Genomic DNA, 66,890 nt, shown 5'->3' with positions numbered 1-66,890 from the left:
GAATATGACACTTAATTCATGACTTCCATCTCAGGGCTGAGGTCACAACCTCCCCTGACCACCCAGACTCGTTCAGTGCTCCCCCACGCAATGGAATCCTTGCTGCCCGAATTCCTAGTGACAATTGTTACTAACACCTAATGCTCTTCATTTTTTCTGTTCTTTTAACTGCCTGGCTGGTCACTTCCTCCCAGTTAGATGGCCTACTGATGAGGAATGGACACTAATTTTTTAATTTTGTTATTTTCCTACATCATTAGTACTCTCCTGATGAATTAGTACAGAATAGGTGCCGAGTAGATAATCTTTATCAATTTTATGTGAGTGACTACAATACGTATGCAAAATAACCTGTTGGAGTGGCCACTGGCCTGAGTCAGACTATCAGGTGACTTCATTTCAAGGTCACAATGGTGGCACATATACCGAAGATTGAAGATATGGCTGAATTTGCTTTAGATTGAGATGTCTGGGGACCCCTCAAAGACTTAGCTATATCATTGTGGACATCTGCTACGGATGCTAAAGGTAAACAATCACCTGAGAGATATATTTGCTTGGTGTAGTGGGAAACTGCAGCTCATTAGCTCTCTGCTTAGCTCGTTAACTCACCATCTCGTTAGCCCTCTGCTCGTTAACTACTTAGCTCTGATTAGCTCTGCTCACTTCCTCCTCCTATCACTCACAGTGTGAATGAACTGTAAATCTGCCAGAGCAACAGATGGCCATTCCAGGCCCAGGGAGGGAGTTCACGAGGTGGGGGACGGAGGCTTCCTAGATTTCTCTGACCTTGAAAATATTCCACTTTGTGGAAGTCTGTGGGTTATGGTTTGACTTTAGCATGAAACTAGCACGGTTTTATTTTAAGATGCAGAAGAGTTCACTTACATGGATTCCCTGGGATGACGCAAATGTGCAATTACAGGCCTCTGTTAGGATTGTTGGCGGTGGTCTACCCAACACACAGGGACTTTAAAACACAAGAGAATTCCAAGAGTATTTATAATGAGTCCATTTTAATGATTTGTCATATGCTTAGCCCTGTGCCTGACACTTGTGGGGAATTCAAAAAATGCTGTTTAATAGTTCATGTGGAAGAGACAATATTTACATGCACAAACTATTGGAGAACAATAAATCTTTGTTGTTAAACAGGAATTAAATTGAATGGTATAGCATACATGGACTCTGGAGTTTGGAAAAGAAAACATATTGGTTATCAATACAAAAAAAAAAAAGAGATGAGTTCCCCATTATTTAAGTTTTTCATGCGGAATAACAAGTATGGTTTCCATTGTCTTAGTAATCAAATAGCCATACAGTTAACATGTTGTAGTCAGGCCTTGATTTTAAGAACATTTGATTATCTGCAGGTGATACCCCACATCTACTTGCTATGAGCTGTAAAATACACCATTGGTGTTTCATTTATTATAGCCAAACTACTGTGCCTCCAGGCAGCCAGAATTTAAAGGGCATATGTTTGGAAACAATAACAAATTAAACGATGTTTTGACATCTTTTCCTTTTCATCTATCCACACTTTCACTGTGTATATATGCAACAATGCACAGAATAGTTGAGATAGTGTCTACTAATAGTAGCTTATTTAAAATCTGCTGGTCAATTAACAGTCAGGACCCTGGATAGAGACAGTAGCAAGACTGGTTAAGTTTGGATATGATAGAAGAAAATACAAGAAATACATAACTAGGATTGGTACAGTGACACATAGAGCTAGGTAGGGCAGCCCAGTAAAATCCCAGAGCAGCCAGGAGCGACTGGGACTCTGGGCACCTGCGTGAAAGTGTCTTGTCAGGGGAGGGAGACGGACGGTCAAAGAGTGGAGGGCTTTGATAGCCAATTGTGTCTGCCTTGCACTGTAGCGGATGACGGGTCCTACCCGCAGGGAGGGGCTGCTGCCAGCCTAGCACTTTTGCTTGCTAGGCAATGCCCCACTGATTTTAAGCCATGCAGATACAGTCTGTTTTGTTGCTGCCTCATTGTCTTAAAAAAAGAGAGAGAGAGAGAGAGAAGAAAAAATTAAAAAGAAAATAGCAAAAATGCGAGACCTTTCTTAGATGCCTGAGGCTCTCTTACTTCTGCTACAAGAACTTTTGAAAAAGAAAACATAAACAAAATATATTTCCCGTCTGCCCATAACAAACAGAAACTAAAAATACTGTTACGACTGTACAGTAGTTTAAGGTCAATGTATTCCCTCTCCATGGCTATGAAAACCTGACCCACATAAGGCATTAAAATTCATAACACATGAAAATTAGGGAGTCCTGGAAGCACTTTCTTCTATATAAGTACAAATTTTCTCTGCCTACATCTAGCATTTAAAGGAAACCATCCAGATAATTAAAATGCCTATAAATGAAATGTCAAAGTTAAATGTTTTTTTTTAAGTCCTAATGCTTAGGCAAAGTGAAACCTTTATTCTAAAATAATATGCTTTAAATACTAGCAGTATCTTGTGAGGGAGTAGAATAATTAAGGTTTGCTACATAAAATGGGTCTACAGGTCTACGTGCCGCTCCACTCAGTAAGTAACCTTTATGAAGGGGAATGCGATAATCAGTGTGTATTTTTTGTCCTTAAATACTGCCATTATTTTAAACATGAATCTAGCTACTGTGGTAAAGCTAACTGTACCATGTACACGAAGTAAGTTCATCACACAAACACAGAAAACGGAGTTGTTGAGTTAGGCAGATTTTGATCTGGTTTTTGTGTATTTGGCTTCAATTCTTTTTTATTCCGCTTGCGTTAGTGTGACTAACGTTATTTGTTTTCTTTCTCATCCTCTTATGTGCATCATATGGGAAATGCCCCTGTGGGCGCCGCCCAGGTTTCAGGCAAGCATGATACATCTGAGTGAGCTGTGAGGCAGCCTGAGTACATTCAGTCTCTCAGTCATGATGTGAGGCAATCCACATCATTGAATGGGCTACTTGTCTGAAGACTTTATTGTTATCCACAAGGCTTGGATCAAACATTTCGCACACCACACTGGTACAAGAACTTACACAGACTTCATGTGCAGTCCTTTTGGATGTTAGGGTGAGTGGCTTTCCCATGCTTTGCTCTAATAGCAGAAGCTCGGTAACCATAAAAGTTGATGTCACTTGCACAAAAGAAACAACAGCGTGGACCCAGGATAGGGTCTGAGCAGAAGACAAAGAACTGGGATGTGATAATTACTTGCATGGTGAGTTCTAGGATGATACACATCATCTCAACCACCTGTATCCACTCCTACCTCGCTGTGCTGCTGATCAAGTCAGACTACAGTCTGTCCTACTTCCCGGAGGCCGGCAGTCATTGACTTCTCCATTCTCCTTTTGCTGGCTGGTGGCAGACCTCCCAGTGGAAAGGAACAAACAGTTTTGCAGACAGTCCTTGGTTTTTCAGAAGAGAATGCTGACTGGAAGCTGGTTCTTTCCTCATCAAGACCATTCTCCAGTTTCCTTTGATGGCAGCATTCTGAAAACCAGATATGAGACACACATCTCCAGTCATCTGTGGGGGGGATCATGTCTCTGGCTGATGCATTCCATGTTCCTGCAATCACATATTATTCATTTGTTTAAATGTACCCTCCCTCTTTTGTGTTTCAGAGGCAGGTGGGAGAGACAGTCAATTTATCTCCCAGGCAATATATTCAAAAGTAAAGTCAAGGGCGGGATGGTATAGTTCAGTGTTAGGGTGCAGTGCTTAGCATGCACGATGTCCCGGATTCAATCCCCAGCACCTCCACTGAAAAATAAATAAATAGAAGAAAAGTCAAGCTCCATGGTTTTGGAGGGGAGGTAAAAGGCCAAATACAAAAGCTAACCTTTAACAATCTGATTAGTGTAAGTAGAAGAGACTGATATTGATAAATAAGGACCGCTTCCATGGGTTCCCAGACACAAACCTTTGTCTCGGCTCAGCCTGAGGGGCAGGAAGTGAGACTGCACATTGCTGAATTAAAACTGTGCACGTTAACGTGCAAGGGACACAGACATAATCAAGCCTTAGCTTCCAAGCTTTTTCTCTACCTGTCACACTTCGGTATTGGCAAGAAAGATAGAGATTCTGAAGAGGGCAGAATGGTGGCCCCTGATCTCTGTGGAACCCCCAGAGGATCCCCAGCATCATTCCCCATGTATATGCACCACTTTTTCTCCAACAGAGAGGCTGCAAGTACCTGCAGTGAATATGCACCCACGTGTCCTCTCACCAGCTACCCACCAAGACTCCTGGTAAAACCTCAAATATGAGAGGAAGGCAAATATACAGCAAAGAGTTCTGGAGGGAACCAATGCCCCCATCAGGACTTCTGAGCTGGTCCCAATGTCCCTGGTTTCACCCATGCTCTTTTCCTGTTGGTGACACTCCAGATTGGCATTTTTTGATGTCCTTTCCTGAACACATACAACCATGTTATGGTAAGATAACTTGATGGATGATGGAAAAATAAATCTTTATGAATTTTGCCCAGTGTTGAGAGGCATGGCTAGCAATTCATAAAGGTCAAATTTTGAAACAATCCCCAGGATGTTAAAAGCAAACAGAAAGAAAAATTATGCAGGAAAGCAGGAAAAAAAAAACCAAAACTATCTGCTTATACTCCCTTCTAAGGACAATTGATACAGAGGGAAAAATGGGGTTTTCTACCTTTTCTATGTGCTTTTTTATTTTGTTTTGTTCTGATTAAGGAGGGAGTAGGGGATACATTGTTACTCGTAAGTTTTGCATTATTATTTTGTTCACTGTCTTAAACTCAGTTAGCACTTTAAGTTTTTATGAAAGCTATACTTTGTGCCACTACCTTATGACGTGTGGTTCAGTAAACACCAGGTTTCCAGAAAGCACCAGAAGAGCTTCACTCATTCTTGGGTTTTGATTTCTGCCAACGCCCTATGAATACAAGTGTGAGTGAGTCAGCTTGCTAATTGCAGCTTGCTAATTGCAGATTAGGTGTCAAACTGAAACTGTCATCTTCCCTGACCTTCCCCGGCTTCTATCCCTTGGCCCTGCAACCATCACTTCTGTTTCCTTAATCACGGACGTTCATCCATCCAATTCAAATCAGAAATCACCACACTATCCTTATCTCTCAGCAACTCACATGTAATCTGTCACGAAGTTTTGTCAATCCAAACTGCTGAAATTCTCAGTGTTTCCACATTGTGTCATCCCAGTGACCGCCATCCAGCTCAGTACCAATGCCTGGCTCCTTCCAACTCCTTTAACTGGTTGCCTTACCTTCCAACTCCCCATCTCCAGTCTTACTCTCCCCACTGTAGCCAGAGAAATCTCTCCAAAATCTTTCCAAAACCTGTCAATGGTTTCCCAAAGGCTAAGGGTAAAAATGAAACTTCACCGGAAGCCCTTGTGTGACCTGGCTTGGTGTGGTGCCACGTTTTTGTGTCTCCAACCCCATTATTTGTTATGACCTACCTCACACTACCTGGGGACATACCAAAGGGCACCCTGTTCCTCCAGTGAACCATGCTCTTGTGTTTGCTAGGCATTCATGCCCATGGTTCCCTCTGCCCAGAACACTTTTTGCTTTTCCAACTCCTCCACTTTGCCTACTTCAGGTTTCAAATTAAAGACCCTTTTCCCAGGGGGGAGAAAAAAACCTTTCTGATTCTCCCACTTGGCTTCATTTCTGGAATAGCTACCTCTTTTGTGTGCTTATGGAGTCCAGGTGTTTCTCTTTTAATATTCACATTATTAATTTTAAGACACTTTTGAAGAGAGTATGTGTAAAGACCTTGTTATCTCATTTACTCCTATACCCCCAGTGCTTGCCCCAAATTAGGCGTTCACCGAATACATGCTGTGTAAATAAATAACAACCCCACGGCAACCTTTCTATCCTCTACGCCCTTTCTTTTCACTCTGTTTTCTTGGGTTCTGAGAGAACAGATAACTTTTCAGATCCCAGAAATTCTTCCGTTTCCATTTACTTAGACAATCAGTCTCATTAAAACAGATCAATATGTTTCAGCCCATATAATTTAAAAAAAAGGGAAAAAGTAAGAGGAAGCCCACATCAAGGATTGCACTGGATGCTTTTCATTGTCCTTCTGGGGCCTGGTAGGATGAGTGTCCTGCCCGTCTCGTCGCTAGGTACTCACAGCAGATCCACGGAAGCTAAAATCCAAACTGAAGTCTGACCGACGCTGAAGCTTAGGCTGTTAATATTCTCCTGGTCGGGCATCAGCCTAGACCCCTCTTCGTTGAGTCCTGCTGGCGAAATGAACAAAAGGAAGCACTGAATTGCTGCAGAAATGCACAGGGCTCAGGGTCCCGAAGACCTGGTCTCAAATTCCGCTCTTATGCTTGGGTGAACCATCCCATCTCTCAGAATACGAGAGCAGAAACACAGTGGTTTTAAAACACACCCTTGCTAACGTTACTGTGTACACGCTAACACACGTGAGACCACTGAAAACGTGCATCGTCCTAAGCTCGCCAGGTTCCTTTGCTTTGGGTTTCCAGTTTGGGAGAGAGAAGCGATGTGTACCCATCCCAGGCTGCACCCCCACAGCCTGCCTTCCCTGCATCAATTTCTGGACACTCTGTTAATTGCTTTGGTTTTAAAAAAGCAGTGTTAGTTACATACCTTGTTGAGCCACACAATTCTAGGAGTCAGATGCGCTTATGTTTATGTATTCCTCTGATATCCTGCTAAGAGATTTGTACCAAAGGAGGGTTTATAAATATTTAGTGAGATACCGCTTTATTAGCAAAGATTCTTTGAGAGCTATTATGGGTTAAGAAAAAAAAAAAGACCATCAAAATACTGTCTGAGCTCTCATTCTCAGAGAGAATCGGTAGTAAGAAAGCAAAGCTTAAACAATTTTTGAATTTAATGTATTAAAATGCCCTCAGCAGTGATCAGATTTCTTGGTTTCCTGAAAACTCCTTCGACCTGGTCGCTTGGCATGTGGAGGGGACTTGCTAGGCAGGGTTTGCCTTGCTCTACTGTGATAAGCATGACAGAGGGACTGTTCTACTGGCACAACAAAACTTCTAGCACAAACACTCTTTAAGAAATCTTCCGTTTGATTGTGGAGGAAGTATTTCAATATTAAAACGGGATTTTTTTTCCCAACAAAAATGCCACAGGATTTCGAAAGTTCCGTGCAAGTTACTTCCTCTAGAAGTTCAGTTTTGATGGATTATATGGTAATCCCAGTCTTTGGAATGTTGGTACAGTAAAGGGAGGCACCTAACTCTGCTGCACTTTGTGGTCCTCTGCCAATGATGATCCTTCTGGAAAAAGGAGAAAAGGAGAAGCAGGCAAACCTTTTGGGTAGATTCGTCTTCGTCTCAAACCTGTCCCTGACTTAAAGGAAAAATTAGCTAAACCATTACAGGTTTCAAACAGGTGCATACTTTTCAAAGCCAGAGGAACGACTTGAAATGGCATTTCAGGTAATTCAGAGGAGAAAAGAGTGAAATGTGACAGCAGAAAGGGAAGGAGCATCAGTAAAAGGGCAGAGTACTTGCTGGAGCCTTTTAACATATTAACCCATGCTTTTATGTGAATAAATATTCACTGGGCTTATGCCATTGGAAATAAACGTTGTGATTCAGTGGAAAGGGCATTACTTTGGAAAAGACCAGAAAGAAAAGGCAACCTGGTATATAAAACTCAATTGGTTTAAAAGATGTGAAAAATGTAAAACAGGTTCTGTCCTTGTTGGTTTCTTTCTTCGTCCCCTCTTCTCTCTGTTGGTTTGTCTGCATTTTGCTTGTGTGGTTGCTGAATCCCAGAAACTGATCGACACCCGCTGACAGAGTAGAATTCATTTTTCACTTTTCATAAAATGTGTGGAGAAAGAAAACACTATTGTCTCTTTTCTGCAGAGCACATTTATACCAAGGAAACGTGGGGTTAGGAAAAATGCTTGCATTTTGCATTTACTTAGATTTTTTTTTTAAATTGAAGTATAGTTGATTTACACTATTGTGCTAGTCTCAGGTTTATGGCAAACTGATTTGGTCATACGTATGTATGTATATATCTATATTATTTTTTCTATTATTTTTCATTATAGTTTATTTCAAGACATTGAACATAGTTTCCTGTGCTATACAGTAAGTCATTGTTGCGTATCTGTTTTATATATGGTAGCATGTATCTGTTAATCTTGTACTTCCAAGTTATCCCTGCCCCTCCCTTCCCCTTTGGTACCCAAAAGTTTGGAGTGGGATTGCTGGATCATACGGGAGTTCTACTTTTAGTTTCCTAAGGAACCTCCATACAGTTTTCCACAGTGACTGCACCAATTTACATTCCCACCAACAGTGCTGGGAGGGTTCCCTTTTCTCCACAGCCTCTCCAGCATTTATCGTTTGTGGACTTTTGAATGAGGGCCACGCTGACTGGTGTGAGGTGATGCCTCATTGAAGTTTTGATTCACCTCGATTGCAGTTTTGATTGGCACTTTCTCTAATAATTAGTGACATCGATCATCTTTTCTTGTGCCTGCTGTCTGCCTTTGTCTTCTTCGGAGAGACGTCTATTTCAATCTTCTGCCCATTTTTTTGATTGGCTTGCTTGCATTTTTGTTATTGTTGCTATTGAGCTGCGTGAACTGTTTATATATTTTGGAAACTAATCCCTCATCGGTTGCATCATTCGCAAACATTTTCTCCCATTCATCTGTTGTCCTTTGCTTTTGTTTACGGTTTCCTTTGCTGTGCAAAATCTTATACACTTGATTAGTTAGATGTTGTCTTGAATCCTGATTTTATTAGTTCTATTATTTCGGACAGGTCACTTCACTTATTTGAACTTCAGCTGTCTTGCTTGTGAAATAAGGTTAATAAGTTCTAACACCACACAAACACATAAGAGCCGAAACATAAGGGAAGAGGTCCACTTTCCTTGCATTGCAGCAAAGGCAAGATGAGATGCTACTAAAAGGTTTTCAGATTACATGGTGGAGAACTCTGGGTTGTGAAGTCAATGTGAGACACCAGTTTGAGGAGGGTGGGAAATAGCACCGGGAGAAAAACAAAGGACAGGTGGTGGGTTCTAGGAATCCCTGTCTACTTCTTAATTTCTCCACCCTCATTGCTCCCTACGGGGCCAAACTTTGATTGAATTGCTGCTTCCTGCCCTGGATCTGCTCCATGCAGTTCTAAATAAGGGCTTGTTATCGGTGCCCACGTCACTCCAGAGCAGAGCGAGCTGTGTCTCTTTGACACTGCTCTGCACCATAGCAGGCGGCTTTCGTGTTTAAGTTCCTCCTGAACCAAATTATGAATGCTCTATTTCTCTCCACTGCGCTGTAATGAACTTCACCAACAATTATGAGCAGGGCTCTTTGGACTAGATTTTCTGTCTCATATTCGGTGCTCATATTGTCCTGGGTATTGCAAATCCTGGAGAAAATGTGACAGTACAGCTAGGGGCGAGGGCAAAAGAAAGTTTCACCGACCAGGAAACACAGTGAGGTCAGAAACTAGTTAATGGGGAGAGGAAAGAGTATATACTTTTAATGAGACTAATATTTGAAAAGGTTGAAATAACATAAGTCTTAGCTGCATTTCCTGAAGTTTGTGAAATGTAAGATTCAGATGATAGGCTTACACGGTGTAACTAAGATTGGATACTATTAGCAAAGCACGTTTCCCTGTGAAATGTGTTTTGCCATGTCTTTCATCTATATGGTGTTACATGTTTTCGGAACACGTTCACGTGTTACACGCAGATCGCTCCATGCATCAGTGGCAAAAACACAAGTCTCCCGATTGCTTCTACAAACGTTTTCCCACCACATCCCACTAGAGGGAGGGGAGCGAAAGCACAAAATAGGAAATACTAAGAAATGACTGTCAATTTTCACTTGCGTTATTTGGATTTGATTTATTAGTATTTAAGAACTCAAAATTTATTTTTTTAAGTAAAACAATGCAAAGATTAAGACTTCCATTGCCCCGTTCAAATGCTGTCACTTACTAAACTGTAATTTTTGATAAATTAGTCCCCAGCATTCACACCTTTTAAACGGAGATACTATTGCTCACTTCAAAGAACAGTAATGAGATTTAAAAGCACTGAATACAGTGTCTTCTGGCCTGCAGTAAGAGCTAAAAACATTCCCTACATTATTAGGTGATTCAACTTACTAGATCTGACCACTCTTTCCTTATTCTTTCTTCTTTTTTCTATTTTTTCTTTTCTTTATTCTTCTTATTAATAAAATTTAAATAAATGGTAATTAGTGCCATATCATTTACTAAATGATTTTTATGTATTATCCATTTTAATCCTTACAGCAGTCTTACAGATGATGATGATGATGATGATGATGATGATGATGATGATGATGATGATGATGATTTTACAAGTGGAGAGATTGAGATACAAAAACAAATGTTGTTTAACTGGACAATCCCTGATTTGCTTCCAGGAGGAACTTCGTAGTTCGGTTCATAAGCATTATATCATATTGTTTCTCACCTTAGTATTTTTAATATCAGAGCAAGTTTTTTTTTAACAATCAAGTTCAATTTTATTCCTAGAGTTCATACCTTGGATTGTGTGTATTTGTTGGCTGATAAACTAAGAGTTAAAAGGCAGATGTAAGAAATCCCAAATAAAACCTACTCTTTAAGTGTTCATTTATTTATTTATTTCAGAGCAAGTTTTTATCTTAAGTTATAATGCAACACTTAAACCCCAGTAGAAATGAGATTTAGAGCTTTAGGTTTTCGGTTTTTTTTTTTTTAAATAGATTGTGCCAGAAAGAAGAGATCATGCATATCTGAGCCTCATGGACCAGGAGATGATCTTTAAGAGAAGCGAGGTTGGCGGCTCCAAGAAGTGTCCCTAAGTCCGTGGCCAATAACCAGCACCTTCCCTCTGTGGAAGGATGCTGCACTTTCCCTCCTAAAATAAACTCACTGCACTGAAGGTTATGGAGATAAAACAGGACTCCACACACAGGAATTGTTTCTAAATGTTTTTCCTTCTCCTTCCAGTCAACCACTGCCCACTCTGCTACTGACAGCATCATTTTAGCACCTGCTTTAGCCAAGGGAAGCTGTCTCCCCCAGCTCTGCCTGTCATCCCTTTCTGTCTTTGTGGAAGTCCGTGTGACTGCCAGAGGTTACCAGTGGTCTTTTTCTATAGGATATAGTTATGCTTTTGTCAACTCAATGGCACAGAAGTTTGCTCACTCTGAAAGAAGTTGCCTAAAACAAAGCTTCAGATGTTGGGGAGAACTGAGATGCTGATGTCAACAGATGACAAATTAGATGCCTAACAATGCAAGAATCCTTACGGTATAGATTTTAACATAATTATCAATACATTCCTTTCAGCTATTTTCCCATTTTAATTGCACACAGTTTATGTCTTTGTTTTATGTAGCTATTTCTATGAGAAGAGAATGGAAAGCAGCAAGATGAAAATGAAAGAATTATGCAAAGGCATCGAAGGCTTGCCAAATACAGAATTTGTGGATTCTACTTTGTGCATGATTTATGCATGATTACATTTTCTGTGTGTTATCCTGCAAGCTACTTCATTGTATCAGCCCAGTTTGTCTTTCTGGTGTCTGTATTTGGATTGAGACAAATATGCTTCTTTTATTTTCATTCTTGAAGCCAAAAACTTTTAGGGGGGGAGATATGGAATTTCTTCTTCTTTTTTTTTTCCCTTGTTTTGATGAAGTACTAAACACGATTCTTTGTATTAACTCCTATTCGATTTGATGCTCAACTATTTCATCATCCTGTTGGCTCACCTACTAACCGATGCAAAGGATAGAAGCTGATCCACTTCAAAAGCCGGTTCCTCTTGTTTCTCAAGATTAAATTCAGAACATATCTGGTTTCAGACTTAGCTGGGTCAGTAAAGAGGAAGGGGCCAAGGCTTCCTCACGTTGTGCCCCGGCTGCTCCACTGGGGAACATAAAAGGCACGGATGGAAAAAGACTGATTCTATTTTATGCTATAAACAGAGACGATCATAAGAGTACATTTCAGCCCATAGATTTAATAACTACTGGGCTGAGGGAGGCAGGTCCAACGAAAGATATATATTGTGAAAAGAAAGTGACAGAAACACATAAATGGGGAAACAAATATAAGAAAGCAGACACTCGGGTTTAGGAGAGATTTGTGGACAGAAAGAAGGACCCCACCATCAGGGCAGGCTGAAGGGTTCCAAAGGGGCTTGGGTACACCCTGCCTCCTGGCAGTATCCGTCGTGGTGTCGGGAAGACGGCAGCTGTAAAAGCCAGGAGCCAGGATGGTCCAGTGAGAATGTTCTAAAACCCATCTTCTGCATCCGAGGAGATAAAATCATGAAAGTGTATAAATAGTTGTCTCATCAGTTATTAATTGGATGAGGAAACCAGAAACTAGGTTCTGTAATTATGTTCTGTATGACCAACTTGAAATTGTTATGAAAACAAATGCAGCATTCATTTCCTCCGTCTGCACTTATCTGGATGTTCCAGAGCTTATCTGGATGTTCCAGGACAGCCAGTGGCATTCTCCCACAATAGCATGTCTATTCCTTTGCTTGTGTCCATGTGCCGCAAATATCCTTACCCTCCCCCAGTTAAATGAATATCCATGCTTAACTATATCTTCTTGACCCCCCCATTAATAACTCTTTTCTCTTAATGATCATGTTCTTATTGAAAATAACGTACCCATCTTTTGGGGCGTGGTCTATCTAAGACCCATGCCATCAGAGCTTTATTCCCAGATATGTTTCCCATTGAAATCCCTGGAAAAGTCCCAAGTTGTTTTTCCCTTTTTCATTCCCTATTTGATTGTTACTGTTTGTTTTTGTTGTTGTTTTGAGCTCTGGAACATCCAGATAACCTATGCAAACCTACCCACATTACCTAGGTTAACCTCTTTTAAGTTAATTGATTATGAATGCTAATCCTACATACAGGGTGCCTTCACAGCGATACCTAGTTTAGTGTTTAATTTAAAAACTTAGGATCGTAACCTAACCAAGTTGATACATGAAACCAAACATCAGAGTCCACTTCTTGTCAACTTGGGATGAACACATACCTCCTTGAACCGTATTTAAACTCCAAATAAATACAATAACAAAGTCATATTTCAACCTAACATGATACAACTACCCTGCATATGTTGAAAACACATGAGTCCTTTTCCCAGAAAAGGATGCAAAGAACTTGAGTGACATTCCCTATTCTCCACAACGTCCTGTAACTTAGATACTGTGATGTAAAGTAAACTATTATTAACGCACTATAGGTCAGATGATAAGGGAATCGGAGAATAATTTTTGCTTCATGTACATTCTCGCACATTTATAGCAAAATAAATAATAAATGCTCATAATCATTATAGTCCTTATTTCTGCAAAAGGTCTGGTGGTTACAGCTGCTTTCTTGCCTGGTGGGGATACCCAAACCTTCATTTCTGGAAAATCTGGGCTATTAGAAGTCCTGCCTTAATTTAGTTATTGTAGTTTCCCAGTAACTTTAATCATATGATGTATTAGTACTAAAGGCACTCCAATGAATCTTCTATATTCCAGATGTGCTGTTCCTTATTTATATTTGGTAGTCGCCACCCAATTTCCCCCAGTTAATCAGGATCAATGACCCTGCCAGCACAGTAGCTCAATTCTTTGCTTACTGATTCAGAGGTATGAGGCGCCCAAAGTGACCAGAGGGCGTCTCAACTTTCAGTTCAACAGAATCTTTGTTGTGTTCACTGATAGAAGCATTCTTCCCTTTAGTACTAAGACTCTAGACCAGCAAAGCGTAATGTCAATGAAACAAGCCTTTTATTTTATTAAAATAAAACATAAAATTATTACTGGCTAAAAAATATAATAATTAATATTGCCTCTCAAGATTCCCTTTAGTTACTCTTACCATGACACATCTGCTTCTATTCTTTTAAGTTATTTTACTTAAAGTGTCTTTCTTCTGGGTTGTCTGGAGCCAAATCTATAATTTTTTTATTCTATTACAATCTCAGCCATTTAACTTAGATGTTTAGGCCATTTATATGTAATATTATTACTGATATAGTTTCATTTAAAACAGCTCACTTGCCATATGCTTTTGTTATGGTCTATTTTTTTTTGCCTCTTTTTTTCTCTTTTTATGCCTTCTTTTATATTAATTGAGAAATTTTTAGTATTCTATGTTATATCTTTTGTTAGCTCATTATAAATTTTTGTGTTTGCTCTGGGGTTTATAGTGTATATCTTTAACTTGTCACAGTCTGTTTTCCTCAAGTAATATTATACCTCTTCATACATAGTTTAAGAAGCTAAAACAGTTACCTCTGTTTCTTTCCTCCCCAGCTTTTGAATTCTTATTGCCCTACATTTTATTTCTACATATGTTACAGATTATGCATTTTTGTTATTTTTGTTTTAGATTATCATTTTAAAAATATTTAATTGCTTAGTTACCATTTTTAATTCTCTTCATTATTTTAGTCTGTCCAGGTTTCTTTCTAGGACTATTTTCCCTCTATCTGAGGGAATTTCTTTAATACTTTTTAAAGTACAGGTCTGCTGATGATAAATCCTCTAGCATTTACTTGCCTGGAATAGTCTCTCTTTCACTATCATTTTTGAAAAATATTTTGCTGGTTGTAGAATTCTAGGCTGACAGCTTTTCATTCAGTACTCTTGAAATATTGCCCTCTTGTTTCTTAGCTCTAGTTGCTTCCAGAGAGAAGTTCGCTGTCTTTGTTTTCTTTATTCTTTTGTATATAAGGTGCCATTTTCTTCTGGTTGCTTTTAAGATTTACCCTTTATCATTTTTTTTTAGATATTATTCTCCCTACTATTGAGCCAAATCCCTTTTCTCGCACCACTATTGTCCTGTGAATTATGAGATTTTTTTCTACTGTGGATTGAATAAGAACTATCGCCAGTCCTGTGAATGTTCTGAGTATAGTTTGCTAAAATCCTTTTGTGTCCCTCAGTCCCCATGACTTCCCTCTTATGTATGAGGTGTTCAGAATTCAGCTGAAAACGTGATAAGGATCCTCTGCAGAACTCCTAAGTTTTCTTTGTGTATCTTTCTTCTCTCTAGTGCGCCGTTCTGTAAAATCTATCTGCGCTGGCCCCCTCTCACTCCCAGCTTTTTACCATCTACCTTAGGAAAACGTCAGGGCTCTAACTTGGTTCACTTACCCTCTGCCCAAGCCTGGAAGATGTCTTCAGGCAGTGAGCTGCGGCAGTTGAAGGGTTCACTTCATTTGCTCCTTGTTTCTCATTGATCACTGTCCTTTGACTGATATGCAATATCTTAAGAATCAGAATTTCATATCCTTTGTCTGAACTTTCAGTTGTTTCAAATAAGAGGGTAAATCTGTTCTCTGTCCCTCCATCTTCACCAGAGCTGAACTTTCTCTAATTAGCTCTTTACATTGAAGATATACTTGGAATGTTATGTGTGGGGAAAAAGAGAAACATAGATTTATTTTTTAAAATAATATAGTGATTTGTAGCATACGCCATTATGTGGAGCTGACATTCATTATTTAGCAGTCATGATTTGGGAGCAATTTTTGGTATTTTTAACAATAATTTGGTGCATATTTTCCTATGCACATGATTGTTAACTTGTCCAATTTTTCCTAATGGAATTTTTCTGAAAGTGTAATTGCTAGAACAAATTTTAAGGCTTTTAACACATATTGCTAAATTGCTCAGCTTGGTCAAGCTTCAGGTGATTTGTGAAGAGTGAATAAAGCAGTTATATTTGTGTTTGAGCAAAGAAGCAGCTCACGGTTGTGTGAAGAGCTGTTGACGGTTGAGAGGAGAGGCTGGAGACAAGAATTCTGGTTAGAAAACCAAACAGCATGACGATGATGGGTCTGAATTAAAGTATTGCTCTGAGAATCAAGGAAGGAGGGAGGGATTCTGGAAATATTTCTGAAGCAGAATCCACAGGTTCTGAAATTAATTGGATGTTCGTAGTCTTTGCATAATTTGGCCATGGACTGAAACCGGAAATTCCTAAGGCAAGGACGTTTTGTACGTGGGGAGGGTCAATTTATTACTCAATTAATTAATTTGTATTAGAGTCAAATTGCATACAAACTGCTTATGGGACATTCAAGTAATGATGGTTAATGTAAAGTCAGTTTAGTTAAGAGATCAGCACTTGAGACATTGATTCGTGTACATAAGATTTGAACAAATGCATAGTAGTGGGGATCTACCATGAATATGCAACATATAAATGTCATTTCCTGGGTAAAAATTTCTAGAGTGAGAAGAAAAAAAAAAGCCCAAGAATGGAATTAAAAGTCATGCATCCATTTTGAATATGAATGGAGTAAAAGAATGCTGAGAAAATGCATGAAAGGATGGTGAGAAAGGTAGACAAATTGCGGGAGAAAAAAAAAACTGGAAAGTGAGAAATTGTCCACAATATCAAATTCTGGTCTAGAGCTGTAAGTACTAAGATATACCTTAGGACTGGGCAATTATTTTAGCAAAAATAACATTAGATCATCTGGGAGGTTGTCTGGCTATAGGGTGAGTGACAAGCATTAGAAGTTCGAGAATGTATTAGGTGCATGGAGCAAAAGTCAAAAAGATGGAGCAGTTTTATGGCCATCAGGTCCTCCTGTCTACCATGCACCTCTTGGTCGTGGTGAACTAGAATAAACTCGGTCCTGGTCAGAAAGACTGGTTGCACTAGGTTTAATACTGGAGTTAGATTTAGGGTTGAATGTTCAATGTAAGAATTATTTTGATTGCAACGGACAGTGCTAACATGATTTTGTGGATTTTAATTGGGTAGAAGTTGTAGTGTACACATCCATAAAAAAGTCGTCTTAAAGCTGCAGAGGCTGGAACACCAGCGCTAGATTCAGTTCAGGTAGTATTTACTGAATATTAATTTTAAAAGATGAGAAACAAAAACAACAACAACAAAAGCCAGGAACCGGGAGGCAGAGAGCGAAGAGGGGGCAAAAACTTGGTGTCATTAATTCTGAACACATGCTTCCTACCATCCATGTAATGAAGCAAAGTCATTTATAATTAATGAATTTATATGATTTATTTTTCCTTTTTGGGGGGAGGCAGAATTGAAACCGTGTATCAAAAAAAGAAATAGGTGGGCAGGAGATAAACAAATATCAGAGAGGTTTTCATTAATTAGAGAGGCTTTCGGGAGAGGGCAGCCAGTTGCCTGATTGTAATTATCAGTTCTGCTGATGATGTTTTAAAACATGTAGTTAATTTTTAGTCACTATTTTAGACATGTCACCATAAAATGTGGATTCTAGTGCAATTACATGCCACACCCCAGCCACATCCATACCCCAGGAATTCCCTAATGACTAACATTCTTCCCAAGAGTGCAACAAAATTCATAATTAGCCACTTGTAATCAGAAAGACACATAAAGGATCAGCTTTCCTCTTCCCAATCCCGCTCCTTCTTTTGCTTAATAATAACAATGAAACGATTATCTTCCATTTGTGACATCACAGTCACTCCCATAGCAACAGGCATTTCTCGCTATCACTTCAGCACGGGAATAATCAGAGAGCAGATACGAATTCCTGAAGGAGAAAGAACCTATTTATACATAAATACACTAACAGCCAGCAATTTCTAGGAGACAGAAATACAGCGGAATAGGAATATCTCGTCGATAAGGGCTTCTTTTTAAATGTTAATTTTCATCTGACGGTAAACTTCATCTTTTAAACCCTTTCTCCTGTTGTTATCATCATACCTTGAGCGCTTACGGCTGAACACCGGTTCTCTGTGACCTTTCTGAAATCACAAGCCATCCTTTCTCTTTGTCACTGTGATAATGGAATGGATCAGATTCTTCCTGCAGACATTATAATGGAGTTCAACTGTCTATGGCATACACTAATGAAAAATGTGAAACCTTTCTCGTCTCCGCCATGTGCCGCCGCAGCGCACAGCAGATGCCCTGCCTGTAGAAGCCCATATGGCAGGCTGGTATTGGTGATATTTCCTCTAATGTCAGGGGAGCCTGCTGTATGGAAAGGATGTTGTGGGTGCCATTTGGAGGCTTAGGTACAAGTGCATCAAGTAAGAGCCACTTTATCTGTCTGCCTGTCGCCCCATCCGCAGCGCCAGCCAGTCCCTCACTGGCAGACGAGTCGACTTTGCTGCTGGGTGATTTCAGGGACAGCCGAAGTCCTTTCACTTCCTCCCCACCCGCTGCCCCCGCCCACACGACATCTATCTCTGCCCTCCGAGTTGGCTGATGTTCCTTTAATAGCCGAGAGCATTTTTGTCCTGAAAATGAAACCTAAGGTATAAAACGCCAACGTGGCAGGCAAAGTGAAGCATGCTGACTTAAATCCTCATTATACAGATCCCAGTATACACCACGGGTATCACTTCTGTTTCCTAAAGAACAACTACAGTGTGGGCTGGGTACCATTACGGGGACGTGGCAGCTAGAAGTGGGGGGAGGTGGGGAGAGACAAAAATATTCTTTTAAATTTCTTCCCTACCGCTGCCAAGTAATAGTCCTGTTGGCTCACCATCACACACTATTACTCACTGTCCATATTGTTTTATTGAGCTAGGCATGTAAGGCTTGTGAGATTGTGAACGTCCTTAATGAAGGGGATCAAAGGGCTAAATGGACTCTGATACACACAAGGATAGTCGTGGATGGACAATCAAGCCCCATAGATATTAGGTAAGTTACACTTTCCTCAACAGAGCCAAGGGGAGGCATGGTTAGCAAAGGATAATACATTCTATAAAGCAGGATGATGACATGATGATGTGGTGAGTAAGCTTTTTCTAATCTCTTGAAGCTCCTCCATGGAGACCCTACCTGCAGGGCTGGTAGCAATAAGCTGATCTAGACCTTAGAGACTATAACCCTAGTCTTCAGAAATTACAACGCCTTGTGGGTTTGCCAACCTTCTCTGGATGAAAAGGGTGCTTCCAGAATCCTGATCTGGGTTAATGTCATCACTGCTATTCCTCTGTCTCCACATGGCTGTCTTATAATCGGTTCTGTAACAGTGGCCCATATCTAGTCCTACCCCATCCTGACTGTGTGTTGGTGACCAAGACGTAGACACACGCTGCCTTTTTGTTTCAAATCACCAAAGCCCGAGAGGGATTCGCCTGACATCCCTGCTCATGGTTTATCAACTATTCTGTAGTTCAAGTTTCTTCTTCAGGGACAGACTCAAGCTGGATGCATGCTTGTTGAGTCAAAGGGCCAAGTGAGGACACTGTGTGAATAATTCTACCCAAGACTACACCACTGGGATGAGCATGGGTAGCTAAAGTGTTTGCATTTATTTTACCAGTGATTCTGGAAATCGGCAGAGACAAATCCCAGAAGGCTCCTTCTTTTCTCTGGTCATGTCTTTGATTTAATACATCGAGACACTGCTGTTTTAAGATGATATCCCCCAAATGTTCAACTAAACTAATGGTACAGCTCATATCTGCAGTTGGTAAAGAGGTTGAAAGTGAAACCTTGCAGTGATTAACACGTAGGCTCTCCAGCAACACAACCTGTGTTCAGTCCCCGTTTCAGACACGTTTTGTAACCTTTCTATGCTTCAGTTTCCTAACCTTCTCAAAGGAGATAGTAGTAGAAAGCCATAACATGGACTTGTCACGAAGGTTGAATTAAGTAGCATACATGAAATATTTACAACAATGCACGGGGCACAGTCAGCCCATTGTAAATTTATTAGTCAAACTTCAGGTAACAGAGGCAAGCCGAGATGGCTGCATGCTAAACTAAAATAAGCTCATTGAAGACAGACTTCAGTGTCCTCTTCAAACACACGCACACACATGCACACACCCTGCAAAACATCGTTCAGTGCGTGATACAAAACTGAGACATATGAGAGCTCCGTGTTGTCTGTGTTCTGTAGCTCCTGATCTGCGTATCCCTTATCTATCTCAGGACCGATGACTGAGCCTTTTGTCTGGAACTCCTGTCGAACAACCTTCTAGGGCAATAGGCAGATGAAGTATCACACTCCTAAAGTTGATAAAAAGCAAGACACTTCATAATATACAAATTGGCTCTGGTTTCCTGCCAGTGCGTTTTCTGGTACATTGGATGAAGATTTGATTGCTGGCTGGCAAGCACACTGACTTGATGCGTGATCCCTGAGGTTTTAATCGTTTTGATCACATTCTTGTCGCACTGAAAAGTGCAGTTGTTGGCAATCACTCCTTCCCTCATTACTGCCAACGGGCGCTAGCCTGCTGTCCTTCTTTCTTTTATTGCTCCTCACTCCAAGTTTTTATAACAGCCTAAAAACAGTCCAAGTGCCTTGACATACCAATCTTGGCCATCAAGAAGAACCTCACTGGAATAATGTATTCCACTGGAGTTTACTGAAAAAGAAGCTCAATAATTAATTACCTTTCTGTAATAGTATCATTCATATTGAGTCAACTCTCTACCATATCTCTGCTGAGAACAAAAAAATATGATATTTATATTCGTTTGGGCTATCGTATACTTTTGGAATCATTGATTGACTCATTTTACCCATCTAATGGTCTTCTAACAAGTCTTCATTGAATATTTAATATGTGCCAGGTACAGTCCAAGATCCTGGAATGCAATGATGAAAAAAGTAAATGCAGTCCCTGGTTTCCCTTGATAGAACACATTGTAATAAGATAGAGAAACATTATCTACTACACAAACCAATGTAAAACTGAAGTACATGGTTCTGTGTGCGGTAGGAGTATTTGATCAGGTCAAGGAAGTTAGGTATCTCTTCCTGAACAAATGCCTATTGAACAATGAGAGTAAGGACTGATGACAGGGAAAAAAATATTTCATGACAGAGGCAAAGAAAGTTCCGCACTACCGGGATGCAAGGGAGGTTTGATCACAGAGTCTGCTACCAGATTCATGGCAGCTTTGTCTTTTGAAGAAGGTGATGCTCTGTCAGAGTTCAGCAGCTGCCCTGTTTGGCTGGGTGGGTCCATGAATGTGAGTCTTGGTGTATCTGTGGGAGAGGGTGAGAGCTACAATGTCATTCTGCTCCACCATCTTGGCCAGTCCCCTGATCACAGAGGCTGAAAGAAACAAAGAGAAGACTGGAGTGACTGAAACAAAGTGCGAAGTCGATTGAACAATGAGATAAAGCTGAAGCGGCACGTAGGAATCGGATCATATCAGATCTTGAAGGTAAAGTTAAGGAATACCAAGTAGAATTTAAGAACAATGAGACTTGAATGGCTTTGAGCTGAAACAAGATTATGATTCAAATTTACATTTTGAAATGACACTAGCAAGAATATGGAAAAGAGGTATTGTAAGTAGAACAGAGAGGGGTTAAAGATAAACCAGTATAGTGGCTAACACAGAAATTCTAGAAAGAAAAGATGGCAACCTGGATGAAAGTTGTAGAAGTGAAAGGAAGACAAATAGATGGGGCGAAAAGATATCCAGGCAGTGGTATGAGTAAGATGTGGAAATAAACACGCATTGTTTGTGTCAGGGTGATTCCTAGTTTCCAGACTGTGTAAGTTGGATGTATGATGGGGCCATTTGCAAAGATAAGACTTGTGCATGAGGATCTGAACAAATTTTATTTTAACCACATTGAGATTAAAGTACCTGAAATGTTTAGGAGGAAGTGTCAGGTGAGCAGATGGCTAAACGCATCTGAAGTTCAGAGATCTCTCACCTGAATGTGTGTACCTGTGAGTTAGTTTCTTGTAGTTGGTAATTCAGGAAGTGGGAATGAATAAACTTGCTGAGGCAGGGAGCATGGGTGAGAACAAAAGTGGGAAGAGGACTTGGTTTTCGAAGTTTGAAAATTTTTTGCACCATAAATGACAGGGCTCCCAATAAATTGATGACCCAATTTCTAGGATAACTTAAAATTGAATTAGAAGCAGAACCTGGGAAACCAGATAAAAGTACATGAGAAATTGAGGACATGGATTTTCTAGTAGCTCCAGTCATTTATTCTTACTACAGATTTGTTTGTGTAGATTGACACTTGGACAATTACCTCTCTACTTTATCTGTAGATCAAGATAGAAACCAACCATATGTGTTAATTTTACACGTTTTCTGTCTGTAAATGGATCAGTAAAGGTATCATTCCTAATGTGGCCCAATGTCCCTTATATGAAGACTTCAGTGACAAATTTTCTCCATAGCTTTTGCTTGCGCTTAATTTCGACTGCTTCTGAGAAGATAAATCTCCGTGCTATCCAATAATCAGGTCATTCTTCCCCTCAAGCTAGACACCTAATATCTTTTTTTTTTTTTAATGTAAACGTCTTTTCTTTGGCTTCAAAGCCCTCTCCTGCTTTGGTCGTGTGTGTGTCTGTTACCCTCAGATGTCTATGCTCCCCGCTACCACACCATCTCTGCCACCTTCAAATCAACCTTAATGATGTAGGTTCTCCTTTTCTCTCTTTCTCTAGCTTTTATCACTTCCTTGCATCCTTCACATCTTCTCCGCTGGGCATGCCCACAGACCCCTCCATTTTCGTTACTCTGTGTCAAAGACAGGCTCTTCCTCCAGGGGTTCAGAGATACACCCAAAGACAAACCCGTGGGCAACGTGCAAACTAAACTGACTAGTGAGTCCGGTGCTTTGCAGGAATAGATAAAAACAGAGAAACAAAAATCGGTCCAGTGTTCTTATAATTTATCTTGAATATAGGTTTCCTTTCAGCCTGTTTAGCCTACTTCCAATTCGAAAACAACTAAGATTTTTGTGGAAAGCAGTATGAGTAAGACAATTAAGAAGAAGTAGAAAATGAAAATGCTCTTTAATGAAGCCCAGCCTCTCCTTCCTCCACCACTTCTGAATCTTCTAGTCAATCACTTCTAATCTCCCATTATCTTTTCTTAAAAATCAAGGCTATAATAATGCCAATAAATTAATAGTTTTTATGTCAATAGTCATAATATCAATTGATTTTTATTGCAGTAATTTTTTGCTTTGAACTCTTGCATATATTTGAACTCACCACACATATGTGAGTCTTCCCTTCCCTTTAAAATTTTGGGCAAAATCTTCTTTCGAATCTCCCTTGACACTCAGCACTTGGAAAGGCTGTTATGTAAGTCCTCCCAACTATTTTTTTAATTAATTATACTTGAGTAAAAAATGTCTTTTACTCTAACATTTCCATTTAAGGGAAATGCCTATCTATCTGTAGTTAGTATATGATACGGTTTGATGTCTATTAAACAAAATAAATTATTAAGCCAAGACTTGCGCATCTCACATTGTAAAGGAAAGTGGAGGAATGGGTGCAGATAGCTATAATACAGGTTTCCCTTGCTTTAAAAGTTTCCTGATGGGAATGAGAGCATCTTAAAGGTGAGAAAATGTACATGTGCAGAGAGGGGAAAGGATACACTATGTAAAATCTTAAGAGTAGCAAGAGGGGAATGAGGTCGTGAGGCTGGTTTAGGACCACATGGAGCATCTACAATGCTATTTATATAGGGCGACTCTTACCTTAGGATGCCCAGAATGGTTAACGCCTCTGATTATTAACAGCAAACTCAGTATCTCCAAAGTACCTGGTTTAGATAGCCAACTATATGATTACCTAACACATTAAGGAGCAGCGAGGGTGTTGTGTAGATCAATGCTTTCCACGGTGCAGCCAACAGAATGCAAGAACTGAAAAGGGTTGATAGGGACACTGAACAAAACGGTTCTATAAACTGTTGTGAGGGTGTTGTATGTGACTTACATCCTTCTTAAAGATTTTCAGTGTATGCTTACAAGCACTGTGGCATAGAAACTTATTTAAATGTTGTAACAATTTTCGATCCCAACACCGTTTCATCACAGGACAAAAAGTAACATCACAGAAGTGGGAATGGTTGTGTGTTGATTCGAAGTGTTATGGGTAAGAGTTTATTCTAGAGGGAGATTAATCTTTAGGAGGCTGGGTTAGTAAGGGACAAGCATGGAAGGTGGCAAGATAAATTATGCTTTTAATATTGCTTGCTTGTGTTATATCTTAACCCAGAATGACCGACTGTATTTTCCAACAATGAATGCAGGAACATCTCACATTGCACGTTGTCTTCCAGAATCTTGCCACTCCCTTACCAAGAGGTGGAGGCTGGATTTCTTCCCCTTGAAACTGAATCACGTTTTGCGAAGTTAAGGGAATAAAAGGGACTATAGATTTTACTTAATTCTCTCAAAGGATATGCACTTTTGGATTCCTGAGCCAGGCTTTAAGAGGTCCAGCTACCCTGAATCTGTCATACTGGAGAGACCACAAAGTAATAAGGAGATGCCGACAGTGGTCCAGCTGTCCCTCTGCCAGCATCTGAATCTTCCCAGCACAGATGCCAAATGTGTCAGGGAGGAAGACTTGGAGATGACTCCAGCCCCAGCCGTTGTCTAAATACAACTGCCCAGGACCCCCCGCCCCCAATAAGAAGTGCCTAACTGATTTCCGTCAGTCACCCCCAAAATGGTTAGAGATAATAATGAAAGCCTTGTTCTGCTTCATTTCACAAGGTGTGGCACGGTCTGTTATAAGGTATTAGATGACTGGAGCATCTGTGTTTATAACTACTTTCAAACAATCATAAAACATAATTAAATAAGATTTAAAAATAAAAGGAATGGACACAATTGAAACGAGAAAGTAAAAGGAGGAAAGATAAAATGAAGAAGAGGATTTTTAAGGAGCGTTGATTCAACTTTACAGAAGAGAAGAAAGACTCAAATATAATTCTGAGATTATGAGCTCAGGTGACTAAGAAGGTGGCATTTCTATTAAGGAAAAGGTGGAAAACAGGAAGATAAATGCTTGCAAGAAAAATTTTATTTGAAGTTTCACAGAAAGCAGACTAAAAGAGGGGAATGAAATGCAGCAAAATGGTCCTATATTAACAAGTTCTAAGATTGTTCAGTTGTCTCCTTGGAGGGAACAGGCAAAGATGTGACAGCCAATGAGACTGTCTGCAGCAAGTATTTAAGGAGAGAATTAAAAAACGGAAAACATGAGATAGCAAGGAAGCACGGGTAAGCTTCTAGAGAAAAGAAGGACAAAGGGAAAAAATGGGGTTAAAAGTTGCACTGTTAGGTAATCATTATTCCAGTATGCCAGCCTCTTCACAATGAAGGAGGAGGAGAGAAGGAAGGGAAGAATAAAAAGACAGGACAAAGAAGGGAAAGGGAAAAAATGATGTAGACGAGTCTTAATCAGACCGCAAAATACTGAGTTCTCCAAACTCTCCAGGTGACTCAGAAGGTAGAAAAAAATTGATCAAGATGTTGGGGTGTGCACTGAGGGGCACCCCTTCTCAGGCTCACTGGAGCCAAATCAAGGCAGTCCCACTGTGTTGCCCTGAGCTGAGTTAATCGAAGCTGGCTCTGTAACCAGGATGCTGGCCGTGTCACTCTGCTCTGTTAATGTGCAACACAGACCCATTTACGTGTTTGATTTTGCTCCTTTTTGGTAAATAATTTACATAGTTTTGCATTAGCTCAATTTGCAAAAATTGAGCAAACAGTGCAATTTTCTGTAATCATGCCAGAGCAAGACAGAAGTAAAGTCTGGCTGAGAGAGGCTTTATCTGAACTGCAAAGACATTTGGTGGAAATGGAGCATGAGAAGAAAATGAAGATCTGCTTAAATTGGCTCTGGCCAGAGTGAGAAAGAATAGAACACGATTCAGCTAACATTCTAACCAAACTTAAAGTCTTTGACTTCCCTCTTCTCTTCTAAAAGATGCCAGGTGAGCACATGGCGTTATGCCTGCCATCCCAGAGAGGAAACAGACACTGTTGTCATGGTTGCCGATGGGGTTTTTTCATCAACACGTACACTGATTCTCATAATGAACTTCTTTATCGTCCATGCGACCCTCTGTCTTGCACATCTCCTTCATTTACTATCCCAAAATATTCTACAGGAACAAACCAGGAAATGAAAGACTGAAGTTCGTTTTGACAAGGGCCAAGCACGTGGTTGGCTTTGGCCAGGCAGCTGGGATAGAACTGGAAAGCCTGAGAGAGGTGTAACTGCTTCCAGCAGTAGGGGATGTGTTTCAGCGTCCCTGTCAACCTCTGCATCGTAGAAAGTTGGCGTAACTGGAACTTCCCATCTTCTCTAATTGGAATGTGGTCTAGAAAGGGGTGGTTCGTCTCTAGAAATTAAAGAATGAAACGGAGACTCCCCCATGTCTCTGTTAATTTGATCTATGTAGGCAACAGGTCTGGTCTAATCTAATCTCAACTTAGTCCCTTTTGCTTGTTTATTTTGACTTTCCTGGTCTGATTGGGCCAAGTCCTGTCAATATCCAGCCACGGCTTTGACAAAATCACTTGTTGTCTTGACGCCTTTATTTCCTTGTCTTTAAATAACTGTGCTGTATTATAGGATCTCTAAGCTCCTAGCAACTCAAGAATTTTTATCAGAATCTCATTGTAAACATTTCAATTAAATTTAGATATTGTTTTCTGTAAATACTTAGAGGTAAAGTGAAAATAATCACTTTTTATGTGAGTCTAAATTTACTTTTTAAGATACCTCTGCATTCTGGAGCTGAGGGAATGACCTCAGATAAAGGATTAACCTGAACTTTTTAAAATGGGTAAACTCCATCAAATTCCACTCCACATCTATGTACTTTTGTAGAGTCATATAATTACTATTTTGTGTAATATGTATGCATATTAATTACACAGTATTACTGTAACAGACGTCTTTTGTTTTAGCCTGCTCAGCATGAATCCCTTCTTTTGCTTATAAGCACCACCCAGTCTTCCTCTGTGGTACTGTCTTACCCCAAAGCCACAGGATCCTACAGTTACTGTCAACTCTCATGCCTCACTTTCTCAACACGTGGATTCATCTAGGTTTATACATCACATATGTGCACTATTCCCTTGATTTTAGGTGTATTAAAGTAATCAATTAATCCATCAGAATCTTCCCTGAGGTTCAATGTATCAATTCTGGGGGAGGAAAAGTCACTTTTCCATTTGGATAACAACACATGAGAATATAAGCTTCTAACTACCAGAAGCTGTATTTTTCATCATGTTGGGAATCCTACCTGAGAATAAAATGAACATATTGAGAGATCAAGGATGGGAGATTGAGGGAGCGAGAGCAAGAGAGAAAGAGAAAATTAAGGACCTGATCTGGATCTGGCTATGCATACAATCTAATTACTGCCTTCGGACTTCCCGGGCACATACACCAATATAATGCCCATCGTGGAAGATTGAATTGTTGTTCAAAAGTACTCCTTCCCTTTGTACCACCTCCGAGGGAGGAGTACGCTGCCCTCCACTTTGATGTTGAGTTCTTCCCCACGACTGACTTGCTTTGCCAATGGGACATTAACAAATGTGATGCAAACAGAGGCTAAAAATGAACTTACACCGTTAGTCTTGTCCTCAAGTGCCTCTTTCTTTTCCATAAACTTGTCTTCAGCCTCAGCTTCATCATTTATATTCTTGGAACAGACACAACCCCGACACAAAGTAAGAAGCCAAACCCAGCTGTAGCAGCAGCTTAAAGCTGAGCTGTTCAACTGAGATCAGTTGACCGACCAACTCTTGAAAGGAAATAAATGATTGTTACTTTAAGCCATTGCTTTAAAAAATACAACCCAGTTTGAGTCAGGAATCCATTCCTTGCTACTAATAGGAAGAATTTTGACTAATATGGAAGCTTTAATTTCTTGGAAATAGATTTGTGAAATAATAGTTAATCTGAGATTTTATAATTGGGAAAAGTCCAGGATCTGTTTCTCTTTGCAATGTTAGATGCGATAAATAGGAGGGAGGTAAAAAGAGCTGAAGAATAAACCCTGAGACCATAAGTGCTCAGAAAATAAGACAGAAGGGGGAGTGACATAATGAGTGTTGGAAACTGAGAGGAAGTGAGGGGAGGAGCAATCAGTAATTCTAGCTGCTGACTCCAAATGTCTAAAACTCACCCCATAAACTTAAATATGGCTGGAAACAATTAATTCACTTTCCACCCACCCTACCTAGGCAAAGAGCAGAATGAAATGTTAAAACTAACGTAAAACAAACCAAGAAACAAAAAGTGAAAAATACTCAGAAGAAAAACTGAAATAGTAGTGAATGATACCCAAATATTGTCTGCAGTGTCCTTTTGGTCAAAATAGAGTATTTTTGCCTTTCTTTATCTTAATGCATCTTCCCAATGGTCCTAATAATTAACTGCCACATAACCGAGTAGACTGTAGATTGGCCCATGGAATTCGGTTGTTAATTGAGGTTGGTGAAGTAATTGGTTTGACAGCGGAATTGTCTTAACCAGAGAAAATCACAACCTCATTGATTTTTTTTTTTTTTTTTTTTTTTTTTTTTTTTTTTGCTGGTCAGCCTGGGGATAGTCAATATGATGCCCATACAGAAGTGACTTCATTTTTTGTTTTTTCAATTCGTAGATGTCTGGATCAAGAGGAGTCATACCCAAATCTAGTATACAGACCACTCAACATCACCTAGAGATTCTGAACTTTGATCTGGATCAGAGGGCACCTGAAAGATGACTGTTCCTATAGAGGAAAGCCTGTAGGAAAAAAAAAATCAATTAATATTTAATACTGAGAGAAGTGATTCATGGAAGTCATCCATGCTGTTTCACCAATATGTCTCCTACTCCTCTTCCAGAAATAGGATAAGTGTGCACTTTCCTGCATCGCCGAAGCCAGGCCGTGGGTCTTACATGATTTGTTAGCAGAAGTGACATGTTACTTTCAGACAAATGTCTTCAGAATCTACATGCGACTTGCTCTGTACCTGTACTCTTGCAGGTGACTAGCAATATTCAAAGTCATGACATCTCCACTGGTGCCTGATTGAGGCTGACATGGAACAGAACACCCTGCTGACCACAGGTGGAGACATAGCATGAGTAAGAAACAAACTCCAGATTTTTTTTTTTGAGCTACTGAAATTGTGGAGTTGTTTCTGTAGTATATCCAAGCTCTGCTGAATAATACGAGGGGGGTCCTAACATCTCAGCAGAAAAGCAGTAAAATGAATCGGAATCTCTTGGGCATATTCTGCACTAAACGTTATCTCCTTTTCAGCTGTCAGTTCTTTGGCCTAGAGAAATTGAGACGTTCACTAATCTTAACCTTTTTAAAACAGATAGACACAGGAAACGTACTCCCCTTTTGTTCTTCTCTTTTTAAATAAAATGTAACCTTGGAACATGTTGTTTGTATGTGTGCATAGACGTGTGTGTGGTTGGGAAGAGATGACAGCAGATGAGGCTTTATTCATTTCAGTTATTCCTGCCGCTTTCCCTTATTGTTAGTGTTTCTCCTTCGCCTCCTCCTTGGACAGCAGAGAAAGAACAGTCCAAAAAGCAATCTTTCACACTTAAAAGAAAGCTGATGTCCTGTCCTGGGTGTGTTGTCAAGAGAAAAATAATCTGTGTCTCTCCAATAACTGTGAAATCCCTTTGCCCCTGGAGAAGGCTGCTTCCTATATCTTGGCCAAGCCATGACTTTCGTTCTTTATAAATGCAGCCAGTGTGATCTCCAAAGAGATAAATGATGAATAAGGTGGAGGCTATTTATAGTCTGGTGAGGAAAAACAATTTCACTTAACAAGGATGTCGGTTAAAATAATTAATGTAGATCAAGTGGACATGTGAATAGAGGAGGCTGTTGGAAAGTGATTAAAAAGCCAGCCTGATCCAGGAAAAAATATTCCCCTCAGAGACTTGGGGAGCATTTCTCTCAGTGACCTGGGTGGTTACTGGTTAGACGCTTGCCCAAGACCCTGAAAAACTTGGGTAATTCTTCTCTAGATTTCATCAAATGTAGCGTCCATTCACATTGAACAAAGCTGGTGGGTTTGTGCTTAGACCTCTGGTCTGCTCAAATGTGCCTCTGTATTTTAGGTCTTTTTTCAGTTGGGAGATGGTTCATTCAGAGATAACACAATAAGTGAAATGTGTGGCTTTTAGTTTGCAATAACTTATTGAGTACCTTCTACTGTTTTCCATGGTAATAAGCCTTCACACCACATGGATGTGGTCCTTGAATATCACGTAAAAAGGACAATAAGAAACAGAGAACTAACACAGTGCAATTAAAAGTTCATGTGAGATTTCAAAGGTAAGAGAGAGCAGTCTGTGTAGGTGTGGTCCGGAAGAAACACACAGAAGAAACTAGACCTTGAAGAATCATCGAGGTTGACAGGCAGAGGGGAGAGGAGGGTATCCCCAGCCCGGTGAGGAGCCTGAGAAATAAAGCAGTGTCATTAAAAGCAGACTCAGGTGGTCCTGGAGGTAAGCATGGGCGATTCTCATCTGACTCTTAAAGTGACCATCCAAACCTTGGTGCAACTCAGAACAACCAAAGCTGAAGAGGAAGGAGAGATTGGAGAGTTAGCTTTTGCCTGCAAAAGTGCAGTGAGCTGGGGTATCAAATCTCCATGCTGGTTTAAGTGACTGCTGAAGAGGTCGTGATGTCACGGCTGCCTGATTGCAGAGCAGTGAAAATCCAGAACACTCAAACTTTTATTTATATATGTTTTCACAACTTGGTCTCACTCATACGCACATATCCCTGTAGTGAAGTAGAAATGCTAACTTCAGAAACTGTTTCATCTTTAGCATTTGGTATTTCCGTCTCTAATACTCCTTTATTTTTAGAAAAAATAAAATCTAAAGCCTTTGTTAGGAGGTTCTATCTCAGTTTCGGGGAACGTGATAGTGGCGTGGCCTTCATTTCAGGTTGGGGAGGTAACCTGATGCAAAGGACATCTCTTACTGATAAGGACAGGAATGACTCCAGCAAACATGCACGTCTTGTAAGAAAGCTGAGCCAAATGGCCTTGAACGGACTTCACAGTGTTCGAATTCTTTGATTCTTTAATTCATGATTGACATTGTCAGCTGAGCATGAAGACAGACAAGTGCAGTTTCTTGTAGTATCTTCCACGTCTGCAGAAGAAGGGAAGTTCCAAGAGCTGGTGTGATGCACCTGAATGAGGAGGGAGCCCAGACTTTCAGACTGGGATTCAAAACACTGTGTCTACACTGCTGTAGCCCCATGGTCAAGTTATTTAAAGCTCTGCTTCAGCTTCACCACCTACAAATAATGTCTATTGCAGCAGATGACAGTGAGATAAAGTAAAATGTTATGTACAAATAAACGAACAATAATAGACGCTTCCTAAATATTTAGCTAGCTTCTCACCTAGCCTAGAAGTCTGTCAAGGAAGGAACTGATATTGTGTCTTGAAAGTCAAGAGCACTGAAGCCATCAAGTTTCTCAATGCTCATGAACACTGTCGTCTGGATGGGGATTTGCCTTGGATCTGCTCCTCCCCCCTCCTAAATTCCTACACGAAGTATTTCTATCAAATAACCTCTAATCATTTCAAAGTTTAAAATTTCTAATGCTGGTGTAATGTCTTCATTTAAAAGGACTCGCTGAGTTACCGAATGACATAAAACAGGAGTAAAAATTTTGAAAAATTTTAGAAGCAGCTCTCTTGACTTTTCATCCAAAATATTTCTTCCAAATATAATAAGCACAGGAGAGCTAAAGGCAATTCTGTGAATCTGGTCCTCTGTCTCTTCCTCTGCGGAACTCCTCCACTCCATACGAGGCAGTCAGATGTGACCTGTCTACAGTGATGCCCAGGTGACTGGAGTGAGGACAAGTGTCTACCTTGAGATCATGTTTCCTTGATGTGAGGAGAGCTGGAGGAGTTAACCAAGTCCAGCTACAAGGAGTGGAAACCCAGGAATCAAATGTTAAGAGCATGGAACCCCGAGTCTACACTGCCTGGAGCAGAATTGCCATGTGGATCAGGCACCAGGATTTCAAAGTTGAGTGGAGATTGGGTTAGGAAAAAAAAAAAAGATTTGAAACAAATTGGGGGGTGACAGAGGAACTGCAGTGAGGGCCCTGAAGCCCATGCCTGGACCTGTTGGACTGGTCTCAAAGACCACAGAACAAGCAAACAAACACAGTGATGCTCATTTTAGTGGCAATTGTTTTGAACAGGCTGTTTCCTCTCAAACTAAAGTAGATTGCTTATTAGTGAGAAAATGGAGGTTTTAAAATAGGGAAAGTGTATGGAAAAACAAATTGTCTGCGGGCACGGGGTACTGTGAGGGCAAAGCGTACATTAGAATGAGGATTATCAAAGAGGGAAAGTCCCAGTGATCAGAATATTTCTTAATTATTGTGGAAACGGGAAAGAAAAGTGAATGAGAAGAGAGGTAGGGAAGATATTTGTCCAAAACAGAGTAACTTCAAATGATTGCCCAGGTCCCCATGTGTGTGTCCAAGCGAAACATTCTATGATCTCCAGTTCTTGGAATATCACAAGTTATTTTCAAGGGTAACAAAACAGTATTGCTTATTTAAAATCTAGAAATAGAGAAATAATGTTTAAACAAAACTCTGTAAACTGACATGGGTGAGTTTTTGGTGGGTTTCTTTTTTTTTTTTTTTCCAATGACTGATTTAAATTAGAGCCTTCCTGCTACGGCAAAAAATAAAAATAAAAATAAAAATCATGAAACTAAGAGTTTCCAATTTCACAACTTGCAACCCACGCTTTGCCTCACCCCCCTGGTTTCCTTTCGAGAATCCGTCTGAGACAGATGGTAGTGAGTTAACAAGTCTAGACTGTGGGAGTATATCTCGGCATTTGCATCTATATGATTATATAGGATAATTTTTCACTGAAATGGCATGCCTCATTGGGACGAGCTCCAGGACTTTACGACTCCTTGCTACTCAATGGAGTGTGGCGTGTGTGCAATTCACTCCGGCCACTCCAGAAATCCTGCCACAGCTGGAATGGAGAACAACAGCTGCTTGCCAGCACCCAGCAACATGGCACGACAGTTCAGAATCATAAATGAAGAAGACAGCCTTCGATAGACACTGCAGGGGGAACTGAAAGCGGGAGGAAGCTATTAGCTGAGCTGGAACAGGGCCAGGAGAGCAGGACAAGATGGCCCCCACCGTTGGGAAGGAGAAGGCAATGTGTGGTCCACAAGCACGTTCCCAGTCTAGGCTCACAGACGAAGACACCCGCAACAGGGATGAGCTAGTCATAGGGTGACCCCCTTTGGACTGGGAAGGTGGATTACATTCCTGATTCAACCAGAATACCTTCATTTTTTTAAGCTTCTTCTCCTAGTCCACACCCAAGCCCAACCTCGCTCGGCTTATGAGATCCGACAAGATCACAGTTTGAGGAAGGAAGTCCCTAACGCTCTCTGACAGTGCTTGACTTGGCTTTTAATAGAAATGGGCAGAAATGTAGAGATCTTGCGCATCTGAACACACGAGACCAGCCAGCTGTTTTTCACAAAAGCTTCAGAGCTCCTCTGTGGCAGCTGGAGTGGAGACCTATGAGCTGATCTGGAAAATGTGCCTTTGCTTTCTAATGGGAGCCACTGCATCGCGTTCCTTTAATTACATCATGTCATGTTGTGTTCCCGTGTGGAATGACACAGAGGAACACGTGGTGACCTGGGATAACTGTGATGAATTACCTCCCGAGCAGAGGCCGGCTTTGAAAGGCATCTGATGTGGCGAAGCAGGTGGGAGTCACGGGTGGTTCTCGCTTGGCACATCACACGTGTTTAATGATGAGATTACGTGTGAGCCAACAGGGACTTCTTGCCGACTTTTATTTTTGTTAGTGAAGTACAATAACACTTTTGCACTGAAAATAATTTTAAAAAGTATAATTATTAAGTAGATAAAAGCGGCTTCTTTCAAAGGGATTAATTTCCCATAATCGGATTAGGTGACAAAACTAACAGCAGAGAGGGGTTCGTTTCACGAACGGTTTGTGTCCTGAATTTGAAATTAACAAAGAGCAGAGGAGAAATTAACGATGGCCTCATCAGCCATTAAGAAGCATTTGCAATCAGTTTCTTTGAAATTTTAATAAAATCTAAAAGCAAACATCTAGAACTACCCTGACAACGTGGTGATCATGAATCACACACGGCTATTCAAATTTAAATCAACAATTAGAGATTCAGTCCCTTATTTGCAGTAGCCATATTGTAAGTGTTCAATACTTACGTGCGGTGAGTGGCTGCTTTATTAGACACAGAATGCTTCTATCAGGGCAAAAGTTCTAACAGACAGCCCTGTGTGAAAAGAGAAAAAACAAAGTTACTTCTATGTTTCTGATTTCCTCACATATGTTGAAGGGTAAATATCTGGGTGATTAAATGCATTTTTTTTCATTTTTTATGCAGATCTTTTCAGGACATAAACAAAGTTTCATCTTACTGTGTGGAATTCGATGTTTATCTTCCCTTTGCCTGCCATGATTTGTAAATGATGTTTTTCCCACTAAAATGTCCAGAATACGGGTTTTCCCGGAGTGCAAATGAGTATAATGCTTGAGTGGAACCGTGTTTGGGGTTTAGCGCTTGTTGTTCTCAACAGCATGGAAACCCACGCGCGGAAAGCCCTTCTATGTGGTCCCCACAGAGAGGTCAGGGTTCTGACTTTTCAGTTGGGGAAGACCTACTCTTACCTGGTAATTTCTGAGTCCTGTATTCACAAGTCTTCACCGTCAAAGTACATGTGGGTAACAACAACGTAAAAACGCCAGTCCGTTGTTCTCACCCAGACACAGAAATACAAATAACGGTTATACCTCAAAAAGTTATGTGTAAAATGTCCCTCTGCACAATGGAAATACACTTTTGGGAATCATGTCCAAGAAAGAACAAAGAAAAAGAAGAGCAAATCCTGCGATCTTTCAAAATATTTGTGTTTGCTCCCATAGAAGCTTTGTGAGTCTGCTGCACGTGGTGGGAAGTCACTCCAGGAATCTGCTTCAGACACGGGAGCTCCCCCTACCCATTAAATCATTGATGTCTCTGGGGGGAAAAAAAATAAAAAGCTTTGTGAGATGCTTAGAGAAAACATTTTCCCTCATCTCATAGCTAGCAAAAACGGTCCCCCTCTTGTCTCCACTTGAAGTTAAGTCAGTACTAATGGCATTTATTCTTCACTAAGCAGACTGCATTTCCCACCTTAAGTCCAGCTTGGGAAATCTCAGGCATGCAGGAAAAATGGGGCTTCATGAACTGAGCAGTGAGTAGCTGCCAACTGTTGTCCTCAAACTCCCTTCTTCTCTGCAGGAAGGCATTGAATAGTTTGGGTTAGCAAGGGCACTGCTTCTCTCCTGAAACTCATTATTGTCAATAATGTTATTTTGTTACTAAGCTGTGGCTAGCTTTTGAATATACTAACAAGTATGGGGAACTACATGACTTACTGTGCCTTTAACATTTCATAATGACAAGCTAGAAACGGTTGGAATGTGGTGGGTGAGGGTGAAGCATTGTACTGTAGCTGAAAAACAAAATCAATACCTGCTCCCGAGATAGGGTACTTGACCAGAAAGGATATTGCAAGATACAAAAAAGCAGATATGAAATACTATTTCTCTGAAATTCTCTCTTTTTTTTTTTTTTAAATCTTACTGCATCAGCAGCACAGAACACAGATCAGATAGACCTACAAAGACATCGTAGTTCATTGCTGATTTCTTGAGATGATGTGGATCGGTATGCACTGTAAATTGCATATGAGTTCCCGAGATACCTCCTCTCTCTGGGAATTAGCGTTCTTTTTAAAATTGGAATGTGCTGTAAAAGTGCACTGATTGAACATTACATGGTAGCCTATCTAATCTCCGCTCCTTGCCTGGTAAATTTAGCCAAATTGTTTACTGTCTTCGGGCTTTAATTCACTCGTTGAGATAAAATAATCTACATATCAGTCCTTACACCCAGCTCTACAATTCTGTGAGTTTCTAAGTTTCTAAGTTGACGGTCCCTTCTCTGTCTCCTGTTGCTTTTTAGGAAACGCTGAGACTCAACTTGGAATCTCTCCTGCAGACGCGTATGCCTAGATTTACCCCAGCACGTGCCATCCGGTGCCTCCCCCACCAATTCCACCTCCCTGGCAGCGTCTGCAGCCTGAGCTTGTCCAGCTCTAGAGGACAAGTCTATTGCCAAGCCCTCAGCTCTTTCTCCTCAACCTGCTTCTCTGAGATTGTGCTTTCAGATAAAAATAAATTCTGGCCTATTGGCATGCTTTTGATGGAATAGTAGATAGCTGAGTATGGAAGGCAACAAAAACTCGTTCCTCGACCAAAGCTCAGTTGGACTCGTCTAAGCCCTATTTTCAACTAGGCCTAGACCTTGGCCAACATCCCTGCTGGGCTTCCCAACCTTGGCTTTAGCAGGAAGTCTGCTAAGAAACTTTAATGAGAATTAATTTGCCCCCAAACACTCATGATACCTGGTCATCCTACCCTGCCGTCAGCAAAAATCCTGTCAAGTCATTTCAACAAGATTCCTCTATCCCTAATGTTTCTTCTTAGTGATTTTCCACCCACTGACCAGCCCCACCCCAAGTCTGCTCATTGGCTGTATTTCCTCACTTGTTTTTGCTGTCCTTGAATTAAACACAGTTCCATCCTTTGGTTTCCTCTATTAAAATAGTTTCTGAGTGAAACCTGTTTTTACTACTTTAACTACTGACTCTGGTTATATTTGACAAAGAGATCTTAAGTATCTGACAGTCAAATTATTTTATGGACGAAGACACCGAAACACAGAAAGCATGCACGATTGACCTACGTCTTCAACTCAGTTAAAGATATTACTGAAGATTAAATGAGGTGTCCTGATTACTGTCCAATGTTACTTCTCTTAGAGTGCCTATCTTATCTGTTTCTCACTTCTACCCTGCATATAGTCCTAATGTTCCTTATGTCTCTAGTAGGTAAAAATTCCTCAGGGCATATCCTCTCAGAATGTACTTATGTTCTGATTAAGGCATAAACTCCTTCAATAGAACACAGAGGTGGAAACTGGTGTTTGAAGACCTGCCACCCTTCTTCAATGATAGTGATGGTGTTATCTAGAATGTGAGCACAGAATTGGCCAGGCATTAAGCACTGTCAGCGAGGCGTCCTTTCCTTCTCTAATATGATTTATTTATTTATTCATTTATTTATTTGTAATGCTGAGAGCAGTAGGGTTGCTTACCTAATTTTGTCACTTGTTTCTCAACGTAGGTAGAGAAAGGTTATTCTAATCTGTTTATGGTTTATTAAGAGTGTTAGTCATTGGACCACAATCAATCATTTTATTGTTTGAAAGGTTATGTGTTAGAACTCAAATGAGACTTTGGTGAGCATGTCTTCTGGCCACCTCTTTTTATATCCGTGAATCCTGGATCTCAGGTCACTCCCCTGAGTGACTCCCCAGATGCTTCAGAGCAGCACTGTGTTTTCCATGTGAAGGTAACTACACCAAACAAATGGTCTGGAGAGACTGGATGAATGGATGGAGGGGTGAAGCATACGCTTTGAATCTTTCATTTTCCCTATAGTAGAAATATTAATGTATGGTCTCTGAAACAACTCTTGTAATGAAAAAAATATATATACATATATTATGAAATCACTAGCTGGTTGGGTTTAGAGATTCAGTCTGTGTAAACAAAGGTAACTTTCCCTCTGACTGGCCTGATTGAAACAAAAATAGTAACAATGGGTGTGCCAACTATGGAGATAAGAAGAAAAACCTGACAGAGATCATTAACAACATGAATGTCATGAAGTGGAAGTAAAGGTCAGAAGCAAAAACCAACATTAAGTATTAAAGTAAGGCATAATTAAATGCAAGATAAAATATAACAGATTCATGACAGAATTGGACCATGTTGTAAAGAAAGAGCAGTTTCCTTTCAGTCAGGGTATTCATGCCAATCTCATTTCGTTGTTTAGGACTGATTATTGCCCTGAACCAAATTACATATGTGTACATATTTTAAAACTTACCAAAATGTATGCTTTAAATATATGCAGTTTGCTCCAGGCCAGTTATACCTCTGTACAGTTGTTTAAAAAGAGTGAATACTTCTCAAGTCTTTTTAAAATTTAGTGTTATCTCTTACTCAAAACAGAAAAGGATAGAGGATTTTTTAAAATAATAGTAATAGGTTTTATCTAACTAAAATTTCCCCCAAAATATCATTTACTTTTATGTAAGAAATAATTATATGCAAGTCACTCTTCCAAAGTATAAAAATATTATATCATATGAATCTTATGTTACTTTTATGATGGATGGACTGTTTTCATCATCCCTATTTTATACATAGGAAACCAAAATACAGAGACGTTAAGTAATTGATTCAAGTATTGGTAAGTGATAAATCCAATATTGAAACCCAATAGTTAGCTGGACATTAGAGTCCCTTCATTTAACCACTACAATATATAGCCTCTTTCACAGCAGGAAATGGAATCTTGCAGTGTGTTCAAACATATACACGTCAATTTGAGTATATCTCAAGAATATAAGGGTATTTTGCAAATTAAAGATCTAGTAATGAAATTCACTACTTAGTAGATGAAAGGAAAAAAAAACGTATATTCATCTTACTTAAATGCAGAAAAATGTTTATTATTCAACAACCCTTCAGGATTTAAAAAAATATATCTTTTAATAAAGCTTTTTTTATAAAGAGAATCTACCAAAATCTATAAAATAAATACTAAACTTAATGGTGAAAAGTTTAAAAATCTTACCTTTAATTTTGAAAGCAAAAAGAATGTCCACTATCACCATGCCAGTTCGATGCTGTACTTAAGACTCTGGCTTTTGAAGTCATACAAGAAAAATAAATAAAGCATAAAAGTATCAGAAAGCTAGAAGGAAAAGTACCATTATTATTGTTTATACAAAAATCCAAGATAATCAATAGACATTGTTGGAATTAATAAGGGAGTTCATCAAGGCTGCGTGTTTCTGACTCAATATACAAAAATCAATGTCGTTGATACATGCCAGCAATTATAAAATTTCATTTTAAAATGATACCTTTTAAAATTAAAAAATCTAAGGTAACTATGATTAACCTTATTGAAAAATATGCCAGAACTTCATAGAGAAATTTATAAAGCTTTATTGAAGAAAAACATATATGGTAAGATTGAATGTTTCCCATAATTATGTATTGATAGACTTCTAAAAGAAATCCAACAGGATTATGAATTTATTATAAAATTCATATGGTAGAATTAAGGTCCTTGAATACCCAAGACGATTTCGAAGAACAGGGCTGAGACCAAATCTGAGACCAGATTTAATACACATTATTTTAATGTGTATTAAAATAATACACGATTCCATCAAATCTAAAATTTTAATTTTATGTCTGCCAGTTAAACTATATACCTAAATGTGTTCTAATCTCAAACATGCATATACACTTACTTCTATATTTATTGAAAGAACTCTTGGGCTGACATATACATATACATGTGTTTATGTATATTCACATACATACACATGCATACACACATACACTTATGCATACATATAAAGAAAAATATAAGTAAAATAAATTGACTAAAATAAAATAAATAGAATTAAGTAGATATTTCCCCATTCAGAGTGTGAATTTTCCCTATTCCTTTAACATTCAGAGTCAACAATGTTCATGTTTATTCTTATAGTACCGTTCTCCGTGTTGTTAGGAGAGTTGGTGATTCTCATTTCTTTAAACAGTGCTTCAATATTATCTCCAGAATTTCCACCCAAGCTGCAGATCCCTGTTCTTTAAGCTTTAATGGTGGGACTTTGTTGATCTTACCAAAAGGTATCAGTGGAACATTTTCAGACACCTTTTGGGACCCCTATTCTTTCCTCAAATAATTCTTAAATTTTTGTTGACTGAAATGTTGAGGAACTATATTTATCCTGTCACGCCACCAGGAATAACAACTAACTTAATGCATAAATAGCAACATAGCACACTTCCCATCCCAAATGCCCTCTGGCTTAGAGTGACTGTAAGATGCTATTAATTTTAAGATGTGCCCAAATTACAGAGATGTTAAAATATGAAAAATATGCTGATCGCTGAAATATGGCAATGTAGACAAAGTTTAATTCTCATTATCAGTAGAGAATGGATATGGACTATTCAGTAAGTGAAGAGATGTGTTTATGTGTGGTTATGGCATCGTGATGGGTAATAATAAAAATTTCATTAACAAACTTAGAGACAACAGAAATACCCATCATCTCTATGGTGGATAAGTAAATTGTTGGCCATTTATAAGTAGAATAATTCATAGAGATGAAAACAAATGAACTCTAGTTTTATTTTTCGACATTGATGAATCACAGACACAAAATCAGAACAGATCAATTTTATAAATTAAATTGGCATAATAAACAGCTAAAGTGAACTGAATAAAGCTATATGGAAAACATGGTTAATCTGATAAACATAACATTAAGGAAACAATTATGTAAAATATTTTGATAAGTTATGACATAGTTATAAGCATTTTAAAAGACAATGCCATAAATGGCACAAAATATTCAAAGTTATAAATAATGGTATAGAAAACCATGACATGGTGGGAAAAAGAAAAGGGAAGACAGACATTGGACAGAGGGAATAAAAAGAGAGAGAAAAGCCACTTTTACCAGGAAAAAAAGACACCTGTGTTGAACCTTTGAAGGAGATGGATTAATTTTCTGTAACTATTGAGATAAGAAATATTGCTCCATCCACGTAGCTAAATACTTGAACTTCCAAACCAGTGTTCTGTACGATCTCTTTTCCAAGGAATGTATGACCAAAATTTGGATGGAAGACACCACTGGTGCATTTGTTATGGTACCATGTTACTTCATAAAAGTTGAATAATTTTATTTCAAGCCACACATTGAAGAGATAATTATGCTGGGTGTTGTGGTTTAATCTTGGTACAACAGAATCTTGTCCAGCCATTTATCTCAATAATATTTATTTATCTCAATAATATCTCATTTATCTCAATGATACCCCAAATTCTTCAGCTGCATGCCTTCAGTTGAATAGTCTCTTTCATCACCATTATTGTGTTTATAGGCCCATGTAGCAAAGATATAGATCCTAAAGATTTTGGTCATTCATCCTTGAAGGTTGAATTAATATTAGTTCCTTTAAAAAACAGAGAGCAGGGAGAATTTCAGCAACAGAAACCTGTTTGGCTCTTTAAACACTTTTCTTCTGTTGAAACAGAACTTCCAAGGACTAAGTTAAATGCCTGCCTTAAAACAATGTAATATCCTTTCATTCTTTTTGCCTTGACTCCATGAAATACATGCGGATCACACATGAGCCAATTAAATTATGAAACAACAGTGCACTATAAGCAGTTTCACCTTCACACACTTCAGCAGATACTAAGATATGTAAACTGCTTCATAGTTTACAACATAAACTATATTTGGTTCTGCTGATTTATTTTTCCCACACAACAACCCGGTGACAGAAGTGAGACCAATATTATGTCTCTTGTGCAAAATATGAGAAAAATGAGTTCTTGAAAATCACTTTTTTTTTTTTGAGTTGACATGAAGGAGTGTTGCCACAAACTACGTAAAACTGGCAGATCATGCAAATACGTGAGGACGTGAGCCAGGAAAAAGTTTGTTTTGTTTGTTTTTGTTATTGCATAGCACATTCTTCAGGGCTAGGTCCAAGGAAATAGCAGGTAAATACTGACATTATCTCTTGGTTTGCAAATCAGCCCCCGTACGGGGAGGGAAAAGAAGGACCAAAGAAAGAGGCAGCCACTCCAGATTGGGAAGTGGTGGTGCTAAGAAGAAGGAACCTTACACATGAGACTTGTCTTACACTTCTCAAGACTAGTAGGTCCCACGTCTGCCCACCAGCATCTTAAAGAGTTTATAAAGTGGCCTTAATAGGGTTCAGTCGTGTACACTGTCCAGATGCCCTACCAAAACATTACTCTCTCAAGGTTGCATCCTTGAAACCAGCTCCCACCAGGGGAAGGATGTGCAGAGGGTACATTCCAGGGATGGCAAATGATAACCACTATAAATAAAAATAGATTTAAAAATTTCTTCTGTATAGTAGAGGGAACTATATTCAATATCTTGTGATAAACTTTAATGAAAAAGAATATGAAAATGAATATATGTATATATGTGCATGACTGAGACATTATGCTGTATACCAGAAATTGACACATTGTAACTGACTATACTTCAGTTTTAAAAGAAAGAGAGAGAGAGAGAGAGAGGGAGATAGGAAGGAAGGAAGGAAGGGAGGAAGGGAGGAAGAACACACGAACAAGCAAGGATGGGGGAGGGGGCAAGGAGCCTCCGACTGCCCAGGTCCAGTTCTCAGGTCAACGGGTAGTCATGTTCATTCGATGACCTCCTCCAATATTATCCATGACTCAAACAGTTTGAGGAACACCACTCTGGAAGACTGTCTTCCATTAACTGTTCTCTAATCCTTTTGCTATTTATAATCTCAACTATTTTTCTTTAAAGAGAGCTTTGGATTTTCCAAGGTAATTTCAGGATATCTGATATTAATAAGAGTGTTGAGCAAATCCAAACGATGCTTGAGTTGAATAGAGAAAAAGGTTTTTGATAGCTGCAGGCTGTGTTGATAGCAGTAATTAGAGGTCCAGGTAACTTCCGAATCATACATCCCTTATTGAAGGGTCATTGACCTTTCAGAACGGATGCCTGTCAGAAGGATCTAAGCGCGTGGCAGTACTTTGGGGTCAGGTGAGTCCTTGGCACAACAGTCGAAACAAAAGGCGGCACACAGGTCTGTCGAATGCCTCCCATTCCACTGGAGTAAAGGCACACATTTTGATAGCCTCTACCTTTATTTCAAAACAACGTAGGAGACTGCCCGGTGACTGTCCCAGCTCCCAGGTAGTTGGTACGGAATGTTCTGTAGGGTGGACAGAGGAGCAGTCTGAACTAGTTTCTCTTCTATAGATGCTTCAGAACTTCCCCTGGCAGTAAACCTGGAGTCATTTGGCTTTGCTGTTGTTTGCTGTGACAACTATACAGTAGGTGTGACTGCCACATTTGAGGATGCCCACGAGGACCTGTGGGTCCCAGCTGTGATTAGCAGGAGGTACTAGAAGTGAGCTCTCCACAGACTCCTTTCCCCATCCTGCCTGAGGGGTGGCATTCAGAAAGTATTGAGGCTGAGGTGAAGCTTTATGCCTATGTATAAATCGCTTTGGATGGCTCGAATTTTATATTTAACTCTGTAGATGCGATGCCTGCCTGCCCCCTGCTCAGCCCCCACGCTCACACCTCACCTGTCCCTTCTCCCACAGCTGTCTCTAGTTTGGAACTGTACTCTGTGTTTCTTTCTTTTGTATTCTCAGCAGACCTGTTGTACCAGTTTATTAAGATGCCTCTTCAGTGGAGAGTAAATGTGAAATGTGACTTTTCTCTAGTCACTGCTTTTCGACTATGTTCTGTTCACTGCCCCCTCCCTCCCTCGCATCTCAGGCAGATCTCAAGGCTTTCTGTTGAAACTTTTTCATTACTTCCTAACGTTAAACATCCAATCCAGTTTAAAGTTCCAAACTCCGATCTGTTTTCAATGACTCTCTTTCCCTTTGGCCAGAGACAGTCAGGCTTGTGGCTTCAGGGAGTACAACTGAGACTCCTTGGAAATGTGGGTGGTCTGCATGAGTTTTGGAACTGTGCTAAGCTTCATCCCAGCCCCGTTGGTCACCAAGGACACCCATCAAAGAGGGACAGTCACAACACGCTTTACTTTCTCTGTCTGTCCCTTCCCTGTGACCTGCCGTCCTCTTCCGTGATCCTTCACATGAAACCCTGTGTGCTCTGAGGTTCAGGAAAAACTGCCCCAGTCCCTAGTCACAGTGCTATCAAAATAGTTCTCAGAAACGATTGCCTTTAGAAATCCGCAGACAAGAATCCAGTGTCAGCCTCTATGTGCTCATAGACCAACCCTAAGACTCTGGGGATCAGTGAAGAGCTAGAGAATCTCCCATCACAGTCCTCTCCATTGGGCATTCGGGCTGCAGTTGCCGTGGCTCAGAAAGCCCCCTACAGATGGTATTTACAAATAATTCTACTGGGGCCCCTCCTCACTCACATCTCTATGAAGAGGGGAGGGTGTAACCTCTCACAAACACTGACTTTCAGCCCCTCCCCCTTCCTCAACTTCCCTCTACAACCTCCTGATGTCAACAGGATGTAAGGAGACTCGGTGAGAAGGTCGGGGGTGGCAGAACCCACTTTTCTACCTTTTAATGAGCTCCAGAGTGTGCCTGACTTTTGCTGCAGCTCTAGTGAGATTAGGATCGACTGACCACCCCTATTCGTCCCCTCTTTGGGTCTACGTGCTAATTCTAAGACAAAAAGAGAGATCCCAAATCACCACCCTGTTCCACAATTGGACACAGACAGAATCAAGACTGGCTGTTTATTCTAAGACTTCCTTGGTTAAGAGAAATTTGGAGAAAGATGAAAGTTCCTGAATCCCAAGAACGAAGTCCATAATTATCTAAAACCCGTAGGTAACACAAAATAAACATGCCAGAGTAAGCTGCCAATGAATCACATTTTTGCTTTTTAATACACTGTTTCTGTGTTTTATTAATTTTTATTTTTTATTTTTTAATTTTTTTATACTTTTTTATTGAGTTATAGTCATTTTACAATGTTGTGTCAAATTCCAGTGTAGAGCACAATTTTTCAGTTATATATGAACGTACATATATTCATTGTCACTTTTTTTTGCTGTGAGCTACAAGATCTTGTATATATTTCCCTGTGCTATACAGTATAATCTTGTTTATCTATTCTACATATGCCTGTCAGTATCTATAAATTTTGAACCCCCAGTGTGTCCCTTCCCACCCTCCGCCCTCTTGGCAACCACAAGTTTGTATTCTATGTCTATGAGTCTGTTTCTGTTTTGTATTTATGCTCAGTTTTTTTTTTTCAGATTCCATACAAGATCGTTTATATGTTTCTGTGTTTTAGGTTTTACAAGGGCTTACATGAGACGTGCGTCTGGCTACCAAGGGACATAGAAGTGTGCTGAGCAAGGTATCCATTAATGCAATGTAAATGCAATAATTATCCAATGACTTTCACATAATAAATATCAAATACATGCAAGGAAAGAGGGGCTATTATTGACTGGTATAATTAAAGAAGACTTCACAGAAGGGGGAGAAATTGGCTTGGATCTAAAAGAATTGGAACCGGGAGAGAAATGAAGTGTTTCTGAAGACCCTAGGCTGGACGTCACAGAGGGATCATCAGGACCCCATGTGGTCCGTGAGGGAAATTATGGAAAATCAGACTGGAAGTACATCATGGAGCCACCCTGTGGAAGATATTTTTTATACTGTGAGGAAAATTCAATGTATCATTGTAGCTGACTTCAGTAGCCTGACAACGCATGACTAAGAATTCAGTGCTTTCTGTGTTTCCTACAATTGCTCCCTCCTTTACTGGTGTGCCCATTCCCCTCCCGAGGTAGTACGTTGGTTACAAAGGGTTGTATTTCTCCAACAAGCACTCGATGCTTACAATTCTCTTGAGATCATTTGTGCATTGGCATCACTCCCTCTGTCTTACAAGCAGGACGGCGGGGAAATGCTTGGCCGTCACCGCATGGGTCATGAGTTCAGTCTGCGCCCGTGTCTCCCGCCCTCATTTAGATTGCCTGGCCCTGAAGCATCTTTCACCCTCCACTTGGCTGAGTCTGCGTTCCCTTGACTTTTGGTTTTCACGTTTCTCTACTGGAGACTCACGGCTGTGGATCCGGCCGGCTGTGTAGCCCTTTGGCCTTGTCTGTTAATCTTACCCGGGGACGCAAGGCTTGCCCTCTGACATCAGATGCAAGTCTTTGAGGACGAGCCTGCCTCTTCCCTCTGCGGGGGATGTCTCTTTGCTTGACATGCCCTTAAAGAAATCAGTGTGACCCGCAGAGCTGCTGAGGCTGGGAGACGGAAGGGGTCTTCATTTGGCCAACCCAATCTTTAATCAGATCTTTTCCAGTTGGCTGGTCTACCGAGGGAGGACGCCTAAGAGGCTCTGAGGAAAGCAAACCCTTCTCTCCCTCCTCCCGTCACCAAGACAAGCCTCCCACCAACCTCCTGGTCTCTCTCTCCCACCTACCGCCAAGCTCCCTGCTCCCCCGTCAGCGCAGGCAACTTTTAAAGTGCATTTCCCCTGGGAAGGCTTGTTTCCAAACTGATTCCTCCATAGACTCCTTTTAAAATTTCTCTCTGGCCTATGTTTAAAACAAAACAAAGACATCACAGCCATGCTTGAAATTGTTCTGTGCTGTCTGGTAATACATACATGAAGCAGTCCCTTTCCCGCCTCATGCCACCCCAAAAGACACGTGGTGTCCGGAGCCCGCACAACGTTCTATGTAATATTGTACAAGAGCCTGAGGATGAATTCAATTTGAGAAATAATGATACACGGTTAAGCCTGGCCTAAGGAATCTAGTGAAATAACATGGTTTCGAGTCAAAGAATAGAATTTACTTTTAAAGACATGGTTCGGATTTGTAAATTGGCATCAATCACTTCCATTGTCATCATCTTTGAGGCTCTGCATCCCAGCCCTATGTGGCATTTGTAAGACCTACACTCTCTACTGCACTGTGTCCTGGCGAGGGGCACGCGTACAGAACTTATTATATCACGTAATCATTTGTTATTCACACATCTCTGTCTCCATCCACACAGGAATATCCTAGAATGCAGTGGGCCGTCATACCCATCTTGGCGCCATGTTTGGCACATGAAAATGTGCACCATAAACATTTACTAAATGGACAAAATGCTGACCAAGAATTACTTTAGTGAAGGCGAGACAGTTAAATAGATCTGTGGAAGTTTTTCCAAAATATACTTATTTTTCCTCTGACTGGTATGGATGTGTGCAATTGTCTTAGAGCCTCCTGGTTATTGTCATTCTGTGCTTTCCAAACCTTCTGAAAGGAACATGTGTTATTCTGTTAAATCAGAGAAAGGAAAGTTAAAAATTAAGGGAAAAAAACCCCCACATGTGTCATAAAGAATTTTTTGCCTGTTCATGGCCGTCATTAAGAGAAAGTGTCAAATATAATCCAAACTGTGATCAGTTTGGAAATGTGAATGGGTCTGCTACTGGCTTTTGCTCCAATGGGCATTACAAGTGTACCTTCCAGGAGAGATGTGACCCACAGATGGGAGTCTTTGGAGGAGAAGGATGAACACACATACTTTGTATTCTTCAAAGATACTGCAAGTCCGCTTATTTAAAAAAAAGTTAATGTGGGTGCTAAATAGGTTCTTCTCTGTGGCATAGGGGTGAAGTTCTTCCAGGTTTTTTCCTCATGACACTGAATTAATCCAAACGAGAGCCCTGGAAAGCTGACCTTGAGTGGGAAAGACTTAAGCACTTCCGTTGCTCTCAGTCAGTCTCTGCATGTGAATGCAATTTGAAGATGAAAATACAGAGCTTTCTCCTTCATGGAACGAATGATTCTCCATACATCCCCTCTGTCTCTTTCATTCTCATATGAGTCAAAAGAATACTTGACTCTACCAGTGACATGGCGAGTCATGTTGTAATTTATCATGGTGGCTTGATTTTTGCTTTTTGATATAACTTAACAAGCATCACTTTTGAGAGAGCACTAATAATTAACTCAAGTCTTTCCCAAATGCTCTTTCAGCTCACATGCACGGGGTCGAGGCCAATCACTGTGGGAAACATTACAAGCAGAGTCCCACCGCCTCCCTGTCGTGGTCACCTCTCACTGAATTGTTCCAATCCTGGGCCTCTCCTGGAGCCCCACGCTGCCCCACTTCTAGATATGAGCCACATACTCAGTGCATTTCCCTCCAAAATTATCTCCCATTCCTTTCAGAGGGCCTGAGTTCAGCCCGTCATGTGCTGAGCAAATTCTCACTCATTTGAGAATTAGTGAGCAAGGCTTACAGTTGCAACCTCATGAACATATTTTTTTCCTGGGTCCCTGAAGCTCCTAGTCCAAGGATAACCTCTGACTCAGTTTCTAATCCAAATCTGGTGTGATGTCCTAGTGCTCAAGGAATAAAGCCAAGAGTGCTCAACAAGTTGACCCAAGGAAAGTTCCTCAGTCTTATCAGACAAAATGCCTCTTTTACAAATCTACTAGCCAAGCATCATCTGCATTTCTTATTCCTTGAAAAGGTTGGTTACCTCATGGGCACACTGACGGTTTATTCCTTCAGTGCTCACCTATCCATCCCAGCTCCTTCCCAAATAGTAACACTATAAATTCATAACAAACGCTTGTACCATTTCACAGACTTCCCTCCTCTTTCCTTAGGATCCTAGAATGGTTCCTTTGTCTTCTCTCCCAAAGCGCGTTCCTTTCTGACACTCTTCTCTTGTTGACTTGAGTTGTAGTTACATAGATGAAGAAACCCACTAGAGTTCAAGTTTAGAGAAGATGGCGCTCCTCCTTTGTCTGCACTTGAAGATTATGGTGTGTTGACCGCAGTTAAAGCTCGACTAAATTTTAGTGGGAATTCAGAAGTGTTTCAATTTTATCTTCGGTGAGTCAACACTTGTATTTGAAAAATAAAATCCTACTAATAGAATTTCATATTTTTTCAACTTAAGGGACCGTTCACGCTTCCCTTTTGGGGCTTGAGGCAGTCACGTTATGAGTGACTTCTTGCTCTTCCAAGATACGAGGCAAGTTCTGTACCGTGTTCTTCATGTGGACATGTTCCTTAGTGAGAAGACGTGGAGGAAAAGCAGATCAATGGAATGTTCTGTGGTCTTGTGGTTCCACATAACCATTCATTGTTATGTAAGTACAAATGAAAGCTAGTGCCGTGGAATTTATCAGTCACCTAACAAGTCAGATATGTCCATCACCATGAGAGGCAGCCTCTTTAGCTGAGGAATCATGGAATCAGTGCTTGGAGAAATAAAATGAAGGAATTAATATTTGAAATATTTGCAAATGGCTTATAACAGTGCTTGATAGAGAGTAAGCACTGTATAAGTGTTTTCAAAATAAAATGATTAATTCAAAACTGTAAAATAATGTTACTTATTTAATGACTTTAATGCTATCACATAACCATTTTTACAGTTATGCTAACACACACGTGTGATGACTGTTTCAGGGGACTGACCTAGAACTTGCTAAGGCTTGGATACAGGGAATTTCTGCAAGCATTTAACTTGAGGATGGTAGAAGAACCACATTGACTGGACACAGGATTTATAATAAAGACTAGGGATTCTAAGGAGTAAAAACAGTTTAGAACCAAATTGTGAAGAACTGTGAATCAATTTCTATACTAAAGAGTTTTTCATTTTATTGAGTTATAGTCAGTTTACAATGTTGTGTCAGTTTTCAATGGGGAGCACAATTTTTCAGTCATACATGAACATACATATATTCATTGCCACATTCTTTGTCATCATGAGCTACCACAAGATCTTGTATATATTTCCCTGTGCTATACAGTATAATCTCATTTATCTATTCTATATACACCTGTCAGTATCTACAAATTTTGAACTCCCAGTCTGTCCTTTCCCACCCTCCTCCCCCTGGCAACCACAAGTTTGTAATCTGTGTCGATGAGTCTGTTTCTGTTTTATATTTAAGTTCATTTGTCTTTTTTTTTTTCTAGATTCCACATATGAGTGATCTCATATAGTATTTTTCTTTCTCTTTCTGGCTTACTTCACTTAGAATGACATTCTCTAGGGACATCCATGTTGCTGCAAATGGCATTATGTTGTTGGTTTTTATGGCTGCATAGTATTCCATTGTATAAATATACCACAGCTTCTTTATCCAGTCATCTGTCAATGGACATTTAGGTTGTTTCCATATCTTGGCTATTGTAAATAGTGCTGCTATGAACACTGGGGTGCAAGTGTCTTTTTGAAGTCGGGTTCCTTCTGGATCTATGCCCAGGAGTGGGATTACTGGGTCATATGGTTTAACTGTGTTATGTAGACTCAGCACACAAAAGATGAATATGGAAAACCAACAATGTAGCATACCATGCCACAAAGTTGTCCATATCACTTCCTGGTCAGAAAGAGGGCTCCAGAAACCACACTCATTTTTATGGATTAATGAAATTGCTGAAATGGAGGAATTGGGAGAAATTTCTTGGACCAAGTCTTTCAAAACATAGTTAAGGAAACCAAGGTTCAAAAAAGTCCAGTGATCTTATAGAGACTCGGAAACCTGCCAAGTGACAGAGGAGGAACCATGACCCACATTTCCTGTTGTCCAGTCCAGTCCAGTCTAGGACTCCCTGCTCTGATCAAATGATAGAGGCTATTAAAGCCAGTGATGGTTTCATGAGCCCATCTCAAGCCACACATATGACTCCTGAACTCTTTCCTTTATCATGGATGGACATGATACTTAAGACTAGCTGAGTAGAAGAAATCATGGTATGACAATAAAAACAATCAATTAATGCAGTTATTTTTTACATCTATGGACAAGGTGCCCGCAGGACAAGAGAAGAGACAGAGAAGGATGGAAGAAGAATTCCATTGTGGGCAATCAACCTGACGTGATTCAGCTTACTTTACGGGTGCCCACAAACACATTCACAACCAAGCTTACCTCTTGCCTTCTGGCTACTCACAATGATTATGTGGAAACATTATAACCAGAAAAACAGTTCCATCCTCAAGATTAAAGACACATGGCAGAAGAGAAAGGCTAAGGTCCATTTCTTGTCTTATCTGCATGAAATCTTATCTCCCGCTCTCTAGACCTTCTCATCCCTCCATATAATGTCAGTTCCTGCCACAACCATCACTGATAACTGCTATTCCCACCTGTAGATACTGCCTCAAGTTTAGGTCTTGGCTTTATTCATCCTGTTCCCTGCCACTTGCTAAGACTCGGAGGAGCAATTGCACACGTGTAAAGATCAGTCAGCAACTGATTCTACTGGCTGCTCCCGCTTTTATAAAAGCTATAAAATTTCATCCGCAGAACAGTTTTTCCAGAAGTAATTTTCTTTTGGAACAAGTTTTTTTTTTTGATTCCTATCTATATGGAGGTATAAATGGCAACTAAAAATTTTGTATATTTAAGGCACACAATGTGATGTTTTTATATCCTTACACATTGTGAAACTACCCCAAATCAAGCTAATTAATATGTACATCACCTCACATAGCTCCCTTTTCAAATATTTTTATTCTTTATTTTTCTTATTGCTGTGGCAAGAACACTTAATATTTACTCTCTCAGAAAATTTTAAGTATACAATACATTATTAACTGCAATCACCATGCTTATGTTAGGCCTCTGAATTTATTCATCTTATAACTGAAGTTTGAATCCTTTGACCAACATCTCCTAATTTCTCCCAGTTCCCAGCTCCACTCCCGGTGCCCACTATTTTACTCTCTGTGTCTGTGGGTTTATTTATTTATTTTTTAAAGATTGCACATGTAAGTGAGATCGTACAGTATTTATCCTTCTGTGTCTGGCTTATTTCACAGCCCAGGGCCCGCAGGCTTCATCCATGTGGTTGCAAATGGAAGGATTCATTCTTGCTTATATCTGAGTAATACTCCACTGCATATATATATACCACATTTTCTTCATTCATCTGTTGGTGGGGCACGCGAGCTATTTCCATATCTTGGCTTTGTGAATAACGTTCCAGTAAGCATGGGAGTGCAAAAATCTCTTGGAAGTCCTGATTTCATTTTCTTTGGTTATATACCCAGAAGGGGGACTGCTAAATTATATGATAGTTCTATTTTTAATTTTTTGAGGACTGTCCATACTGTTTCCCATAATAGCACATATCAAGTAACAGCTTTTAGAGACAGACCATCCTTTTCTCACTGTCTGATCTTGGTGCCTTTAACACTATTTTTTTTTCTTTTAAATAAACAGGTAGACCTCTCATTAGGCTACAGTCTTAAAAGAGATAAACTAATTCAAGTCTATGATATGCAATGAAGTTTCTGGTAGGAAAATGATTGTGGCAACCAGCAGGGACAATTGAAATGCTGGAATTCTATACCATACTACAGATATTATGTAGCATCCCAGATGCAAAAATATTCCATCTTGGTTAATTCAATGATGAACTTTTTGCTTTAAAAACAAGCTTTGGGGACTTTTGTTTTACAGCAAGAATCCAAGTCAGAGAATATGGAAGTTTGTCCTTCATTTTAAATATTACAAAAGGCCAGTGAGTTAAGATGTCTTATATATATTTTAAAAAAAATTGTATGGTATAAAGCAACATTAAAAGATAAAATATAAAGAAGTTGATGCTGTGTGCCGGATGAGTGTCGAAAGCAACACAGCTAAGGGAAAGGGGATTTCAACCTGGAGGAGAAGTTTATGAGAGTAGAATTTGGAAAAGGGGGGCTTTTAGATAAAGAAAAAGCATCATCGAAAGGGGAGAATTGTGTTTTGGGGAGTGGGACTAAGCTAGTATGACTGACGCTGAGGATCCAGTTTCCAAGGTAAGTTCAGATTCCCTGTGAAACAATATGCAAATATGACAAGGTCGTACGTGGGGGCAATGATGGCGTTCAAAAAAAGCCAAGCTGTCAAGCCATTTCTCCGTCCTTGCAAAAGAGCATGTCTGTCAGAGAGTTGTAAATGGGTTGAATTTGTGTTAAGTCTGGCCAGACAGGAGACTTGGAAACAATCCAGAGCGTGCGATTGAAGCTTGCCATCCATGGCTTTTTTGATGCTCTTTCTTTTTTTTTTTTTTTTTTGAGAATTATTTCCAACCTCTCTCTTCACACTTTAAGGCCCATCTCCTCAGCATCACCTTCCCTAACGGTTCAGCCCCCAACGATCTCCCCATTGTCTGAATGTCACTGGTTCTGATGCTTGATTAAAGAAGGTTTAAGATTAATTTAGCAGTGAGGCATCGCATGAAGTGAGGAGGGCAATGCAGAGCGACAGAGAGGCCGTTTAGAAGGTTATTTCCATATCCATATTCGAGGTAATGGAAGGATGAACATGGGCAGAGAGATTGGAAATGGGGGGATAAAAAAAAAAGAAAGATGTGAAAGGAGCCACACAAATTAGCTATCAGAGAAGAAGAGGGCAAGGAAGGAAGAAATCCAAAATTAGTTTTTCACTTTGGAGAATGAATTTGGCATCATTAAGAGATGCCAAAGGAAGCAGACATTCGAAGGGATGAGTCTGAAAAGAGTGGCTGGAGGCAGAGGACTGGAATCCTGAAAGATGATGCGCTCAGGGGAAGGGGTTGAGGCCGTGGGGGACAGCAGACGGAGGGGGTGGCTGGGATTGTGGTCCTAAAGAGTGTATATAGGACGGGTGAGACACTGAGCTGTGAAAGGCTTCAGGACAGTCAATCTGCCACTTAGTTAATATGAATTAATCAGTTGATAACTATGGGGAAGACTCCTTTTAATGTAGAGCAATGCCTTGAGTCCTCACCGCATATCCAAATGTCACAAAAACGCAAAACCACTACAAACGCAGAAACTGCAATACCCACACTGTGATCTTTTTGGCAACAGAATTGTTCTTTTTCTTCCTTTCTATTCAATCATTACTGGAATTTTGAACTCAGAAAGTCCAATATCCAATGTTAATGTTTTCTAGAATTGAATCCCTGCTCTTAAATAAACAGCCTCGCTTCTGTATTATTTTCATCTGATATGAAGGCTTATGGTTTAGGCCAAACAAGGAAGTAGGGGGCTGGTGACTTTGCTATCAATTAGGTTTTTGTTTTTTTTTTTTTCCCCAAGCCATTCCTTTCAAACTATATAGTTTTCTATTTTCTGCTCGAAATATTAATATACTTTTCACACCCACAAAATACCTACATGAACATAATAAATAAGAAGTCCCAAACTTGAAGCTTTGGGGGGATTTCAATTTGATTATTTTAAAAATAAAACTGCTGTCAGCTTTGTTTGTGGAGAGGGTTTGGCAGCTCAGTTTACTCTAAAAGTAATCACTTCTTGATTCAAACTGCTTCACCAGTAAATAGAATATCTTAGGACATTAATTACATGGGAGAGAAGTCGGCAAGAAGTAGCTGTTACAATTCATTACTGTACAAGAAGTCGCAAGAGATGGGAGAAAATGCAAAGACGGAGATAATTGTTCTTGCTTGCCTGTGAATCGGATTGGGGTAGACGGATTGGAATTCATTTATCTTTCTCCTTCATAATAAACTGGAACATGGGCCAGAGAGGGTGGTTAAGTAAAGGCAGTCAGTCACCCACAGGTTTAATGCTCTGGAATACAAAAGAGACCCGTGGCAGCATCTTATGAAAAAAAATATATATATATATATAAATTAACGTGTTTTTAATAAAAAATCATTGATTTCAGTTCATACAATTGAGCAAGACCCCATGAACTCTTCTGCTTTACAGACTTTCCTTTATGGCACTCCTTCTCAAAGGAAAGCTTGCTGGGGACCAGCACGCATACAACCTGCTCTGGGCGGTTGGTTTTCACCTTGGTACCACACCCTGTCTCCCTCCCTACACTCACCTGGGCATTGTGGGGCATCCCGGAGGAACGCCGGCACCCCGCAGAGCACAGCACAAAGCCCCCTCATCTAGTTAGCTCGGTCATCCCATTTTACAGGTGTTCAAACCAAGACCTAGAGAGAGGCAGCTTCTTGCTGTAACTTACATCATTAAATTGTGAGGAAACTGACTGAAGAAAAGGTCCCTTGCCTCAGGGGTGCTCTTCTCAGCCACACATCTTCTACTTCTTAACCTGAGGACAATCACATCAGAGGGGTACTTCAGTGTCATTAACTCAGCATCTTCCAGCGTCATCTCCATGTAATGCCTTCTTCAGATTGGCCCAGGTTAATGCAGTGCTTTCCATAATTTGACACAAATATTGGAACAGTTAGCTTTATCACAGGCAACACTTTGGAGCGAGAAGCCCACGATAATTTAACCTAGAGTCCTGTGAGATTTTTGTTGATGACTAAACTGCATTGAGCATCAGGTCAGAAACAATTTCGTAATAGGACATAATGTACACAGTATACAAGGATGCTTTGGTTTGTTTGTTTGTTTTGGTCTGTTTGTTTGCTGTTTGGTTGGTTGGCTTTTTTCTTACTGTTCCCAATGCTTCTGATCGTATGGAGAGAACAGCGCTCATTGGTGAATAATCCCCGTGTAAGGGCTCAGAGCTTGTGAAACCACAGTGAATGTGAAGGTGAGAAAGAAAGCATCTTGAGACATTGCATAATCACTTAGAGTGAGAGCTGGAAAGTGCAGCGTGGGCGAGATGGGGTTCCGTGGCTTGGTATCTGAAAGCAAGGGAGCCCTATGTGGACTGGTAATGAGATGAAAGCTTTCTTCTTATAGGAAAGGACAGAGCTACGCAGAGGAAGGGAAACTGAAGGAAATAAAAACACAGTAGAAGGCGATTGCTGCTGGGCTGCGTGGTTGTAAGAGAGAAGATTTGGGAGAGCAAAATCAAGAAGAGGAAGGAGTCAAGTGTCAGTGACCTCGGGAAAGAACAGCGGTCCCCACCCTTGTCAATCATTTGGGGCAACAAGGAATCCTATCAGCTTGGGTCTGGAAGTGCTGTGATGTGATTACTGTCTCTGCTCGTTGCCTTAGTGAATCGAGTATGGGATGAAGATGAGGTTCCTAAACCATGGAGGTGGCTGGACCTGGAATTTGAGATCTGGTCCTCGTGCTTTGCGACCTGGCGCAAAGTGCTTTGACAGATGCCCTTACCTTAAACCCAAGAACCTGGAAACCTTTTGGCCTCGGCTTCCTTTGACTTCCCCCGTGGGGGCGGCTACCTTCACAGCACTCCTTCCAGTTTCCCCTCTTCCTAGATGTGCCATCTTTCGTGGTAATTGACGTGAGCTGTGGAGAAGCTGCTGTGTCCACACTCCACATGTGCCACCAGCCGCAGCCGTCCCTTGATCGTTGTCTTTCCTGGTGGCCACACAGGCTAGTCGTATGGCTGCTTCTCCAAGAGAAGGCCCCCATGTGCACAGCGCCCTCTTCCCTCTCCCGGCAACTTTTTTACCAGAAACACTCCACCACCTCCATTAAAGTATAGAAACTCTCATCAAGTTACCTTCATGTCAAGTGTACGAGGTCTTGCCCTACCTCTGCCATTAATTCGCTGGATGAATTCAACACATCACTACTTTTATCCTGACTTCAGGTCACTCCTCTGTTGAATGGACCTAATAATTCATAACCTGCTAATCCGATGGAGTTATTCATAGGATAGAATTAGGTAAGTATGTGAAAGTTACTTGTAGCAAGGTATAGAAAATACGTTCAGATAGGATCTTATGATTAATATTACCTAATTGAGAATCTTTATATACCAATATCCCCATTGTTCAGTTCTAGGATACACATTTCATATAATATTGCATATTATTTCAGTATAATTTAACTTACAAAATACATTAGATAAGGCAAATGTACAAAGCACATGGTATCAGATACAGTCTCCATCATGCAATATGCCAGCCATCCATGTAGTCCTACCCACTTCCTTCAAATAGAAGAATCTTTATCACCACACATGGAGCCATTTATTTATTTAACAGCTGGACAGCCACTAACTTGCATTTATCAAATTCAAGAACTTCCTTGAACCAGCTACTTTGTAAAGTTCTTGTTATCAAGGAGTATCTAGTCTGTGAAGCAAAGTGGTAAATTATTACAATTAAGTCTAATGGGTAATTTCATTTAGACGCACGCATAAAGTAGTAGAACGGAGAGTGAAGGTAAGGAAGAGACGTTCCTATCATCAGCACAACGTAAAATGAAGAGACAGGTTTAGACATGTTCATGGTCAGTCTTCAAGTCTAAGCCTTGGCAGGATTTTGGAAGCTATCATTCTTCCCCTGTCTCTTTTTAAATTGTGGTAAAATATGCATAACAAACATTTTTATTGTAACGATTTTAAGTGGTTAATTCAGTGTCATTAATTATATTCACAAGGTTACACAGCACTAATCATATCTGTTTCCAAACTTCTTCATCACCCCAAACAAAAACTCTCCTCCGTCCCCATCCCTGGTAATCTGTAGTCCAATTTTTGTGTCTCTGAATTTGCCTATGCAAGTGGAATCCCACTACATTCTCCCTTTGTATCTGCTTTTTTTCACATAGTATAATAAGAAAATATTTTTAAAGTCCATCAATGTAGTCACATGTATCCAAACTTTACTTCTTTCTATGGAGATTTTACTGTACTTATAGAATCCATGTTGTTTATCCATTCATCTGTTGAACTCTAAGTTTGTTTTGATTGTTCAACTATAGTGCAATGGATATTGGTGTACAGATATCTGTTTTAATCTATGTTTACAATTATTTGAGGGTATATAAAGAATGAAACTATTGCTGCATATAAGAATTCTCAGTTTCCCTTCTTCAGGAACTACCAAACGTTACATAGTTGTGGCATTATGTTGCATTCCCATCAGCAACGCGCAAAGGTTCCAGTATCTCCATATCCGTTTTCTTTCTTTCATTATAGTCATCCTAGTAGATGCAAAATGGCATCTCAATGTACTTTTAATTTGCATTTCTCTGGTGATTAGTGATCTTGAGCTTCTTTTCGTGTGTGCTTATTTGCAATTTGCGTATTTTATTTGGAGAAGCATCTATCCACTTGCCTATTTTTTAATTGCTTTGTTCATTTCTTTGGTTGTTTAGTTTAAAGTGTTCTTTATATATGTTGAACTATGAATCTTTATCAGATTTATGATTTGCAAGTATGTTCTCCCATTCTGTTAGTTGTCCTTTCCTTTTCTTGATAATGTTCTTTAATGAACAATGTTTTGGCTTGAAGTCCAATTGATGAAGTTCAATTCATCTCTTTTTTTCTTTTGTTGTTTATGCTTTTGGCATCATATCTAACAATCCATTGCCGAATCTAAAACCAGGAAGACGTATTGCTTTAAAACTGCAAGTCACAGAAAACAAAAGTGCAAATGATAGTGTGATGAGCACAAATCATAGAGAAGTCCCAGAGGTATGCTGCCCACTGGAAGATGTGTCCCTAAACACAGTTTAGCAGAGGAATATCAAAGAGAGTTCTTGAAGCAGAGTACTCTGAGCACTGCAATAGCTCATGAACTCCATCTACCTTAGAAGACAGAGGGCCAGGTAATAGAAAAATAGGGATCATTGTAATTCATCTTCAGAAAATCACATTACAGACATGCCTGCTAGATACCAGGAACGGAGCTAAGGACTGCAGCAGGCAATCCAAAATCCTCCAATAGATAAGAGAAAAGGATTTTACCAACCCACAAATTGACATACTAGAGTTAAGGCAAATTTATACAATCTATCTGTTCTCAACTATGAGTTAAATAAGGGGAAAAAAAGTAATAAAATATGTACTTTACAATAAGGATAGAAGAGTCACATACAAATGCCCAGAAAACAGCAGACCCTTGGTAGACTGTAGTATTGACCTCAATTTTTCATCTCGTCTTGCTTGCATGCCTTTTGCCATATGACTTTACAACTCCTTCCACGAAGGAAGAATATATTTCCCTGCCCCTTGACCTTTGGCCTGGGCCAAAGTCTAGTTCCCCAACCCTTGACTTGTCCATAGCAGTATGTAAATGTGCCAGTTGTGAGCTTATGCTTGTAAGGACTGGCATCTTTTGACTTACACTCTTGCGTATCTACCATCACCATGAAAAAAAAAATATGTCTGAGCTAGCCAGCTAGTCAGAAATAGAATAAAGGATCAGTAGAACAGGGCCACTCTGTCCAACCTACCCTAGTTGATCCTGGTCTAGATCAGTCCACAGGCGACCCACAGATGCATCAGTGATGATGAACAAGTTTTGTTTGATTCAATAAATTTAAAGTGGTTTGAATATGCAGCTGTTAACTAAAGCAGACCTTTAAACTGATCTATTATAGAAATCAGAAAAAAAAATTAGAAAATCCTGGAAATTTCAAAAAGGTTGTAAGATTGTTTGGCCTCCATGAAAGATAAGCAAAATGTATAAGAAAACAACTCTTAAGATTAAAAAAAAAGGTACAATTAAATTAAAAGTAAGAAAAGGGAGATTTAAGGATGTAGAATAATGTAAGAAAAAAAACATTCAGAAAAGATAAGAATATAAATCATGAGTGGGATGAACTTGAATATCTCTCTCACAATGTACAATAAAGAAGTAAATATACATGGATACAAAGTAAAACAAAAACAAAAACACTTTTTTTTTAATTGAAAGAAATGTCATTGGCACAAATAGTTATGATGTAGAATTAAAAAAAAATAACCAAAGGGAAAAAAAAAATAATTTGGCCTCAGACTTCTCCTCTCCAACATCAAATTTTGGAAGACAACAGAATAAAGATTACACTTCATCAACTCATGGCAATTTTGTCTTTCAAAATTATAAGATAATAGATAGACATTTTAAGAAAATTAAAGGTTAAGAATAGAAATGGCCTTTAAACTTTACTCGATAAATACTAAGTTGATCAAAAATTAAAGATTTAGAGCTCAAGATCAGAGTTGCTGAGGTGTAATGTTCTATATGTCTGTAATTTTTGTGATTTTCAAATTAGCATTTCACTTGGATATAATATATAAGGTGGTTTCTATAGCTTCTAAGAATAGCTTGACACTTCACTTCAGATTAACCTTCTTTTTCATACTTTCCCAGAATCACAGATGTGGTTCTTTTAGCAGGAAAATTTCAAAGAAACAAAAAATATGTCTCTCTCTCCACAAATGCTGAGAACCTTGAGAAGTTATTTGGAAATTTTAAAAATAAATATTGAATGACCTAAGACATTCTATTATTCATAAAAAATAAAAACAGGTTAATAACCTTAGTCTGTCATCTAAAATCATCTCTATAAACTGTTCATTATCAGGCAAAATGTTTGGTATACTCTCAAGTGCAAGCAATAAAGCATAAATATAACTGTAATAAAAATGCACCACTTTTTTTAACATTAGTTCTTTCTGGACTTATTTCTTTCTGCATTTGTAAATTTTTTCCAGGTTTCCTGGGAAAAGAGATTATTTTTATCACAGAAAAATATTTAAAAAGAGGAAAGCAGTTTCTGTAAACTCCCTCCTAGTAAGTTTTTTCTGTGCTCTACTGACAACAGCATTTGTGTTTTAGTGGTAAAGATTACATAACTATCTTGGAGAAATGATATGGGAAGAAACAGGTGTTTCTTTAATTTTGCTGGAAGTCCTGTATTTTAATACACAAGTGACAGCTGTGCGGCTGATTTTAAATCATAATGTTCAGTATTCATTGTCAAAGACGACACACAAATCAACAATATGATAAAACTTTATGATAAAGTAATAATGTCACATTGTATTATGATTATTTGTAACTGCTCATCGTGTTTCTATTAGTTTTTCCATGAATAATATGCAAACATATATAAATAGCTACTATTTCCAGCATCATTATAACACCATTTCCAAAGCCATTTAGCCAATTGTCTAGAAATAGGAAGTTAACAGAGTCTGAACTTCCAGAAATTATGAATTGTAACTAGAAGCTACAGACCAGCATTTGACCTACAGCGATTGCCTTGGACAAAACTCACCTGCGCATTTATTTCCCTATCGAGTTTTTCATGAACCTGTGGCCGGATGGTTCACTGACTATGCCAATTACTTTTAAATAGTCTGATACGTCAAATGCAGTCTCAGATAAAGTTTCTTCCTGGAGCGTTTGAGGATTCGGCTCCAGTCAGTACCTTACTGTTAAATTTGCAAATGGATTGTTGGAATAATGCCACGTTATTGGAGGCTGCGAAGCGGGGAAATTATTGGTGATATACCTGGAGCTCATCTTCAGAAATAGTATCTGCTGCAGTGAACCCATAAAAATAATTTTAAAGTAAAACAGTATTATTTTCAACTTTCTCACACTGCAACAAAATTAGAGATCTTATTTTCATAGAGAGTTAAACATTAGGATGACAGCTATAACTACGTCTTTCCTTCCTCAGTGATTCAGATTGTAGTTGAGTGTCTCTCCTTATTAAATATACGTTACAGGATTTTAACGGGACCTCATAACTAAATCTGGACTCTGATGTTTTGAAAAGCTTGGTACCATTTAAAGTGGTGCTAAATGTGGTTTTTAAAACCGTAGCAACTTTTCAGATTCTCTAAATAAGGGTTGGAAGTTGAGTAATTTCCTTGTTTTAGCGAGATGGAGGGGAAGCAACTTAAATGAGCCTTTTGTTTATACAAACGGGAGGGAACTTCTCTTTCAAATTGGGAAATTTCCAGAAAAGAAGTAATAAAACTCCTCTGTAAAAAAGGTACAGAGAATTAGATAAAGGGAGTCAAAAAGTACAAACTTCCAGTTATAAGATAAATGCCAGGGATGAAATTGCAACATGTTAAGTGTAATTAACACTGATGTATGTTATAAACGGAAGTTGTTTAAGAGAGTAAATTTTAAGGGTTCTCATCACAAGGACCTTTTTTTTTTCTTTAATCTCATATCTATATGAAAGGATGGACATTCACTGAACTTACTGTGGTCATCATTTCATGACGTAGTTAAGTCAAATCCTTATGCTGTACACCTTAAACTTACACAGTGCTGTGTGTCAATTATATCTCAAGAATACTGGAAGAAAAACAAAAGAGGGAATAGAATAAAGCAGACTATGTTACCAATAGTAAGCAAACCAAAAAAAAAGAGTAAAAGATTTTCTTCTCCTTGTGAGACACTGAGAAAGAGACTGAGAGGGGAAAAAAAAAAAACAAAAACGAAGTGTTTACTTCCCCCTTCGCACTGGTCCTCAGAGAAGTGAGGGCAGGGGGGATGTTGAACTCTAGAAAATGAGAACATAGTTGGAGGCACACATCAGAGGAAAGCGCACCTCACTACTAGACTTGGAAACAGCTCGGCCAAGCAGAGGAATGGCTGGTAAAGGACAGCCTGGGGAGGAGTGTGCTTTGTGACTCTAGAAATAGTCACATCCAGCAGTTAGTAGTGGGTTGGATTTCCCACCTTGTAGTTTCCTTCTGCTGTCCTCAGATCTTCGGTGACACTGTCTTGAGCTTTCTTGCCTTTGATGACCTGGTCTAACTCCGCCTTGAGATGTTTGCAGAATGCAGGTCCAGATTTGGGGAGAAGTGAGCCAGATGAACGAAATGAGGAAACCAGGTAAAAGATGCTTGTGCACCTGCTCTTCAGGGAGTTAGAGGACTGATCCCTAGCAAAACATCCATCCGTCTTGGATCTATCTGACAGGCAGGTCGGATTTGTACGCTGTATATGCATTGTATGTGAAATATTTGATACAAGCTAGGGATGTAAAGCTATGCTTTCAACGCAAGCTATGAGGCTGTGATGGAAGGACTTCAACTCATTGCTGGTGTATGGAAGAGAAGGTGGCAAAGTGTACAATGCAGGCCAAAAAAAAAAAAAAAGAAATGTGTTAGGAAAATCTTCACAAGAGAAACAATACTTGAGCGAATTCTTTTTTTTAAAAAAGGTAGTGGGTTAGTAGGTGTAATGAGAATCCAGCCAGCATCCTAGGCTAAAAAATAAATAAATAAATAAGAAACATAGGAGAAAGTTTATATATAAATCAGTATGATGAAGCACGTAAGAAGGTAGGAGTACTGGCAGTATGGTAGTCTGGGGCCAGATCACGAAAAATCTGATATTCCAAGAAGGGATCTTTGCAGACCACAGATGGTGGCCCAAATTCAGATAACAGATTTACTTTTTTTTTTTTAATTGCCCACACGGTATTTTTTTTTAAATTAAAAATAGTTGCAAAAAATTGAGATATCACAGAAGATTCGGATTTCTGCCTCTTTTGAAAAATCAGGAGAGGTGTCAGCATTGGGTCTGCATTCCTGGGTGGCAAGAACTGATAGACGCTGAGGAACAGCTCTCTTTGTGAGATGCATGCATTCTGTCCCCAAACTACTTCTTTCTTTATAGTAACGGATGGGTCTGTTGGCTTCGTGTTTGCCAAGGCCCTAGGTTCACTTCAAGATCACCCACATTTGTTCCCATTGACTCCAAAACACTCTTACACCTACACAGAAACCGTTAATTCTAGGATCTAGGGTAGGGTTGAAAGTTCTAACCATCTAATCACGTAGCTTTTTTTTTTCTGGCAATCAGCCCCCACACTGAAGCTCTTCAGGGGCCTCAAGAGTCATCTCATTAGCATAATGGCATTCCTATCACATGGAAAATTCCAAGGGCTTTGAAAGCCTTGTGCCAGGAACTGGGGACAAGGACCAAATATACATATTTATATATTTTTTTTATTGTACCACAGAAGTCCTTTAGGAAACAAATCTATATATTTTTGTTTAACTTGGCATTAACCATACACATTTGCCATAGAAATATTTTTGATAATCAGTGTATATTACATGAAAGAAAATTTTCGACATGTTAATTGACAGAAGAACAAAACAACCCCTGGAAACACCCAGCAAGGGTGCTAGCCTTTGTAAAATTAAACAAAGGAGGCAACAAAACCAAACCTGCATGTGTCTCTAAGTTCACCCATTTCTGAATGTGACCAAATTGTCGGCTTCTGTGCTTTCTGATTTCCGGCCATACCGAAAAGAAAGATAAGAGATGAAAACACATTTTTCAGCCTTCCCAGCGGTGCTTCCAACTTGAATTCCCGAGTCCAGGCCCAGGCGCGGAGAAGGCCATGACTCAGGGGCTCTGAGCTGGTTCTCCGCCATGGTCTTCCCTTTGCACTGGCCTGTGCACCAGCCAGAGGTCAGGCTCTGTCCTCATTAGTGCAGTTTTACCCAGAGAACGGTAGCTCTCCAGGGAGGTTCAGGACACACATTTATCACACCTTCACTATCCAGGGTCATGTCCCTTGTCCTGAGAATGTGTCCTGCCTTCCAAGTAGCAATGAGGTTCAGGGAGCTGGGCCAAGGGCATTCTGGGGAGCTATGTCAAGCTTCGGGCTGTCCTCAGCCTCATTGCCCTGGTGGCATCACCTCCCTCTGGACGTGCAGAGACTCACTTCCAAGAAGCACAGCTTAAGTGGCTTGATTCTTAAATCCAACGAGTTAGCAACTTGATTTATCTGTCGATATTACAACTTGAACATAGAGATACCTTATCTTCCTTTTTGTATTTCAAATACTTCCTTTTAATAAGTTTTTCATGTTTTCATTTCTAACCCATATAGTCATATATTGACAAGTGAGCAAGAACTTAATAACTGGCTTCCCACCAGGATCTTTATTAATAAAGCCGACAATATCACACCCACCTACCATGGCAAGTTGTAGCATTTCGTAGTCAATGTTTATTTAGATCTTTATGGACAGTCCTGTGTTGAGCACTTTATACAGCCAGTGGCAGACATGCCCACTTTTATTCTTGCTGTTTGACAGTTAGGAAACTGAGATGCAAAATGTTAAACCTCTTGCCCAAGGTCACAGAATTAACAGCAACATTAGAATTCACACCCGGGCAGTGTGGCGTCATCGCCCACATGTAGCCACTCCGATTCTACAGCCTCTTTTTCGAGAAACAGTGAAGGGAAGAAGTAAAAACACTTTGGAAAAGGCAATTTGCTTCATAAATATCAGTGTTTGGCACACAAAGCATCCCCTGTGTGTTTGTGAATGCCAGCGTATGCATGTGTACACCTATGTGCGACCACGTGCATACACACACTCACATAAACATGCACACATAGGGGCTGTGTGTATGTGTGTGTGTGTGTGTGTCTAACCAGGAAGAGATCAATCAGGCCTAAAAATCGAGCATTCATCTAAATTAGAATCATTTTACATTAAGGTAAAATAACTATAGGATTATACAAACTTGAATATCTTAACTAAACGAATGGGTTTTATAAATAACCTAAATTCAAAAATTCAAACTGAAACAAGTAATTGCATCAAAGAGTCTTTTTCTTAAATGATTTTCTTCTTAGCATTCATGACTGCCCCTCACCTGCACAACTGACTGCCTGCTCGCTCTCCTCTCTCTCTCTCTTTCTCTCTCTCCCTTTCTCTCTCTCTCTCTCTCTTTCTCGGTGACTCTGCACCAGGCCCCTCAGGCCCCTTTGACCAAATTGTCAGAGATGTTCCAGTGTCGTCTCAGCATCTGAAGCCTCCTGTCTCTTGTGGGGATGCTGTGATCAACTCCAACTTCTGGGTCCCCCTTCTCTAGAGATTTGCTGGACGGAAGCCCCATTGCTTCGCATTTTCAAGTGCACTTGACGAAGGTTCTGAACTCTTTGCACCTCGATTCACTTTCAAATCCCAAGTTGCTTGAGGACCGAGGCACTTTCTTCACCTCGAAGGCCACAGCGGACATCACATAAATAAAAAGTTGTCAGTAAACCGAAGGGCTCACCATTGATCATCCACTTCCCCATCGTGATACATTGGGCAAGTCCACCAACTGGCTTTTCTCTCGTCACTTTGATGGTCTCCTCTGAAAAATGAAAGAGCAAAACTAGAAGCCTGTGCAGCTCAGAGGGGCTGTGTGTGGAGTGCAGAGCAAGTTGTGACAAAGCAGAGGAAGCTCCAGGACGGCTGGCTGGACCACAGCTCATGGACTTGCCATGTTCAGATGTGTTACGTTTAGGTCCTGCACCTCCTTGATGGGGTTCCTGTTCTTTCAGTAAAACCACACTAATGGTGCGAGAGCCAGACTCTGGCTCACCGTTAGAAGAACACAGCAGTGGCACAGATCTCATCAGCAGTGGGAATTATGGATTCCATCCAGTCTGAAGCTCCTCCAATAACGAAGCACAAGGTCAGGAGGCAACTAGCAATGATTAAACATCCCCTGGGGTCTGGACACGAAGCCAGTGTTAGAGCAGGTAGTGAGATATGAGCAGAGAATGGGGGCACTGGCCAAATGCAGGAAACTACGTCTCGTGAACAACGAGGGTCCTTGGCTGACAGAGAAAATCAGGAAGCTCCAGATTGATAAGAAATCACACATTTTAGGGTGACAACTGGCCTGGAGGCCAACAAAGAAAGGTGGGAAAAGGCAGCAATCTCCAGCATCCAGTTGTAACCTTTTGCTCATTTTGCCCTCATTACAATAAGAAGTACCCATCATGCACTGACACCACAACACTTCTAATCAAAATAAAATAAGGACAAAAATACCTCCTCCCCTCGGGAAGGTGGAGCTGGGATGAAAATCCGGGAATGTGACCCCAAACCCCTCCCTCCCCAGTGAATATCCTGCCCATTCATTTTTACATCCTGTGTAACCAGCTTGCAGAGAAACTCAGCGTAGCTACTCACCTGAGTCCGCCCGCTCTTCCCTTGAGCGCATCCTATCGCTTAATAAATCCTCACTTTACTTTCTTGACCTCTGTGTCTCGTCTCAATTCTTTCTGTGATGAGACAAGAACCTGCTCTCTGATAACACCAGGAGCTCTCAGCTGTTACATAACATAAGTCTCACAACAACTGTGTGGATTACATACAACAGACTATCCATATTTTATGAAGAATAAAACTGAAGCTTATTTAGAAGTAATTTAGCCAAGGTCAGCCAATTAGCATTTAAACTGACACTCAAGCTTGGATTTATGTGACTTGCAATCTTGGGTGCTGATTATAAACCAATGGTTCATAATTGTAGCCACTGCATTTGGTTTCTCTAAATCTGGCTTAGCTTGTGGCCTCCTTGCTTCCCTTTGATAAATAGATTGATTCATTAGTCAAAGAAACAGAGCAGCTCCCATATATGGAGATAATTTTTAAACAAAACTCAAACACTCAGGAAAGCCGATGCTGCAAAATTTCATTTTATTTCACCAAAGCACTCATTTCTGTCCATAGTACTTGGAAGCATTCTAGCCCTTTTACTTATGCTTTGAGCAAAAATGTTCACATTTCTCTCTCTTCATACAGACCAAAATGCGATAGAATTAGGTTTAAAAGCAGTGTATTCTTTGAGGCAAAATAAATTACGAGCAAGTCTTGCAGATAGTTGCTGGGTAAATTGATTTCTGTGTA

The 66,890-nt window shown here is 39.9% G+C and overlaps 1 long non-coding RNA gene across 1 annotated transcript; it reads left to right on the top strand.

Moving 5' to 3' along the window:
• Window positions 1-18,608: 18,608 nt before the first annotated feature.
• LOC140689061 (uncharacterized) lies at window positions 18,609-28,525 on the top strand. The gene is made up of 3 exons (XR_012063953.1): window positions 18,609-18,698; window positions 21,074-21,188; window positions 28,437-28,525. It is a non-coding gene; the product is annotated as an uncharacterized lncRNA (long non-coding RNA).
• The last annotated feature ends 38,365 nt before the right edge of the window (window positions 28,526-66,890 follow it).

This window comes from Vicugna pacos, chromosome 24 (genome assembly GCF_048564905.1).
Source record: "Vicugna pacos chromosome 24, VicPac4, whole genome shotgun sequence".
In the NCBI taxonomy this organism is placed as follows: Eukaryota; Metazoa; Chordata; class Mammalia; order Artiodactyla; family Camelidae; genus Vicugna; species Vicugna pacos.
Note: the sequence above shows the minus strand (reverse complement) of the source record. Positions and strands in the feature narration are given on the sequence as shown.